General features: G+C 44.6%; 1 protein-coding gene and 1 long non-coding RNA gene across 4 annotated transcripts; one reads left to right on the top strand and one right to left on the bottom strand.

Annotated features, from left to right (window-relative positions):
• Nucleotides 1-23,858: 23,858 nt before the first annotated feature.
• On the bottom strand, nt 23,859-32,839 carry LOC110194530 (uncharacterized). Its single transcript, XR_013485280.1, has 4 exons — nt 32,672-32,839; nt 30,736-30,900; nt 29,753-29,986; nt 23,859-28,969 (listed from the first exon to the last, which is right to left on the bottom strand). It is a non-coding gene; the product is annotated as an uncharacterized LOC110194530 (long non-coding RNA).
• Nucleotides 32,840-40,092: 7,253 nt separating this feature from the next.
• Nucleotides 40,093-48,360, top strand: TLX1 (T cell leukemia homeobox 1). Of its 3 annotated transcripts, none has more exons than XM_020966930.2 (3): nt 40,093-40,661; nt 43,141-43,342; nt 46,853-48,360. In XM_020966930.2, the coding sequence occupies exons 1-3, from the start codon at nt 40,094-40,096 to the stop codon at nt 47,073-47,075; spliced, it is 993 nt and encodes a 330-aa protein (XP_020822589.1). In that variant the 5' UTR covers nt 40,093; the 3' UTR covers nt 47,076-48,360. The 3 variants fall into 3 exon arrangements, with proteins under 3 accessions (XP_020822589.1, XP_020822583.1, XP_020822596.1); XM_020966924.2 differs by having other exon boundaries at nt 43,105-43,342; XM_020966937.2 differs by lacking the exon at nt 46,853-48,360 and adding an exon at nt 44,942-46,842 and having other exon boundaries at nt 43,105-43,342.
• The last annotated feature ends 23,303 nt before the right edge of the window (nt 48,361-71,663 follow it).

Genomic DNA, 71,663 nt, shown 5'->3' with positions numbered 1-71,663 from the left:
TTAGTTTTCTGGACAACTAAGACCATAAATTGCAGAGAAGTTTGGTTAGAGGGAGTTTCCTCATCCTCCAGTTCTCTCTACCAATGAAATCATAGGTCTAGTCTCTGTCCCTATTCCTACAAGAGTTGGCTCAATGGGTAAGGAAAGAACATATTCATAAATGAATGGGGATGTAAAAAAAATAAGGTAGCAATAAAAATAAAATTATTTTAAAAAGAAAGAAAGATAAGTTCCACCTAGATCAGCCTAGATCATTTCTAGGTTGGATCAGCCTGGAAAGTTGAGGAAGCTGACTACTTGTCAGTGAGAACTAAATGCAAGGGCTGAATATTCCATGCAGGGCAGATGGTATGACCTAGGGCCAGGAGAAAAGGAGAGCCTCTTGAGGCAGTTCTCATTTTTCAAATCATTTATTTATTTATTTATTTTGAGTTTTCAACACTCACTTCCACAAGCTTTTGAGTTTTCAATTTTCTCCCCCTCTCTCTCCTCCCCCCTCCCCAAGATGGCATGCAATCTGATGTAGGCTCTACTTATACATTTATATTAAACATATTTTCACATTAGTTATGATGTAAAGAAGAATTAAAACTAATGGGAGGAACCACAAGACAAAAGAAACAAAACAAAACAAAACAAAACAACAAAAGAAAAGGAGAGCAAATAGTATGCTTCCATCTGCATTCAGACTCCAGAGTTCTTTCTCTGGATGTGGATAGTATTTTCCATTGTGAGTCTTTGGAGTTGGTTTGAGGCATTTCTTAAAGAGTTGAACACTGAGTACCTCAGAGATAATGCTCTGATTTCTCAAACAGTGTTACCACCACAAGAGACTTACTGTTACAGAATATAAAACTAGAAAGTTCTTTAGAGATTAATAATCTAACTCCATTTTATAGAGAAGGAAACTGAGGTTTGGGGAAGGCAAGAGCTTAAGATAAATCATTTGACATTTCTGTGCCTCATTTTTTTAATCTTTAAAATGATCAGATGATTTCTAAGGGCCTTTCCAGGTCTAACATCCCATTTGCTATAATTGTTTCATTTGTCTCCATCATCATTGCTTCATTGCCCTAGTACTTTACTTTGTACACAGTAAGTGCTTAATTAGTGTTGACTGGGATCTCTCTAGGTCCTGCTCCCACGGGGTTGTGAAGAAGTAGGAAACTTGGAGACTAGTGACAATCAACAAGCCTGGAAGGAGACAATATACCTGAAGTGAAGGTAGGGATGCTGGGGATCAAGATCTAATCAGGAAGCATTATGGTATAGTAAAAAAGAGAGCTAGTCTGGAGTCAGCAGATCTGGATTGGAGGCCCCATTATGCCCTTTGCTCTCTAGGTGATGCTGGACAGGTCACCTAACCTCCTTCGATCTATGAAATTAGGGAGGTGGACTTGACCTCAAAGATCCCTTCCAAGATCCAAGTCAGGAGTTGGTAAAGACAACAAGAGGAAAAAAAGACAAAGTTTGGGGTAGACCCCCATGAAGCAGGTCCAAGATAACACCAGCATTCCGAATGGGCGGGTTGAAGCAAAACATTTAATCATTATCATTATCATCATCATCATCATCATCATCATCATCATCATCATAGCTAGCATTTTATGATTTTGTTGAAAGCTAGCACTTTCAGGTTTACAAAGGACTCTATTAATACTATGTCATTTTGTCCTCACTTAAGAGATCCTAGTATTCCCAGTTTACAGATTGTGAATTTTAGGCAGACAGAGGTTGTGACTTGTCAAGGCTCACATAGCTAGTAAGTGCCTGTGGCAACATTTGAACTTAGGTCTTCCTGACTCCAGGTTCAGTGATCTCTTGTTCCATCTAGCCTCTTATAGCTTGTCTCTTTTCTTTATTTTTTATTTTTTATTTTTTGGAGTTAGCTAGAGCTGACCTGCGTCTATGAAGATGGAGACAAAGCTCAAATGGTTGGATGGTGGCCCTTGAGTGGTTAGGAATTTTATAAATTGAAGGTAGGATAAGCTTTACAAGCACAGTAGAAGCAGATCTCCTGGTGAAAAGCTTAAATGAAGAAAGCTCAAGCTGAGACCCTGGGCAAGTCACCTAAGCTCGATTGCCTCCAAATGTATAGAGAATTAAGACAAATTTATAAGAACACAAGCCATTCCCCAATTGACAAATGGTCAAAAGATATGAACAGACAGTTCTCAGATGAAGAAATTAAAGCCATCTATAGTCATATGAAAGAGTGCTCTAAATCGTTATTGATTAGAGAAATGCAAATCAAAACAGCTCTGAGGTACCACATCACACCTATCAGCTTGGCCAACATGACAAAACAGGAAAATGATAAATGTTGGAGAGGATGTGGGAAAATTGGAACACTAATACATTGTTGGTGGAGTTGTGAAATGATCCAACCATTTTGGAGAACAATTTGGAACTATGCCCAAAGGGCTACAAAAATGTGCATACCCTTTGATCCAGCAATAGCACTTCTATATCCCAAAGAGATCAAACAAATGGGGAAAGGACCCACATGTACAAAAATATTCATAGCAGCTCTTTTTGTGGTGGCAAAGAATTGGAAATTGAGAGGATGCCCATCAATTGGGGAATGGCTGAGCAAGTTGTGGTATATGAATGTAATGGAATACTACCGTGCTATAAGAAATGATGAAAGGCTGACTTCAGAAAAACCTGGAAAGACTTATATGATCTGATGCTGAGTGAAGTGAGCAGAACCAAGAGGACTTTGTACACAATAACAGCCACGTTATGCAATGACTAAGATTGTTAAACTGAACCCTTCTCAGCATTATGAGGATCTAAGACATCTCCAGAGGCCTCGGGATGGAAAATGCTGTCCACATCCAAAGAAAGAACTATGGAAGTCGAATTGCTATCACTTATTTTTACCTTCTGTTGAGTTTTGTTTCATCTTTCTGATGGTTCCTCCTATTGGTTTTAATTTTTACTTACAACTTCACTAATGTGAAAATATGTTTAATGGGTATGTAAGTGTAAAGCCTATATCAAATTGTGTGCCATCTTGGGGAGGGTGGGGGGGAAGGGGGAGAAAAATTTTCAACTCAAAAGCATATGGAAGTGATTGTTGATAAATCAAAATAAATTAATAAAATTTTAAAAATGATAATAAAAAATAAAATAAAATAAAGAAGGGCAACTGAGACAAGTGACTTGCCCTAGGTCATACATATCAGAGATGAAATTTGAACCCAAGTGCTCTGAAGAGGAACCATATGCTCTTTCTGCTGCCACTGTACTCTCACAGGGAAGAGCTTGAAATAATGTCCTTTCAATACGATAGGATTTTTAACAGAATCTGTCATCATCTTCATATGTATCTTCATAATATGATAAAATTTCTAACTTCATCAATTATCTTCTTCATTTCCACCTCACATATGGTAGGCACTAAAAAAGAGTTTGTTTAGATGAATGACTCAGGACTTTATCTTCATTCTCATCTGAATTAGCCTCACCTCCACCTCCATCATCATCTCTATCTCTATTACGAAATCTTTATTGATTTCTTGTCTAAGATGTGTGGCTAGGGTCTACCTAGAACAAGCAGCAAGTCACATCCTTGGGGAGCTTATGTTCATTCCTGTGTGACTCTTGGAGAAATAGTGGCAGGTGACAAGAGAACAACCAGCCCAGCATCACACAACTGGCACAGGCCTATGAGAACTTCCAAGGCCTACGACCCGCTACTTCCCAGAGGACGAGATGGATTCCAGATCCAACCCAAGTTAATGCTATCCTCAACATAGGTTTCTTTCTACATCTCTGAATGTTTGAAACTCTTTCCTCTGTCCAATGTCCTAGTGACCTTAATCATTGTCCCTGAACCTCTAAACTTTTGCCACTATTTGAGAGACTTATAGATTCAAGCCTCTCTTCCATTCATTTCATTATTTCTTCTTTCCATATGCTCTACAAGGTCTGTGTGACTCTCCACATTGCCAGATTCGTCTCTCTTTTTTTTTTACTCCCAACTCAAAAAGATTGGATCTATCATCATTTTCTTGGGGAAAGTGCTTCTCAGCTTGAGCTTTCTTCATTTAAGCTTTTCACCAGGAGATCCGCTTTTGCTGGGCTTGTAAAGCTTATCCTACCTTCAAGTTATAAAATTCCTAACCACTCAAGGGACACCATCCTACCATTTGAGCTTTGTCTCCATCTTCATAGACGCAGGTCAGCACTAGCTAACTTAAGTCATTGCTATATTTCCTCATTCAAATGAAGAAAGACAACCTTGTCTCCCACTTGCAGGAGACAATGCACCTGGGGCAGAGGTAGGGATGCTGCTGGGATTGTCCAAGATCTCAAAATAGAAGACCTTGTTTTGCCTGCTTGGCCTCCTGCTACCTATGTGACCTTGGACAAGTCACCTAACCACAAGCACCATAGCAAGGAATAACTATCACAAAAACAATAACTTGCATTTATGTATCAGTTTATGATTTTCAAGATACTTTATCACAGCAACCCTGTAAAGTGGGTGGTGTCTCCATTTTACAGATGAAAAACTGAGGCTTAAGAAGTTAAGTGACTTGCCCAAGGTTACAAAGTTAGTAAGTATAGACAAGTGATCTCATCACCTAAAACAGAATACTCGAACTCTCTCAAATTCACTCCCAATTCACAAAACACCCCCAAAAGTTTGCAACTCCCTTCAGAACCTTTAATTCATTATAGAAATCCAAGAGTGAATTGTCTCATAGAAACAAGAATTTGGTTTTGGCTATTTGAAAGAGCTAAGACATGGAACCAGAATCTACCTGAAAAAAATAATAAAGTCAGATTCCCATTATCTATAGTAGATTCATAAAAATGACTAAGATTTGTATAGCACTTATTTTATCCTAACAACTCTGGGAAATAAGTGATGTTATTGTCCTAAAGTTTTACAAATGAGGAAACTGAGGTAGGCAGAGGTTAAGGATCATGTACCACCAGTAATTATTTAAGGCAATTTTTGAATGAAGGTCTCTCTGACTCCAAGTCTAGCATTCTCTCCTCTACACCATCTAGCTGTCTCTAACCACCATGCGTGCGTGTGTGTGTGTGTGTGTGTGTGTGTGTGTTTTACAGCAAATATTTAATGCTAGGTAATCTGTCCCCTGTGCCCAGCATCCATAAAACAAAGAAACTAAACCTGATGACCTCTGGTTCCTTCCAGCTATGAGAATAACAGTATATGTCTCTGTGAAGGAAACCAACCAATGATGTTTATCAAAGCCAAATAACACATATTATGAATAATTGATATTGATAATAATAATTATTAATAATATTTAGGAAGGCAAACTTGAAGAAAAAAGATAAATTAAATCTACATGCAGATATTCCTCACTTCATCTAATAGTTATATTTCAGGGGGAAATAATTTGTGAAGCAAGTTTTTGTAAATTGAGAAAAAGCATCATGTTGTAATGGAACGAATAGGAGCTTTATGGCTGTAATGACCTGTGTTTGCAACTTGTGTTAACTTGGCCAAACCATGTAAGTCTTTCTGGTCTCAATTTTCTGACCATATAAAATGAGGAAGTTAATCTAAAAGATCTCTAAAGGTCCCTTCCACCTCTATTTTGAATTTTGAATTTCATTTTAGAAATGAAATCCCTCCCTCTTCCTGAGAACTGGATGAATATTTAAAGGAGTCTTAAAATAATAAGAGAAATGCAAATTAAAATAAATCTGAGGTTTGTCTCACACCCATCAAATTGGCAAAGACGGTAAAAGATTGAAATAATACAGGATGGCACACCAATACGTTGTTGATGGTGCTGTTAATCATTGCCAACTTTCTGGATAAGAATTTGGAATTATGCAAGAAAAGTTACTAAATTGTTCATGTCTTTTAGTCCATCAATCCCTCTATTGAGTACAGCCACAGGAATAAAATATCTGTATGTCCAAAAATATTCATAGAATTACTCTTTGTGTTAGCCAAAAAAAGTGGAGGAGGAATAAAAGTAGGTGCCTGTAAGCTGGGGAATGGGTGAATAAGTTGTAAAATATGCTTGTAATTGAATATTATTGCACTATAAGATATTTCTTATTAAGTTATAGGAGCATAGAAAGACCTATATGAACTGATGCAGAGTGAAGCAATGAGAACCTGGAGAATGACATATGCAATGATTGCAATTATGTCAAAGAAAGCAACACTTGAAAATCTGAATTCAGAAGAATTGTAATTGTAACCACAGAGAGCTAATAATGAAACATACTTCCCTGATCTTAGTAGAGAAGTGGGGAGTGGGGTGAGGGTGGGGACTACAGATATGGCATGTTTCATGAGCTGTCAGATGTCTTTGCTACGTAGGTTGATGTTGAACTGTTTTTTCTTCTACGTTACCGAAGAGAGTTCAATGTGAGGTTCCTGGGAGGGCACTAGGGTGTAAAAACAAACGACATCAATAGACCTTTAAAAAAAAATAACGGATCCTTGCCGGAAATTCTTTTATAAAACAAAGATCTCTCTCCCTAGACTCCTTATCTGTCTGCAAGTCTGGATTTTCACATACTGAGTTTACTTATAATAAGGTGCAGAGGTCGTGCATTCCAGAGCTAGAGAGAAATGACTTTTGGATTATCTGCTATTTTGAATTATGCATGTGTATATTGGTGTGTTCATCCCATCTTCCCCAACCAGTTTTTCCAGCCCTTGATTCTGCTCAGTGAGAAGCTCTCTTACCTCTCCTGGGAGGTGGGGAGATCATTAACAGTGACAAACTCAAGATCAAGAAAGATGACTTACACATTCTTTCAAGTGATGGCTTCACCCATGTCTGTCCTCTTTCTGTCCTCTCTCCTTCCTTCTTTTCCCTTTCTCCTGCCCTCCCCACCCCACCTTTTCCTCATCCTCCTTCTCCCTTTCCCCCTCCTACTTCACCAAGCTGCCTACTGTGCCCACAGGATGGCTATAACTTGAGTTCAGTTGATTGTTTGAAGCACTCCAATGAGTGACCAACATCTGGAGCCCCTCTCCCCTGGCCCCTCCTCTAGCTAGGAATAAGGATTCAACTAGATATGTTCACACACACACACACACACACACACACACACACACACACACACAAAGGGAAAAGGCTGTTTCACCAAGCAGGTGGGGCTCCCTTGTCCTCTCCCATGGGAACCCTAGCACCCAAGAATGGTGTCAGCACTCAGCCAGAAGGATATCCAGCCCCACAGTCCATTCATCTAATCAATCAGTTCAGTCTTTTTCTCTCTGACCTTCAGATCTCTGAATACCACCAAAACCCTTGGCTCCAGGTTCTATAACTGTCTCTAGAACACTAATCAAAATTTATTGAATTCTTCTGCGCCCAGCCCTGTGCTGGGCTCCTCTGTGGTAAACACCTTGAAGGAAAAGATATAGCATTACCACTCTCCCCCTTTCCCCTAGGGAGCTCACAGGGTTTTTACCATCCAGGTGAACAATCCAGATTTGAAACAGTAGATCAACACAAGTAGTAGAATATCCCTGAGGTGAACATCAGGAGAACCATTTGCATAATGACCACAATGATGTCAAATACAACAACTTTAAAAGACATCAAATCTCAGATTGATGCAATGACTAATCATGACTTAAATGAACTGCTGGTGAAGTATGCTTCCTTCCTTTCAGTAGAAAGGTGGTGGACTGTAAGTTTGGGATGTGGCATACATTGTCAGATGCAAATAATATGTTCATTTGTTTTGCTTTGTAGTACTTTGTTTCGAAGGAGGGTTCTTTGGAGGTAGGTCATTAGGAAATGACAGAGATGCTTTTTAAACGAACACCAATAAAAATTTTACTTAGTTTTTTTAAAGAAATAATTCAAACCACCAGGTAGCATGTGCTCAGAACTAAATATATGGCACAGATTCTAAATTCCCATAGGAGCAGAGAAGAGAGAAAGACTTCACAGAGGAAATGGGATTTCAATTGGGTCTTGGCGATCAATCTAGAAAGAATTTTGATAGCAGATTTTTGGAGTGAGAATAATGACATAAAAATACTGCATATGTTATCTAATTTTTTTAAAATTTTTTTGCTAGGCAATGGGATTAAGTGACTTGCCCAGAGTCACACAACCAGTAAATGTCAAGTGTCTGAGGCCAGACTTGAACTCAGGTCTTCCTGACTCCAAGGCTGGAGCTCTTTCCACTGCACCACCTAGCTGCCCTCTGTGTTATCTAATTTTGAGGCTCATAATGACCCTGTGGTGTAGGCAAGGCAAATACCATCACCCCATTTCAGAGATGAGGAAAATGAAGCAGCAAAGTGACTTACTGAAGGTCCTACAATTAGTAAGTGGTGAAATCTGAATTTGAATCCAGATCTTTGTACTCCAAATCTTCTCAGAAAGTAATGCTGATTTAGGGGCATATGCCAAAGATAGTGAAAAGACCAGCCTGGAGCACAAGATGGGAAGAGGAGAGCAGTGGGAGACATTACTGGAAAAGTAGGCTGGGGCCAGATTGTGGATTGATTTGAATCAGATTAGGTCAGACTGAGCATTTAAATCAGGTGCTTCTTACCCAAAGTCCATGACTGATGACTACATTTCAGAATAATTAGTTTTCTTCATCTTTATTTTGAAACATTGGAAACATTATCCTGAGAAGGGATTCATAGGCTTTGCCAGACTGCCAAAAGGGTCCATGATGGCATGAAGGTCAAAGTTCCCTGCTCTAATAGTGGGAGGTGCTCCCTTTGAGAAGAGGAGTGATCTGCTGAGAGCTCAGTGGAAACCCAGACTGAAAGAATCCAGATGTATATTTGGGGTGGGGGAGGAGAGGGAAGTGTAACCTTCAACCCTCCTGTTACCCTTCTAAGACATTTCTTGAATTTGATTCTCCACGGGGCATTGACTTTAAAGTGGCCAATGATACCCCCTCAATATTCTTATAAATGTTTAAAGGACGGAGTTCCCACAGGCTACCTATTTACCCTTCTGCTGTATGTGTGTATAGGATCAGGTGTGGGGAGGAGGAATCTGAAATCAACACCCACTTTTTCCTGATGGAATGCTCTGTTCCAGGAGGGCTATGACCCCACCCCTATCCTTGCTCCACCCTCATTTTCACATTGAGCACATAGGGCCAGGGAAGAAAGTATGATGAACCCAGAAGATATGCTTCCAGGTGCCAGAAATACTATTTTTTCCCATCCCTCTTTCCCTTGCCAGCCATTGCAGGCCGACTCAGGCAGAATGCCTCGTGGTACCACCTCACTGGCAGAATGTCTCACTGGAACCACCTGACCAGCTGGGGGTCTCCCCTCACATGACACTGAAGTCACTCTACCCAGGGAACCTGGAAGAGACTTAGCAAGCTCATGTCTTCCATGGCCCCTGCCACTGAGTTTTTACTAGTTAGAATAGAGCCCACCTCATCAGCTATTATTGGACTTGGCCTCCTGAGTGAGGCTGGAACAGCAATTGGGTTCCCTGAGGAGATCAGGGAATTGGACCCTGGGGTGGGAGGTGGGGTTGCTCCCTTAATTTAGTTGAGACCTGGATCCAGAGCATAGGGAGGCAAGAATCAGTGGACCTTGCCTCTCAGGAAGAAGTAAAATTGGTGGTCCAACCCTTTTCCTCTATATACCAGTACTTAGCACAGTGCCTGGCACATAGTGGTGCTTAGCAAATGTTTAACGATTGCTTGGTATACAGCTGCCTAGGGTTTCTAGGACCCAGAGCCTCCTGTATTCAGGGGCTGTGGCCCCTCTGACCCATCCTTCTCCTTCAACTCCCTAGTAAAATCTGATGTAATCCTGAGAAAAGTGTCATAGAAAGCCAAGTTTTGTGATTAACGGTGGCTCAGATGGGGTCCCAGTAAAACCACAGGGCCAGAGTCCTCTGTGCCCCACCCTTGTAAACCTGGGTAAAGATCAGATGCCAGCTCAAGTGACTTTTCCCCTGGAGTCTAATTTAAAAAGCAGAGGAGGAGGGGTGGAAAGAGCAAAATCTTCTCTCCCCTCCATTTTCCCTCTTGCCCCTCTTTCGCTCAGGGAGGTGTGGAAAAAAGAGGATGGAGCTTATCAAAGTCCCATTGTCTGAGGATGAGGACACTATAGTTCTTGCTCAAGGGATCACCAATCTTAGGGAACTTGAAACACTTGCCCCTAGCTTCCCTCGAGGTTGTCTGAATATAAGAATGTATATCTGTATGTTCAATGGGATAGATTTGTTGCAGTCTAGTCCTGACTAAGTCAGTCCCCTGGTAGTTTAGGTTCAATACCGAAATGGAATTAAACACTCTTAAAACATCTGACAGTTAAGGAAAGATATATACTTAGTCCTAGCAGGAGAAGGATATTCGACAAGGATACTCATCAAGGACATCAAACTGATTCAGCTAAGCATAGCTCCCCTGCCTTTGCATTACCCATGGCAGTTCAAAAATCAAGTCTCAAGGGCCAACTTGAATTCTTCAGGGCTTTAAAAACTTGTGTTTTTTAAAATCATTTTTCTTCTGAACTTAAATACCAAATACAATGAACATTTCCATATACAAAGTAAAGCAGAAAAAGAAAATTGTATATAAGGCTAGGAATCTCTATTATATACATCTTGCTTTTTCTTTTTAACTATATGATAAATTCAATATGTAACTTTCAAAGTTATATTGCCTATCTCTTTTACCTTCTGGCCTTCCTTCTGTTGTCTCCTATGCAAGAAATACTCTAATGACCCTCTTCTTTTTTTTTCTCTTTTGGTAACCGTATTGAACCCTCCTTCCTTCCACCTCCCCACATTGCAAAAAGGAAAGAGAAAAACAAAGTTCTTAAAACAAATATTCATAATGAAGCAAAACAAATTCCCACATAGGCCATGTTGGAAAAATGTCTCATTCTGCACTTTGAGTCCATAACCTGTCTGTCAGGAACATGGATAGAATATTCCATCATAGGTCCTCTGTAATTCTGGCAGGTTATTGCATTGATCAGAGTTCTTAAGTTTTTCAAAGCTTGTCTTTACAATGTTGTTTTTATTGTATCAATTGTACTCCTGATTCTGTTCACTTCACTCTGCATCAATTCATACAATTCTTCTCAGGCTTCTCTGAAATTGTCCCTTTCATCATTTCTTACAGTGTAATAGTATTCCATTATATTCATATATCATAACTTGTTCAGTCATTCCCCAATGTAAGAGTACTACCAGTTTCTAGTTTTTTTTCTGTAACAGAAAGAGCTATTATGAATATTTTGCACACATGGACCCTTTTCTTCTATCTTTGATATCTTTCTGATATAGACCTGGTGGTTGTATCACTGTGCAAAAGGTTATGACCAGTTTAATGACTTTGGGCACATAGTTCCAAACTAGTTTCCAGAATGGCTGGAACAATTAATAGCACCACTAACAATGCATTAGTGTGTCTGCTTTCCCTCAGACCCTCTATTCACTGTCATTTTTCTTTTTTATCATCATCAATAAACTGATGGGTATGAGGTGGAACGTCAGAATTGCTCTAATTCTAATTTCTTGAATTATTAGTAATTGGAGCATTTTTAAAATATGGTTGGTGTTAGGATGAATTTTTTTCTGTTGAAATCTGTCTTTATACTCTTTGACTATTTCTTGATTATGGCTGTTCTAGTATGTTTGAATCAGTTCCTGCCTTAAATATCTTGGATATGAGACATTCATCAGAGAAGCTTGATGCAAAGATTTTCCCCCAGTTAATTGTTTTCCTTCTAAATTCAAACACACTGGTTTTGTTTGTGCAAAAATCTTTTATGTTTTCTTTTTTTTTTTATAATCAAGACTGTTCATTTTCTCTTCTGTGATCTCCTCAATTCCTTGTTTGGTCATGAATTCTTCCCCTAGCTATAGTCACAAAAAGTATTTCTTTCCTTGTTCCTCTAATTTATTTATCTAAACCATGTGCCCATTTTAGATCCTGAGTTCCCTGGTGAATTAAATCTCAAGGACCGTTTCAATAATGTTCAAGGAAAAATTGACCGAACTTTCATAGGTGGGGGCCTTCAGATGATATTTCCACTATATTCCACCCTTTAGTAGTAAGGTCTTAAAGGTATTTTAGCAGATCTTCCACCACTTAAATGGCTTTAGGGTCATTACTGGACAGTCCAGACCTCAGAAGCCTGAACTAGGAGCACTGACATTTGAGGAGGAAAAACTAACCCAGGAAAATAGCCAGACCAAAAGGCAATGAAAACAACAATAACTCCCTGAAAGAGCGACTAACTCTAGGACAACAAAGACCAGAAACCCAAGGCTTTATCTCTCCTATCTGGAAGAAAATGCTGGATCTAAATGATGTGGTCCATGTCATAGGTGAGGGTGAATCACAGATGCCAAACCATAGTGGATCTCCTGATGTAAAGATGTGACCATGAGCAGGAGTAGCAGCAGGAATAATACAGATGGGCTGAGAAGTTCTAGATTACAGTAAGCAAAGGGCCCTCTCATGAAAGTGCCCACACTGCTCAGCCCACTGCTGCCCATTTCCACTGCCATTGGGGATATGCAGTTCTGCACTCTGACAACTGCTGCTGCTTTGGACTAGCACTCTTGGCCTCTGCTACCAGGACCAAGTATATATCCTTATGGCAGCACCTTGAAATGCTTTCTTGTTTAGGAGTAGGAACACTTCTCCAGGTACTGTCACCATCAGAGCCTGAATCTGCCCTCCATGCCATGTCTGTGGTGTACACTGCCAGTGCCACATGCCCTACTGAAACACGGAGGCCCATCAGGGATCATCTTCCTCTATCACCCAGACCTCCAATCAAGCAGGTCACTCCATCCCATAGCTAAATGACTATTGCCAAAGTTTCAGGCCCAGCCTTTACTAGGCCAATCCCATGGTACTTGAGGTTTGCTATTGGGGGTGGGGAATGAAACCCTTTTAGACAATCTGAGAGTTAACAGAAGGATGATTTACTTAGCCAGAGCTGAGAAGGACATTCAGCAAAGACACCACATTGATTCAGCTGAACATAGTTCCCTTGACTCTGTCTTGCCCATCGTAGTCCAGAATGTCAAGAATCAGGGGCCACTTAAGGTTCCTCATGGCTTTTTGTATTTACGTGCTCTGGAAACCATGTCAACAGTCTGACCCTTAGTCCTCTGAGTCAATTAAATCTTGAAGACAGTTTTAATATCTTTTAAGGTAAAAAACAAACAACAAAACAATAAAAACAACTTAGCTTAACCTACCTGGGGTCAAGCTTTGGGATGTTACTTCCACAGCCAGGTATGTGAGTGTGTGTAAATTACCTAGTTGTGGTAGGTGTGAGCACCTGTATCTGCATATGCCATCAGGTAGCTATGAAAGAGGAAGAGAGAAGGGCCAATTCTTAGTCTCCTCATCCCTCATGCCTAGGCTTGGGGTCACTCTGGGCTACAGAAAGTCCCAGCCTATTGCTGGACTATAATGGCAGCTCATGCAATCGAAGACCCCAGCCCAAACAGCTGGTGACAGAAATTCTGAAGCCCCTTAACAAGACAGCTTCTCGCAGATATGCTGCTACTCTACACAAGACCATAGATTCAGCAGAATCTTCAAGGCTGAGCTGACTTTTCTAAGACCTAGGTACTGGTGTCTGCTTTGCCCCCATCTAGCTCTGGGATCTTGGTCAAACTCATACCCCTCTTTGAATATGTTTTCCCTTCTGCTTGATGAGGCAATGTAGAGGAAAGAGTCTTAACCTGGAAGTCAAGGGGGGGAAGCAGAAGGGAATAAGCATTTATATAGCTTCTACCTTGTGCCAGGCATTGTGCTAAGAACCTGTGAGATAGGTGAAATTCTGTTATTTTCTCCATTTTACAAATGAAGAAACTGAGGCAAACAGAAGTTAAGTGACTTGCCCAGGGTCTCTCAGATAGTAAGTGTCTGAGGTCAGATTTGAACTCAGGTCTTCCTGACTCCAAATCTAGCACTCTATGTACTGCTTAAGCCAGCTACTTCATGAAGGGAATGGGGAGATGGAAGGGTTCTTGGTGAGGTGGAGGAAAGAGATGTCACCTGCAGCATCTGATGGGGTAACAACATAAAACTGAAAGCTACAAGTAGAGAGTAGTGATTGTTATAGGATTGTACTCCTCTCTCCCATCCACACAGGCCAGCATCGTGTGTGTGTATGTATCTGTGTTACTATCTGTCATACCTCTAAGTTTATATCTTCATATACTTAAGTAAGTATATGTAAGTAAGTCATAGTCTGTGACTATGTATGTGTGCCTAGATATGTGTATATCAAGCTGTTCTTCATGTCTGCTTATAGACACCTGCTTGTCCGCTCTCTGTATATTCTAAAGAAGAACTTGACTGCCTTTCTTAGGCAGGCACCTGGAATGGGAATGAGGACCATGCTCAATCCCCGGGGCCCAAGGCTCTACCCCTAGACAGTCATTGGTCACAGTTTCCAAAAGAAACTTGGAGAAGAGAGAATTGATTCACTGACAACCCCTCAGGGTTCCCTGCACTGCCCTTCAGTTGAGGATGGAGAGCATTGTCATGGCAGCTGCCTCAGATCATTCTCATTGTATGGATATTGGTTCAGGTGCAAGGTTCACACCCTCCAAATGAATCCCAGGTATCAAAGTTCAAGACTCCAATGTGGAATAGTGAATGGGATGGGGAAAACAGTTTGAAAGATAGATGTTTATTTTTCTGTGGGGTATGGCCCAGAACACAAGCTAGAGAGGAATGGGAACCCATTAGTCAAGGCAAGTCGGAGGTTCATAGCCCCATCTCTTTGTCCAGTGGGTTAGTTCCCCATTTTGGCTCTCACTTTTGGCCCTGGGAGGAGGCGAATACATAAAGAATCCACAATATTGGGAAGAAAATAAGTGAGGCACCACTGCTAAAGGAAAGAGTATCCTCTGGGAATCTCTTGGAGCCATTGAATGGATTGGATGATTTGGGAATAATGATGTTATGCCTTTAGTTCCTACCTGGCATTCTCTGATGCAGTCTGCAGAATGAATCAACAGGTCTGACACATGGGCTGAACCTAAAGGCACAGGATCATTAGTGACTATTCCTGAATGATGACTCCCATGAGTCTGAACAAGGCCCCATGACTATAGATAAGCTCTTTGACTCACTATACCTACTTTCCTGGCTGCCTTTCCATGAGGGTGAGCATCCCCAGTAGCATACAGAAAACAGAGCTTTTCAAACATCGCCATGATAAAGAGAGTATGCCAGGCTTTTCTTCCTCCCCCTCCTCCCTCACCTTGCTCATTCTGGAATATTCTGAGCCTGCACAATAGTGGGGCCTAATACAACCACAACAGCATTGCCACATTTACTTAAATACCCTGGATGAAAGCAGTCTCCATGCAGATAGATACGCTGATGCACTACTATGGGAAATGACCTTACCTGCTCCTATCTCACTGCTTCTGCTGTGTTGACTGCATCAGAGGTATCGAACTCAGGGCCTCAAAGGTGGCCCACAAAAACTCCCAAGTGCAGGCAGAATCAGATTCAAATCTAATTGGGAAATGTTTAACAAAATTAATAAAAAAGGCAATACAACATAGATAATATTCAGCGATGGTTTTTAAGTCAATATGCTGCCCCAGAGATCTGATTTTATTTAAATTTGACAACACTGATCTTCAACATCGATGAAAGAAATAGAAAGATAATAAGGCAAGGTATTGAGATGGCACAAATGGTTTCAAGAACTCAACTGAAAGGCCAGGTATCTTCATGCACTGCAGTCATTTCCCTCCTCGTCTCCATGGACAGAAAATTGAGTCCTGTAATCTTTAGATATCCAAGAAGAACACAGAGAAAGCTCTTCCAGACCTGTCTCCATTGATCTTTCTTTCTTATGGTTTACCACATGATGTTCTGGCATGGCTGTGTGGTCCAATCTGTTTTTTTTTTTAAGACCACCACTCAGCTCAAAAATATATGACATTTCTATCAATTTCAATTCTGGGTATTTTCTCTCAACCCTCTGTTTCTACTCTCTGGAGTTTGCAGGTCTGTTTGGTAAAAAGAAAAATGCAACAGAGAGCTTTGACCCCATAAACTGGGGCTAAAGATAGATCTGTTGTGTTTCCCCCCATGTTGAGATTGTATTTGTCTCTCAGTGACTTCCAAACATTGTGCCTGATTCTTTACTCTGGGGCCACATGGAATAAGTCTCATTCCTCTTTCACACCATATTCCTTAAGAATGTAATTATGTCTTTTAAAAGTTTTCTCTTTAAAAAACAACAACAACAACAACAACAAAGCTTTCTCTTCTCCAGCCCAAACATCTTTAGTTCCTTCATTTCCTACTCACACGACATATCAAGTCCCTTCAACCTCATGATAACCCTACTCTGAATGTTCTCCAATTTATCAATGCCCTTCCTAAAATGTGGTGATCAGCACTGAACACAGTACTCCAAATGTGACCTGACCAAGATAGAATACAATGGAACCACCACCCAGTTCAGGCAAGGTTACAAAATTGCATTCCCTTTCTTGATAACCATATCACACTGTTAACTAATATTAAACTTGTGGTAAGCCCTATCTTTTTCAGATATTGTGCTATACTTCCCTCATTATCTGTGAAGTTGATTTTTCCTCTCTTACATATAACTTATTATATTTATTTTAAACTAAATCTTATAAAATTATTCTAGACTTTTGATATCTTTTGGGATCCTGACTCTGTCATCCATTTTGTTAGTGATGAACCATCCGCAAAACTGATAAACAAGCCATTTGTGCTTTTACCCAAGTCATTGAGAAAAAAATTAAGCAGTGTAGGGTCAAGGATGAGTTGATCAAGCATTCTACTACAGACGTTCCAAATGGACATTGAACCTTTTATGACTACTCCCTTAATTTAAGTCATCCAACCTGTTTATGTTTGTATATCTGTTTGCATGTTGTTTTTTCCCATTAGACTGTAAGTTCCTTGAGGGCAGAGACAATCTTTTGCCTCTTTTTGTATCTTCAGTGTTCAACACAGTACCTGGCACATAGTGGATACTTCATAAATGTTTATTAATTGATTCAACCAGTTCTGAATCCACCTGATTGTATTGTCTATCCCATACAGCCCCATCTTATCTATAATAAGAATATAATCACCTTTTTCAAATGCTTTGCCTGAATCTAGGTAAATCATAACTAACTGTTCCCCTAGTCAGTCAGTGTAGTAACCATCTCAAAAAAGAAAATTAGGTTAGTGTGAATTGACCGACTCTTGATCAAACCATGTTGGCTCTTTATGATTACTATTTCTTTTTCTAGATATTCACTAACCATCCCTTTAATAATATGTCCTAGAAATTTTCTAGGAATCAAAGTAAAGTTCCCTAAAATACAGTTTGAAGATGTGATTCACTTCCCTTTTTGAAAAATCAGGACATTTGCCTTTCTTCACTCTTGTAGCCCCTCTTTTTTAGGTCTCCAAGATCTTTAAAAGATCACTAACCCCATTGCCTAGCAATAAAAAATAAATAAAAGATCACTGACAGTGACTGAGAAAATATGTCGGCAAGGTCTTCCATTACCCTGATACATAGCTTATTTGGGACTGGTGATTTGAACCTTTCAAGGGCAGCTAGATGCCCTCTTACTATCCTCCTATTTATCTTGGATTTAGACTCCTATCAACCATTTTTATTCTGTCCCTTCTGGTTGTTGGCTGAGTAGGCAGAAGAGAAATAAGAGTTCAGTAATTCTGTCTTCTCTTCGCAATCTATCATTATCCCATATACGCCATGGAGCAGTCTTATCCTATCTCTAATCCTTCTCTTTTCCCCAATATAGCTTTTAAAAAACCCCACACCCTTCTGTTTTCTCCTTAGCATTCCTTGCTAACCGTACCTCATTCTGAGCTTTAGTCCTCCTAAGGCTGTTTTCACAGGGACATGAAATGCTTCTGTTTTTCATCTTCCATTAACTGACTTTGCTGCCACCTTATTTATATGTCTCTTTAAAGTCTAAATTGAGTGATTAGTTCCCTGTGGGTTCACAATGATCTCTTTAGACAATTCTACCATTTTCTCTTCATCAGATTTTTTCCCCTTTGTGTCTTCTTCCATTATCATTTTTCTAATGCCTCCTGGGCTGACTTCTGTAGAACTGCAGAAAATAAAATCAAATCCTACCTATATTTCCTCTGAAAACTTCAAAATCTTCTCTCCCAGTATCTAAATCATAGGGGAGACTGTGCCTAAATTATTCCTTCTTCCCTACCACATATTCTAAGTAGTTGCTTAACCCTAAGGTTACCTTCATTTCCACTTCAGCAGCCAATTCCTCCTGATTGGTCAAAATCAGGTCTAGAAAAGGTTTTTCCCTTGTCACTTCCTTCACCTTTTGAGGCACAATAGTATAATTAAAGCAAGCCCAGAAATTGTTGGCTACTCTATTTTTGGTAAGGAGAGCTTCAGTAGACATATGGATAATTGAAGTCCTTCATCACTAGTTTTGCATAGAGTACTGTATGGATTGTAAGTCCATGCCAGACTTTTAATATGTTCTCCATCCTCTCCTCTATTTCTGTCTTCTGTCCAGGAGATCAGTATGTAGCATTCAGACTTATACGTACTCAGTAACATTCATTCATCCACACTAGCATACTCATACTTCAGGAAATAGTAAAAGAGATGGAGTGATTTTCTTCATTTTATATGTGAAGAGGTTGAAGATCCCAGAACTTAAATGAATTTCCCAGGGTTACAAAGCAAATCTATAATCCAACTGAAAGAACATTTCTGAAGATTGCTATCCTTCAGGAAGGCCTCCTTGGACAATGCCTTTCATCTGTCCACAGGTAGATTTAGTTCATCTCCTGTTCAACTCTAACATAGCTTCTCATATCTGTGTGCCTATTCGTGTATTTTGTAGTTTCATGCCTGGTGTCACCATGGTATCTTCCCAGGGACACTAGGAGACCTCCAGCATATTTCCCCTCCTCAGATGAGGAGCTATGTCTCCTCAGTCAAGGCTCTGCACAAGGCTGCCTGTTCTAATTGGGACCTGTGACACATGTGATCTACTCTATCATGATGGAGAAAAACAGGCATGATCACATATATACATTTTCTGATAGGCACAGATACGTGCCACATTTGATACATAGTAGTTCTGTGACCTTGAACAAGTCTTTTCAAATGCTCTGGGACTCAATTTCTTCTTCTGTAAAATGTCAGAGTTGTTTTAATCATCTATAAAGTCCCTTCTGGTGCTACTATTCTATGATCCTACTTACCTATGCACATATATACACTCAAATTCATATACATACACATATGGGACATGCACACACTAACACACTTAGACATATATACACACACATACTGAAAAGTGTATACACACACACACACACACACACACACACACACACACACACACACACCCCAAGAACTTCTTAGGCTATAAGCAGACAGAGGAATGTAATAAATTGACAGGTGAAAGCTGTCCCAAGTATATAACATTACTTTGGTAAGAAACCTGAGCTCCATGTTGGAGGGAGTATGGGGAGTTTGATGGGGGAGAGGTCTTGTCTCTTTGGACTCTGTATAGCCACTGGGAAGGGGAGATATTTCCATTATAAAAAATGATGAAAGGGCTGGGACACTGGAAACAGCCGGAGGTGAGTAAATAAAGCCATGATCTCTGACCCCATGGGGTCAGGGCTCAACCCTAAACTAATGCTAATTAGGGAGAGTGTGGCTGGGCCCCAGTCCCAAGTCTTTCAATAAGTGAGGGCCATACAGAATTTCTAGGCCCTGGAAGTAAGAGAGAGAGAGTGCGTCTATGTGTGTGTGTGTGTGTGTGTGTGTGTGTGTGGGGTTATGTATGAGAAGATTGCAAAGTGATTGGGTGGGGGCAACATAGATGACAGTAGGTATATGCCTAGAATCCTTCCCTCCCCTCATTTATCTTTGAATTTTTCAGGTGAACAGAAAAAAAAAATTCAAGGTAAAAAGGAGTCCTGAAGCTTCCCTGTCTTGCTGTGCCTTGGTTGGCAAAGAACTTTGGCAGGCAAGCCCTTCTCTTAGACTTGGTCTTTAATTGGAGGAGAAGACATTTCAGGCAGGTGATGTAGGTGACCAGTGATACTCCCAATATAACAATGCCAAGTAAAGAAAACCCAAGATTGGGCAACCAGCAGGGAGCAATGGGTTAGAGGAGGGGGGAATCTAGTGAGCAGTGACATTTAGCAAGGATCATCTGACCAAAAGGTGGATTCGTTTGCCTTGGCCGTGATTATTTGTCCTAAGGGAGTTTTGTTTATTTGTTTGTTTTAACTTGGAAGGGGGGTGAAGGGGGAAAAGGGAGTGAATGATAGTGATGACAAAAAAAGAAGAAAAAAGTGTCATTGAATTACTTTTTTTTTAATTCATAGAAGAGAACAGAAGGAAATTCAAAAGATAACAGACAAGAAGGAAAACTTTGAAACTAACATTTTGAATTTACATGTTTTTTAAAAAAGAAAGCAATAATAATAGATTCATGGTTTCATATGCAATTCTCCTTTTCTGTTCTCTGTGTGTGAAAACGTTCATGTGAATTTGTATTTGCTAAGTCCCAAATCACACAAAAAAAAATTAAATCCATTAAAAAGTAAGTCCCAGCTGGGCCAGGCCACAAGGCTACAAGTGTCCAGAGACTCAAACCCCTGCTGCTTCCTACTTTTTTTTGGGGAAAGAGAATATTAGTCAGTCATAACTTCTCAGTTACCTTAAGGAGAGGACTCTTTTCTCCCTGATAGTAAAAGATATAGGGCTGTGGAGGAGAAAGTAGCTGGAAGACCATTTAGGAAAAGCTATTATCAAAAGCGGATTCTGTTTGGTGACACAAGATGTGAGCCCCTCTCTAGCTTCAACTACAAAACCAGTCAGAGGCTCAAGCACCATAAAAATCAAATGCACTGTCCTGTCTTCCCCAGGGAGTTTCCTCATCCCCTCATAGACCCCCTACCCTCCATTCCATTCTTTTTCTGTGGCAAGGGGCAGTGCCTGAATTCACTTTGCAGGTTGGAAACCTGGGGCCTAAGATATTGTGAGCAAAGTTGGATTCGAATTTTGAAATGTGTTTTCTAGAAAAAATTCATTTAAAAAAATCTCTGAGGACACAACACCCAAGCCAGCTATCTATTCCTCTCACTCTCAGCTCCACCAACTCTCTCTAGGTTCCAGGCACTGTTACATTTGACCTCTAGGGGCACCCTAATCTCCTCTCTGTACTGACCAAGCCATAGGCAGGCAGCCTTTTAAGGGAGAGGAGCCATGATAAATTATATATTTTTAGATTAACCTTTTGAAAAGCCACATTATAAGTCACTTACATTGGTTCAAAAAAGAGTCTGAGTCAAGGACATCTGTATGGATTAGGGTCTAAAAAATTTAATTTGTCAATATAATGCAATGGTTTCATTTGAGTCCTCCTATAATGGCTCCTTGTGCTATGGAGATGACCCTGATCTTTCAAAAGGTAACCTTCAGGGCATGAACTTTGTCAGGTCTCATACAGATGGAAAGGTTTCAAATGTGGGCATGTGTCTATCTGTCAACCAATGATCAGCTCAACTAAATTCAAAGAAGCTTGTCACCAGGTTGGCCACAAAGTGCTGGTGTTTTGTTTTTTTAATTTTTGGTTTTGTCATTGCAATTTGCAGCAATCTGCATTTGCAACAGTGAAATTCTAGCCCCTTCAAGAGGCTAGTCAAAAAAGTTTCATTATCAGTAGAGACCCGGATTCAAATCCAACCTCTATACTGGTTTCATGATGTGATCGTGGCAATTACCATTAACTTTAATGACCATCAACCTCTCTAAGACTTAGTTGCTTCATCTACAAAATGGAAACATTAATATTTGTAGTACTTGTCTCAGAGAGTTGTAAGAACCAAATGAGAAAATATATGTAAAGTGGTTTGCAAACATTAAGGCACATATTAACATAAATGCCAGCTAATAGAATAACAACAAAAAACCAAATAATTGTCTCCAGGAGGAGCCTGTTACAATGCACATGTGTGTCCTAGAAACTGGAGAGAAGACCCTAAGGAATTCCTCAAGCTTTCTCTCATTAGCACATTAGCACATTGAGTCTATCAGATTAGTTAATTGTTGCCTTGGAAAGCAGAGAGAGCCTCACCCTGAGGGGATGAAGCATATAGACAGAATTTGAAGGAAAAAGGGTGGCCTCAAGCCTTCCTCTCCCCCAGTCAGAGCTCTGTGCTTCGAGGCTGGGGGTGGAGAAGTAGGAGAGGTTGTGTTTAAACTCTAATCACCTCCAAGGTTGTGGATTCATTGTTGCTAGTTTTAAGACCTTCCTGACTAAATAAGATTAGTCAACACAGATATAGACTCATTCCTTTATTTTGGTTAAAAGAGCAGTAGGTATGTATGTACTTAGAGGGATGCCAGAGGCTCAGGAGTAGTTGGTTGCTTGACCCCAAGGCCTTGGGTAAGAAAACACTGACTTTCCCTTTTACAAGCCCACAGGCCCTTGAAGGTGTGAAAGGGAAATTTACTTAGATACTAAAGTAAAGAAATCGTGTACCAGAGGAGTGAGAGCTGGTGAGGCTAAATTGCAGAAGGAAACAGCAACTAACCCAGAATAGCCTCAGACTATCCCTGCAGCAAGATGTGGTGGAATCCTTAAGCCAATCCAAACTTCTGCTTCCCAGGCAAATTGTTCAACTATCATCCTTGACATAGTGGGTCTTGCCCCTCTCTACTTTGAGACAAAGGCACTTTTCTACCCAATCTTCAGTATTCTAGCCCAGGAAACAAGTGGGTGTTTAGGGATTGGGGAATGGCTAATCAAAATGAGGCATCTAAATATGAAGGAATACCATTATGCTCTAAGAAATTATTAACATGAAGCATGCAAAGTAGCATGGAATAAATTGATTCAAAGTGAAGCAAGCAGAATAAGGAAGACAATATGTAAAATTGCTACAACTACGAAAGTGAAGGAACAATAAAATAAAAACTGAATATTGTATCTTTGACCCAGCGATATACCCCTACTAGGTCTGTATCCTAAAGAGATCCAAGAAAGAGGAAAAGGATCTATATGCACAAAAATATTTACAACAGCTTTTTATGGTAGCAAAAAATTGGAAACTGAGGAGGTACCCATCACCTTGAGGAATGACTGAAAATTTATGATATATGAATGTGATACGTTATTCTGTAAAAAAACAAAAGTGAAGAGAATAGTTTCAGAGAAACCTGGGAAGACTTGGATGAACTGATGCAGAGTAAACTGAACAGAATTAGAAGAACAATTTATGCAAAATGGCAATATTGTAAAAATAAATAACTTTGAAAGACTTAGGGACAATGACCAACCACAATTCCAGAGGACTTAAGACGAACCATGCTATCCACCACTATAGAAAGGTCACACACATGCACACACACACACACACACACATACATATATACACACAGAGTTAATGTGAGAATTCGTTTTGCCTGAATACACACACACACACACACACACACACACACACACACATATTTGTAACTGTTTTTGTTTTTCTTGATTTCTCAGTGAGTAAGGAAAGGAAGGTGAAAGGGAAATGGAAAATAAAATAAAATTGAATTTAAAAACAAACAGATGAGAAAGCACCTCACTCTGCTTCTTTGTAGAGGTGTGGGGTGAGAGAGGAGGAGGGTGAATATTGAATGCAATGTCATAATGTTTTTATATCTTGGTTAGTTTTGCTAAATTGTTCTCCCCTCCTCCACATACACACACCTCATTTTTATTCTTTGTTAAAAGGGATGGTACTCTGTGAGGGAAAAGTGGGAGGAACACCTTAGGAAATATGGATGATCTAAAGAACAAAAGGTATCAATAAAATTTTATTTAAAAAAAAAACCTGAATGCTGTGAATTTACAATGACCAAGCTTGTATCTAAAGAACAGGCATGATACCTCCCCTCCTCTCTTTGCAGGTCTATATATTGACAAATGAAAGTGATGTAAAAACAAAAAGATTACAAAATTTCAAATGTAAGAAATGAAGAATATGACAAGATTTGTGGGATCTGATGCAGAATGAAGTAAGCAGACTCAAGAGGAAAAGATATATATTGGCTACAATAAGTGAAAATATTACCAGAAGGCATTTGAACTCCATTTAATTCTAATGTACAATCTTCAACCCAGAGAAAAGATAAAGAAACTTATTTCCCTCCTGCAGATAGACAGTGGTGCAGAATGTGGCATGTGCTATGAACTTTCCATTACTGTTTCCATTTGTTCCATTACTGTTTCATTTGATTTTGCTTAACTGCTTTTCTGTTTTGAAAATGGGGCTAGGAGGTGGAGAGTAATCTCAGGAAATGATTGCCATCTTAAAAAAATCAATAAATTTGTTTATATCTATCTATCCATATCTATCTATTCAGGTTTCAAGCTGTTCTATATAAAACTGGCAGTTACTACCTTTGCCCTCCTTTAGGAGACCTTTAGGTCTCAGTGGCTGCAAAGTAATCCCACCCACTTTCCTGGTCCATTTCCCTGTAACCAGGACAGTTTGCCAAAGTACATAAACTATTCTGGGCAATTCTATTCTTCACAGCACTTCCGTTTTTTCATCCACAATTCCATGCTCACACTTGGGCCTTCTCTAGAAGCCTTATGCCCTTGCTGGCAGTCTCAACTGTCTTGAGCATTTTGGATGGTCAAAAGCCAATTTCATGTCGTCCTGTTTCAAAATCCAAGGCCTTTGCTAGCTCTCTTTGAAGAGTTTGGGGGGTATTATGTGGATGTAGGTACCATACAGTGCAATATGAATATAATCTTGTGCCTTTACCTGTTAAGTGCTAGTACTAATAGAGGTGAATGAACTAAGTTAATAGAGAGGAATTATTGCCTCAGTTTCTCTTTCAGAAAAAGAAGAGCTGAGGGCTTGCCAAGGAATGCCGGAAAGGAATAGATAGTTTAAAAAAGAAAAAAACCTCTCAAAGATAGCTTGGAGTAGTGGATAGAGAACCTTCCTACTGTAAGGAAGGCTTAAGTTCAAGTCTCCCCTCTGCCACATACTGGTTGTGTGTTGCTGAGCAAATCGTTTACTTTCCCAGTGTCCCAGGAAATTATCTTGGTCTAGAAGTTGCAGAATAACAATGGATTTGCACTGGTAGAGGGGTCTTCTCACTGGAGGTTCCCTACATCACAGGGGTGGACTGAAAACCAACCCAAACCCAAATTAAAACTCAGCCTCTATAAAAGCCCTTAATTTATGGCTGAAACAGCTTGAGTGGTCTGAGGAAAATGGGGGAACTGACTACATCATAGGAGGAAAACTGATGGCAGCCATGTTGGTATGCCATAGAGTCCATTATGGGGTGTTATGGAATTCTTCCTGTCGTCAAGTTCAGAGCATAACTAAAGGAGTGTTTGAGCTGTTGAGAAGTATTCAAAGAGGAGTTGAGATCAATTCTCCTTTGTAAAATAAATATTGAGATATCTGAGTATAAAGGAATACCCTTTTGCTCTAAAATTATTAATATGAAAAATACAAAGAAGCAAGAAATAAACATTGATGCAAAGTGAAATAAGAAGAACCAGGAAAGCAATATGTATAATTACCATAACTACGTAAGTGGAAACAGCAAAAACAACAAAACTAAGTGCTGTACTTTTTGTGGTCACAAAGAGATGAAAACAAAGTTCATGTTCATTCATTGGGGAATGGATAAACAAGTTGTGGAATGTGAAGGAATATTACCATCAAGTCAACAAGCATCTATTAAATACCTATTACGTGCTAGGCACTGTGCTAATTTCTGGGGATACAAAGAAAAGGAAAAACCAGTGTTTATAAGAAATGAAAACTACAATGAACATTTACTTAGTATCTACAGGATTCCAGAGGACATACAAAGTTGAGCTAAGACAGGGTAGTAGTCCCTCCCCTTCCAGAGTTTACTGTCTAGTAAGGAGCTAAGATACCAGCACAAATAACTAGAATATGTAACAACATCATTATCAACAACAGCATAAATCTCTAACGGAAATTAGCCCAGTTCCCCCTCCCCCATTATCCCATTAAGTTACTATTTCTTCAATTTACAATACAACACAATAACAATATAATAACAACAATATTGTAAAGACAAACAACTTTGAAATATTTAGGAACCATGATCTATGCAAGTACCAACTGCAACTCCAGAGGAGTCATGATGAAATATACTGCCAATTTCCAGAAAGAGAGGTGATGGACTCAAAGTACATTGAGACCACTGGTGGGGGAGGGGTGTAGCACATCACTACTGGAATTTTTTACTCTACATGTTTGAAGCACAGCTTTTGCTTTTCTTACTTTCTCAGTGGGGGTGGGGGGTGGAAGGTAGGAGGGAGAAAAGATAGACATGAAAATAAAATGAAATTTAATTTAAAATTTTTTTATTTATAAAGTTACTAATTGTTGTGGTTGTGGTTGTGGTTGTCCTAGGAGTACTTCCGGCTCTCAGTTCCTTTTCTGAGCAGAGATGGCTGACAATTCCTACATCAAATCTGGCCCCTCTCAGATCAGTGTACCAGCTCCAACCTGTTTCTCATTTATTCTCTCAGATCAATCATTATTAAGGTGCATACAAGGGAATGACTTTTAGAATCCCGTAACTTTAGATTTACACATATCAAAACACACTCTAAATATATGTTAAATTTGATACACATAATTCCCACAAAGGGGAATAGGACTTCCCCCAGAGACCAGGACTGCTCAATTCTCAGCCAGAGCTGGAAAGTCTTGGCTTGGCCTCAATAGCTGTTTCAAGAAGAGGCTTTGCTAGTGCTCATATTTGCCTGTGCTCCTGTGTTCACGAGTGTGTGTGTGTATTTGTGTCTGGGTGTACTTGTGTGCATATTGTTGTATAACCACAAAATTTAAAGCTAGAGGAGACTTAGATATGCCTGTGCTTTTTTCTGTTTCTATGTGTATGCAGGTGCTTGTGTACACACACCTTTGTATATTTGTGTGGACAGATGTGTATAGGGGTGGGGACCTGTGGGTTGGAGGAGGTGCCATCCTGTAAGATAGAACCAGGAGAAAAGGCAGGATGGAAGAGAGATGAGAGAGATGGAAAAAAATAGAAAACCAAGAAACATAGGAAAGGAAGACATGATGCATCTTAAAGGAGAGCCTTGTTGGAAGTCTCCGTGCATCTGAAGAGAACAGACTAGTTCATAATTCATATGGATCTGTTTCCCCACGGCGATCTAAGACACTTGGGGAAGAGGGTAGGCTGAGTGTGCAGAATGAGGGTGGAGGGGAGGGGTAGAAGCTCAGAAAGACATCCAGACTAAAGGGCACCTGGTGAACAAGGGCACGAAGATTGGCAGAGTTTGGGGTGTTCCTTGCTCCCCGCCTCTTCTTCCTTCTCTCCACACTGACCCATACACATTGGCTAATCTTCTTCCCTCACCCCCGTGTGTGAGGGGCAGGTGGAGAGACGGTAGAAATCGTGAAGTATCCCCTCCCCTCAAAGGCCCGAGGATGGTGGAAGCCTCTTCCTTCCTTAAGGCGGCTGAGAGGCTGAGAGGTTTCTCTGCCCAAGGTTTGCTGACATCGGAGGAAGGGGATAGGAGAGGCCTCAGAGTCAGTGCAGGATTTGCTGAGCCTGCAGGCTCTCCCACCCCTCCCTGGTCCCTCATTACTTAGATCCGTGTGCATGGAGCATCTTTTTATTTGAAGGCAGGAAAAGACCCCTCAGTCTATAATATTTCACCTTTGGCCAGGGGGCTGGCACAGTAGACCTTGAACCCTAGCTATCAGTTCTTTTTTGGTGATTTGTGGCCCTGTCCTCCTTCGGCTTCCCACACCCTACTCCCAAATGGAAGAGAAATCGGCCTTCGGCTAAAAGAAATCAGGCTACAGACAAGTAACAGTGGCGAAAACCTGGGCCTGGATCCTATGTGGGAGGGGGATAGGAGTGGGCATATCTCAGTCCAAATAATGTGCCGAGTGACCCCAGGGATGGATGGATGAGACCCTTGATCTTCAGCCGCAGGACTGGCGAGGGGGTAATTTGCTCTAGCTTCTGGTAAGGGCATTCCAGGAGCTCACAGGACCAGGCTGAAGGCTGCTCCGGGCCCCTCCAGCTCCGCTATAGTGCATAGCCAAGAAGTGGCCACTTCCCACGCAGAAAGCCGGAGGTCCCCTGCAGCGGCCCCCGGTGAGAGCCTGCGCGCCTCATTGAGTGGTTATTAATAGGGAGTTTGTCTGGTGTCAGACACCGACATGAAATACATTAGCATTATTCCATAATCTTATTTAGTAAACACTCCGCTGCTCCGTTTCCTGTAATTGCATTGGGAAGATGTAATATTTATGAAAGGGGAGACAGGAATGTCACTGCTCATCTCCGCTGAGCAGTAAAAGTCCTGGAAAAAAAATGTGTTAGAGATTTTATGAGCTGGAGAAAACACACCGGCCGCGCTGCCCTTGCTGGAACCACTGCGGGTGCAACTAAGAAAGGAGGAGCAGAGACGAAGAGTGGAAAGGGGCGGAGGCCGAACCACAGTTTCACTAGCCCTTGGGTGGCCCCTACTTGAGCCTAGCTGCTGACCAGTAGAGGAGAGTAGGGAGCTGTCTCGCCCCGGGTCTCTTGGATCTCTCTTGTTGGTGCTTTCCTGGATCTCAATGCGCTCTATGTGAGTCGAACCCATAGAGGAGATATCTGGCTGCCTGCCTGCTTCCTAGACATCCTCCCTCCCCCATCACCAGCCCATGCCAACCGCCTCCATTTACCCTCCTTTTAGACCTCGACCCTGATCCCCGGGTGTGTAAGTAGGTGCTCGGCTGTCCAGGATCACTGGTCTTAGCTAATGTGTTTAGCAAGCCCAGTTATTTAAGCCCCTTTGAGAGAAAGTGATCAGAACGGTTAAATGCTGTGATAGACTCGTCTTCAAAGCCAGCGAAGTCCCACGCTTAAACATCTCTTGCACTTCCAGGTATGGTCATCCCTCTACTCAGATCCTCTTTCCATTTTCTGGGAAGCAAGAGCACAATAGGAGAAGGACCAAGGATAAGGGACCGAAGACCGGCCTTCCCTGGCCAGCAGCCTAATTTCTTTTGGTGTTCTGTTAATCTGCCCTTGGACTAATTAACCAGGCAGATCTCATTTTCTCTAAATGTACCAAAGGAAGGATATTCATCTGTTCCAAATTTTTCGCCAACAGATCTGCGTGGGATGGTATAGGGAGTGTCGGCCCCTCCAGGCTTTGGTGAATGTCTGCCCCTTCCCTCCCCTTCCGCATGTAGATAGGAATTGTAGGAAGCCAGTGCCTCCTCGCCTCTGTTCATCTATTCTACAAGCAAAAATCAGTGCCCAAAGTCCATAGTGCTTAATTTGCACTGGATATTTCAAAGGCTTGGGACTTTGTCGTTCACCTCTCTATCTCTGATTCCTGCCTCCCCCACCCCCCCAAGTTGATTCTGAAACCTCAGCAAATTTGCTGCAGATTTTCCTGCTCCTCTGACTGAGTCGTGGGTTTGGGGCGTGGACAAGAATGCAAAGTGTACCGTGGGAGTGGGAAGGGAAGGAGGAGAGAGAGAGAGAGAGAGAGAGAGAGAGAGAGGGAGAGAGAGAGAGAGAGAGAAGAGAGAAGAGAAGAAGAGAAGAAGAAGAAGAAGAAAAGAAGAAGAAGAAGAAGAAGAAGAAGAAGAAGAAGAAGAAGAAGAAGAAGAAGAAGAAGAAGGAGAGAAAAGAACGTATGCAGTAGCAAATCAATTTGGACACAAATCTTTGAGTCGGAAGAGTTCTTGTTCTGACCTCTTTCAGTTGGGCTGGTATTACCCCTCCAGGAATGTGGGATTCAGCGTCATTCTTGGAGTTGAGACAGAAATCTCTTCTTAGAGATTCCCACAGGACCCTTGCTGAATCTCTGAGGCTCCAGCTGCCCAACTCTTCCGGCTGATGGGTACCCTGTTTGTGCGGTTGGGGAGCTGTCCATACCTCAAACCTTGGGCTTCTAGAATGCCCTCCGACACAGATGGGTCCCCAGGTCTGCATAAGAAGTGCAAAGTTAAACATTTTCTGAGGTTCACTGGTCCGTGCAGTCGAGACACAGTATTCAAACAGCCAAGCACACACCTTGCCCAACAGACCTACAATCACACATATATATACACAGGTACATAAATATATACACAAATCCCGATAGACACACACTTGAGCACAGTACCCCAAAACATAGTACTTTAAGCCACAACTCGATAACAGGCTGCTTAGTCTTTTCAGGTCCAGTATTGGGCGGAGGAGGGTCCAGGGCCCTTGACAGCTCGAGCAGCTGAGGGCGGAGGAGGGAGGAGGGGGGTTGCACAGGCCCCTCCTTGTGCCAACTTCTTGGCTGACCCATTAATCATGGCGTCGCTGTCCAGTTGGGGATAGCTGGGCTCCTAACTCGGCCAGCAGCCAGCGGGACAAAGGGCCCACTCCGGAGGGAGCGCTGGGAGGGGGAGGGCGCCCCGCAGGGCTCCGGGCGCTGCCGCGGGCGTGGGACGCAGGCGGCTGCTGCCTTCTTCATTCAGCTTCTGGACTCTGGAGGGAAGGGAAACCGGGAGGGAGGGCGGGGAGCTGGTGGCGCGCAGGGTGGGAGCCTGCTCTGCTTGCCCTAATTCAATTAGCCCGGAGCCCGCACACCAGGAGCTAGCAGGCAGCTGCTCTTTGTATCCCGGGAGCCCATCCATATGGATTCCCTCTCGGAACCGCCCTCTCTCACCCCCCACCCCCAACCCTGAGCCCCTAAGCGCTACCCGCACTTCTCTCTACGCTGCTCCAGGGAGGCTGGCACCGGCACTCCTAGGTCAGGGTCTCTACTCCAAGCAGCACCTGAGGTTCCACTCTGCAACTCCTTCTGGGACCCCAGGATCTTTGACGTAGAATCTGGAGCCAGTCCGGAAAACCTGGGGGATGGGGGACTGGGAACAGAGAAGAGAGACATTTATAGAGAGAGAGAGAAAAAGGCAGGAAGATTATTAGGAGAGAAACGTGCATGTGTGTGCCTACATGAATGATAACGTATTGTACACAAGTGTATATTGTGTGTCTGTGTGTGTATAAACAAGCAGGAATGGGCACGAGCGACAGAAATGCTACGTGGATAGCCACCTTTACAAAAGACCCCAGACACTTGCTCAAGGCACAACATAAACGGGGCCTCAACTCCACACCTACAAACAGGGTACAGAGAATGAATCTCCTCTATCGGAGAGAAAGGGGTAACTGTTAAACTCAGCCAAAATAAACTAAACAATTTCCAGCTTCCTCTCAACAGTTCAGCGAACTGCCTCACGCTGTTGCTGTGCTGTGGCTAAGGAGACTAGGTCGCCTCCTGACCACCTCACTCTCCATCCCACCATTCCACCATCCAGTGTTTTCCGAAATCCCAAAGATTTTTGTTTCATTCAAGTCATTGACAGGTCGGGTGTCTATTCCACCTCTGATCTTCCGACCCAAGCAAAAGGCACAGAGTCGCAAAATTATAAGTCTAAGTGGCTCAGCTGCTGCTGGCCTGCTGGCCCTCAGTTCTAGCAGAAGAGAAAAAGAAAAAAGGAAAAAAAAGAAATTGAAGACTCAGCAAATAACCAACGTTTGATTAAGGTTGGGCCAGAAGTAGGAAAGTGGAACTGGACCCAAATCTCATTCCCCTTCTAGCTTTCGTTCCCAGCCCCAGGGATGACAGCGCAGACCCAGAGATTTGGGTCCGGTGGAACGGGTCTGAGCCAAAAGTTCTTCACAACCTGCGACCTCAGTTTCCATGGGATTGTATGGGATCTACGAAGCTTGTTTCCTGGGGTCCTGGTCTAAGACTCTTCAGGGAAACAAAAAGCAACAAAGACCCGGATTGTTTTGGCTTCAGAAAGCTCAAAGTCTTCATCCTAATAATCATTTAATTTCTCTGCTTCCCTCAGCCCGCGGATGCTGTGTGCTGGGAAGCTGTTAAGGACTTCGAACCAGGGAGGGCCCTAAAGCCGTAAGTGGGAGGGAGGGGGAAGGGTCTTTCCCCGAGCCAGGGCGTGATGGAGGAGAAGGCAAAGTGCACTCCCCAGAGGACCATAGAATAGTTTGTTATTTTATCAGTGTGTATGTATCAAAGCGTGAGTGCCCGAGTGTTATACTGGCATTCACGAAGTATGAAAAACAACAAAAGCTGTCCCCCAGTATCTTGGATAGATACCCCGGAGAGGATTTACAAGAGCGCAGAATTACACGGGATGAGAAATCGTAGATTGGTTTCGATCTGCACTGATGACGGGAGCGAACACGTCTACGAGCTCACGAACCGTGGGAGAATATTTTAGACCCCATTGGTGAAGTCCGTCGGTCAGGCACCAGCGCTTGTGTCCTGGCCTACACCTGGGCCTCTTCTCTCATAACTCCCGGCTACCCTCAGGCCCGCCCCGGGACAGAGAAAGGGGGAGGTGAAGTACTGGTGCGGTATTTCCCTCTACTTCCTCTCCTTCCTCCTGCTCCCCCCCCATCCCTCCTCTGCTTCCTCTTAACTCTCTCTCCCCCACCCCCTCCTCCCTTTCCACCTCACCCGGGTGAGCGAGGCTCATTAAGAGCACCCGCGCGCTCCGTAATTACTCTAATAAGGCGCAAGGAGGAAAATAAAGGCAAGCGAGGAGAGCGACTGGACGCTCATCAATTGCAGCTGTCTGTGCTTGGTAGGGCCGACTCATTACTTACCCGACTTTGCGGGCAGTCAAACGAGCCCAGAGCGGCTGCTGCGGAGTGGGGGGGTGGAGGCGGAGGCTGCCGCTGCGGTTCCGGCCTTAACCCAAATGCGGCACCTTAAAGGAAGCTGTCTTAGGAGCTGGCCAAGAACTCGCTTCCTCACTCCTCCCTCTCCTTTCTCTTTTCCCTCTTTCCTCTTTCTTTCCCTCTCCTCCTCTCCCCACTTCCCCTTCTACCTCTCTTCCCCTTTTTCCCTACTGTCCCCTCATTGCAAGTTTCTCCTTTCCCCCCTTCTTCCTCCTCTCTTTTCCCCCTCCTCGATCTCTCTCTAGCTTTCCTCCCTCTCTTTTCTTTTCTCTCCCTTTCACTCTCGTTCTTTTTTCCTGGCTTTCCCCCGGGAGAAGCCGAAGAATGTTGGAGACGACTATATTTTGTGCTTTGGGTCTATTAGACTTGGGTGTTCCTCAACTTTGGACCTCACTAGCTTTGGCCCCAGTGTCACACTGGGCCAAGATAGTCATAGGAAGGCGTTGGACTAGATTTTCTAGTCTATAAAGTTCCTTCCAACTCTGTTGTTGCATGGGCTCTGCATCCCCATTATGTGCAGTCCCGGGAGTATAGCTTGGCGGACCCAGGTGTACGTTTGGCGAAGGGAGCCTGAGGGGAGAAGGCAGAGAGGGAAAAGGAAAAAAGAAATGTTAGGGAGAAAAGGGGGAGGTAAAAGAGATAAGAAAGAGGGAAGTGGAGGGAGAATGAGGAGAGCAGGGGGAAATGGAAAGCAGAGTGAGCAATAAACACTTTTTTTTTTGAGAGGGTTTTTTTTGTAACTCTGCAAAATGACTTCCTCCGCAAGTCCCCGAAGACCCAGGAGCTGTAGAACCCTCCTCCCGGAGCTTCCAACACATAGTCTTCACCACTACTTCCAGCTGCCCCATAATCCTACACTGCCTCTTGTCTCAGCTCGGTCCTCAGTCCAGGTCCTTGGGTCCCAGGCCCGGCTGATCACGTTACACCACTATTCCGAGCAGGCACGAAGCGACTTGGCCTTCGCAGGCGGCTGGATATGTGCTCTTTGCTTGGCCTGGTTGTCTGGGCTTCTTTCCTCCCAACCCCCGAAACCTGTCTTCCGGTGGCACAAGATAAGGGAGAAGGGCAGGACAACTCTAGTCCTCCGTACCCTGGGCCAACTCCTTTAACAACTTTGGGAAACGAACTTGGGCTTACAAAGCTTCCTCCGTAACGGCGACAACAGTTAGGGGCCCTTCAGGAGAGTCTCCATCTTGCTGACAGGTTTCCCTTTTGCAACAATATTAATCTAGCCTGAGTTAGCGCCACTAAGTGCGGCTTTGGAAACTGGTACTGGAATAAAGAGAAGAGGAAAGCAGCTCTTAGCAGCCCCCAGCAAGGTTCCTGGACTAGCCTTCTTGCCCCACAATCAGAAGTCTCCGCTGCCGAGTGGAGGGGAGAGGTGCAAGGGGGCAGAGAATCCATAGTCCCTGGGTAGTTCTCTGCCCAAGCCTGACCAGCGCAGACAGGTCCCTGTTTCATTCACCCTCTCAAAACGCCACCAGGTCAAAGTCCCTTAAACTGTTTTCAGAGAATCCTCCCCTTCTCTCACTTTTCACCCCAATGATTCCCGGAGGCGAGTGAAGAACGTCAGAGCTCTTGGCTTCTTGTTTCTAAACACTGAATACTATGGAGCTGTAAATTATGTTCTCTTGCTCCCTCAGGACTCCTTCTAAGTTCACTGATGTCTTCTGCCTTCGCTTGGCTGGGGTCTCTGCCGATGATAGGGTTGGAAGCAACTGCTCTCCAAGGTTTTGGCGGGATAGGGTGAGGACTGACGGGGGAGGGGCACTTCAGGGACCTTTGGGTGTCCCAGGCAGGCTCACCCTGAACAGTTGTGAGGGAATTTGGTTCTTGTCCCACCTCTTGCCAGGGCCGGGGCCTCACCTCCTGGTTCTTCTGGGGTCTCTCTCTGGGTTGGCCCTGCCTGACTGGTGCTGAGTATTTTCCTGAGTTCAGAAGTCAGAAAGTGGAGTTAGCTAAAGACAGCCTCCCACTTGGATTGAGCCCATTACACCCCTTTATTTCAATCCTCTTGTCTTCTCCTTGGTGTCTTCCCTTGCTGAAATGTCACCAAGGGAAAGGGGAGGTGGGAAAACAAAACAAGTCCCAGGAGCTAGGGGTGGTGAGAGGAAGAAGGCTAAGCTAGGTCACAGCTGAGGCTCCAGTGACTACAAGGAAATCTGTCCACTGATCAATCTGACCCCTTTGAGACTATTTCCCTAGCACCACCTGGGGGTAAGAGTTAAGATGCCTGTGAATATGTGTGTGTGTTATATTTGGGTCACCAGGGTCTGAGGATGGTGTTGGTTAGACTCCTGCAACCCCAAGAGAAGAAGCCATTCTGATCTTGCCCAGTCTAAGACCCTGGGAGTCAACTGCCTGGTTGACCTCATCAGACTTAGGGGACTGGTTAATAGGCCATCTTGAGTCACAAGTGGCCAGTCTCAGCTCAGTGTTCTTCTGTGCTCCCTTTGGGGGTCAGAGGAGGTGGTCTGGGTCAGAATGGGGCAATGTGCCAAATTACTCACCTGTGCATGGTCCACCTCAGTGAAGTTGTTCTGCTCACTCACATTATAATGCTGAGTAACCAGCAGCAGAGCCTGAGGGGCTTTCAGACTTCATGTACTAATGCCCCCAAAGAGTCAGCCCAACAGCCTGGTGTCTAATTGGAAGTGGTGGCAATGGGGCTTCTATACGCAAAAGGGAACACAAAAAGTCAGGCTCTACTAACTCCCTCACACAAACACCACCACATACTCACATAGAAACACATTGTCAAGTACAACCCACTATAATACACTCCTCCCCTACACAAGATCAGATCATGTAGCATAGTCTTTTACACAGATGTCCTTATAGATACATTTCTCCCTTTATTCACACAGGTTCCACATATACTTGTCACATGAGTCCATTACACACAACTTCACCCTGTTACACACACACACACACACACACACACACACACACTCATTATACCCTCAAACATACACACCATTATAAACACTTTATAAAGCTGCAGGCACACCCCAAACTTCCATGCCAATGATCAAACTCAACTAGTCCAATGTCTCTAGAAGTGAGGAGGTTAGGAAGGGGGTGCCTATCTTTGCTACTGAGACCTTCCTCCCCCTTCCTCCCCTTTCCCTCTGGTCCCAGCTGCTCTTCTTTTATTAGAGACTTCTTTATTTGGTGTCCGAAGAGAACAGTGGGGGTGGAGTGTGTTTATATGTGTGTTTATGTACATAGCTGATGAGGTGGATGGGGGCAGCTTGGGATGGAGCGCAGATGGGGCAAGAAGGACCCGCCTTAGGGTGAAAGAACAAGGACTTTCTGCTTTATGTCTGGAGACAAGGGCAGTTGTACTATACAGTACTGGGAGAGGAAAAGACTGGGATGGGAAGGGGCACCATGAGAACTGAACTGCAGCCTGTGCCTTTCAGAAATCCTTTTTAAGATAACCAGATTTAGAATAGACCTTGGAAGTTATCTAGCCCAACTCTTTCATCATTACCCATGAGAAAAACTGAGCCCCAGAGAGGCTAAATAATTCCCCTAAGGTACTACTCAGTAAGTAGCTGTGCCAGAATTTGAACCTAGGTTTGCTGAGTGGAAATCCTCTGAGTTTTTTCACTGCTTCATGCTAAGAATCCACCAGCACTTGCTTTAATAATGGTTCCTGAGAAGCAACAGGACTCTAGAGATCAGGTCTCACCAGATTAGTCTAAGCCTTCTTCACTCCAAGGGAGTTCATCTAAAGCACTCAGGGTGGAGAGGAGGGAGAAGGAAAAGAGTCTACTGAAGACATTCTCTGTCAGGGACTATTTCCCAGTCTGAAAGCTTAAGAGAGAGCAGGCCTTGTGTCAAACTAAGGCACCTAGCTGAAAGAGAGAAATCTCTATTGGACAGCTATCCTCCAAAAGGCAATTTTTATATAACTGATTATTCTTTCTAATACACTTGATGACCAAATACATTAAGTGACTCAGTTTACTTTCTTGGACAGAATTAGAATTGGCTTCACCAAGTTGGAGAGATTGTCAAGGAGGTTTTCTAAACTGTGTTGAATGCTATATCTTCAAGTAAGAATTAAACATGGACTAAGAATAAGTTTGATAAAGAGATCTCAAGGTCCTGGTATACCACAAGCTGAATGACTACAGTTTGTGTTTACAAAGGAAACAGGCCCACAGGATAATAAGTACACAAACATATTTGCAGGCTTGCTAGAGTAGGAAAGGTGTGAACCTCTGTTCCCAGGCATCCCCATTTTCTCAGGCTTTGACAACTCTTGTAAGCTTATCTTTGGATGTGCTGAACCTTTCAACTGGCAAAAGAGTTAGGGACTGATCATACATCTTGCCTATGTAAACAATGGGGAGGGGAAATTATATTTACGAGGTTGGAGGTATCCAATAGTCTAATAAGCATTTATTAAGTGCCTATTATGTGCCAGGTAGTATACTAAGTGCTCAAGATTCAATTAATAAAAAGACAGTCCCTGACCTCAAGGAGCTTATAATCTAATGGGAGGAGGGAGAGACAACACAAAATAGTATGAGGTTTTTCCAGAGAGAAGATGATTGGGAAGTGAAGTGTGGACAAAGGAGTGGTGTGAAGAGTTAAAAGGATGAAATGATATGAAATAGTCTTCATCTCCAGGAAAGACAGAAGGTGTGTATAAGTCCTGTGGTTAGATATTCAGAGTCACTTCCTTATTACATGGCATCAGAAGGCATGAGATATTTGAGGGTGAGGATTCCACTACTCTATAGTTCTGGAGTTGGGGAAACTCCAAAGGAATGACTAATGGTTCCTATGCTCAGAATAGGGAAGCTTATCTATAGAAAGGGGAATTACATGGTCAACACAATGATGAAGGATTATGTATGGTTCGGATCTCTCTGACCCCTCCCCAAGCAGCACTCAAAGACACAAAGTGACCAGGTATCAGCAGAAACATAAGTAGGTTGGAAAAGGACAGAAAGAGGATCAAAGTGGGTCAAATCCATGTTAGAAAAAGATTCCTACAACCCCCAAAAGAGGCAGGAATAGGTGAATTGTGGGGCAAGGAAGACCTCAGACCATTTTCCCATTAACATCCATGACATAAATTTTCATCTTTACTGTCATAGGCAGCCTCTGAACTATAATAATTTTTAGTATATACCTTATTTTGTCTGGAAATCAGGAAAGCATTTACTCATTAAAAAGTTTTCTGTAGAGATAAAGTACTCAGGCTAGCCCACAAAGTAGTTGTCAGTGAATAGTACTGGCCAGAAACTTGTCTGAAGAGTGGTGGGCCAATGAAGTGTAAGAGGGAGGACGGAGATGGGAGGAAGGAGAAGAAAGAAATAAATAGAAGAGGAGGAGAGAGGCTACTCCCTCTTCCTTGGTTTTGGGCAGCTAGAGGCAAAATTCCTGAATATGAAAATATTGTCTTTGGCCTCTTCCCATCTCTCTCTTCACTCTCCTTTCCTATCCCCAGGTGACCTCTCCCACGACCTCTTGCACTTGAGGACCTAGAGGGTCATACTTGGCCTTGAGGCCACAGGTTCCTCACCCCTACCCTAGACCTTCCCTTCACCCCATCAAAGATCTATAGACACAAAAAAAATTGACAAATAGTCAACCAATCCTCCAGTCCCACTCTCTTAGGGAAGTTGATCTTAGTTACTGCTAGAAAAAAAAGGCTCTGACAATATGGGATAGTGGAAAGCACCCTATACTCAGAGGGTCAGGAGACCTGGGTCTGAGTTCTGGCTCTGCAGATAACTGTGTACTCTTGGGCAAATCAATTGATCTCTATGAAATTTATCTGTAAAATGAGGGCGTTAATAGGACATTTATTACATTTTCAGATATGGTTAATACATACATATATGTATATGTGTGTGTGTGTGTATGCTTAATTGTTTTTGTCACAAGGGATGGTTAAAGCTGAAGGAAGATGAGAAATGACTGTCATAAAGATGAGACATCAATAAAATTTATTTTAAAATCAAATTAAATAAAAAAGAGTTGAACTAGATGATCTCTAAGGCCAGCTCTAGCAATATATGAAATCTGTAATTAAACTAATCCACACTAAGGTGTGGGTGACTGTTATTATTACCCAAAGGCATCTGCATTTTGAGAGAAGCTTGTAAACTCAAAGGAAGCGATGATTGGTGGGACTTTAGCAAGGTTATACAATGAAGGAAAAACATTTGAGGTGGGGTTGTCTCGATATTTTGGGCAGAGGCTATCACATCCAGCTTGAGAGTCGGTGGTTCATCTCTCATTAATTGTCCTTCCTTTCCTAACTTCTTCCCAATCTCACTTCTGAATCCAGAGATTCTATCAAAACTCTAAATATTATTGTCAAGGGAAGGCATTAAAATAATAATAAATTTTGAAGTGGACGTTGCCTGTATTTTCCCGGAATTACCCAGAACAGCCAGATCTCCATACACTAGAAACCTAAAAACCAAAGATTCCTTTTTAATCATCAACAATTGAAGCTTGGAAGCAAATCTCCAGGTTCATTGACAGGTGTTGTCGTCAGCCCTGGATGGAAATAGCTTCCGTCTTTCCCTGAGACTCCTGACATCTGGGGGAACCTGCGGGTCCAGAGCCCAAGGAACTCAGGGTTTCTGACTTGGGAGCTGGAAGAGGTGAAGGAGAGGCCCTGTTTGCCAGGGTGAGGCTGGGGCTGGCTATTCTCTTTACCACCTCTTCCTCCTCTGTGTCTATGTCCCATTAGTTTCTCTTTCTAGATCGTTTCCTACTACTTTCCTCTTTCTCTTTCTACTGCCCTATCTCTTTTTGGTTTGTCTACCCCCCCCCATTTTCTCCATTTTTCTCGCTCTCTGAATCTCTCCCTCCTCCCTCCCCTAGTCCCTCTCTTTCTCTCTCCCTCCCTCTCCCTCCCTCTCGCTCATTCTCTCCCCCTCTCCTCCTCGCTGTCATTCATCCCGCTCCTCTCTGTTCTCAGCCAATGGAGAGACAGGGCCTAAAACTGCGAAGCTACATCTCACCCAGGCCTTTTCGCCTAGTGATTGATGTCCCAGAGTCAACAGTGAGCGAGAATCCGGAGGAGGAGAGGAACAGGCGGCGTCCCCCCTCCCTCCGGCTACTTCAACGAACCCTTCCACACTTCTCCAAGTCTCCCAGAGCGCAGGGAGAGAACCCGAAGCTGGTGCCGGCTGCTCCCGCCTCCGCAGCCACGCTGCGCCCCGCGCCCCACTACGCCGCTCCTGCCCCCGGGCCCGCCCAGCCCAGCCCTGCGCCGCCAACCCAGAGGAGCTCAGCACCTCCGGCGGCTCTTCGGTGCCTGTGTCGCCGGGCCCCTAGCGGGGCCGGGGCCCCGGCGCGCCGGGGGACATGGAACACCTGGCCCCGCACCACCTCCACCCAGGCCACGCCGAGCCCATCAGTTTCGGCATTGATCAGATCCTCAACAGCCCGGACCAGGGCAGCTGCATGGTGTCCGCCTCGCGCCTGCAGGACGCAGACTATGGGCTCGGTTGCATAGTTAGCAGCGCCTACAACACCATGACCGGGAGTTATGGGGGAGCCGGCGGAGGCAGTGGTGGCGGCGGGGCTGGCCCGGGCCCCGGGCCTGGGGCGGGAGCCGGAGCAGGCGGTGGTGGCGGCGCGGGGGGCTATGGAGGCGGCGGCGGCAGTGCCTGCAGTATGGCCTCGCTGGCCGGCTCCTACAATATGAACATGGCCATGGGCACCGGGAGCGGCGGGAGCGGTAGCGCTCTCAGCTCCGCCGGGGTGATTCGGGTGCCTGCCCACAGGCCTCTGGCCGGAGCCGTTCCTCACCACCAGCCCCTCGCCACCGGCATGCCCACCGTACCCGCCGTACCCAGTGTCAACAACCTCACAGGACTCACTTTCCCCTGGATGGAGAGTAACCGGCGATACACAAAGGACAGGTTCACAGGTGAGCCCAGACTCGTGTCCGCCTCCGCCTCTGCCCCCACCCTCTGTTCGGGTTCCTGCTCCTCTGCGCCTCCTGATTTATCCCTGGTCAACTTCTCTCCCCCACCCCGGCCCGTGATTCCCTTTCCGCTTTCTTTTCTCCCAGCCTCGACCCAGCCCAGCCGGCCCCTTCCCCAGGAGATATCCCACTTCCTCTCTTCGACCTCTGCACCCCCTAGCCCTGGTCCTGCTTTGCTTCTTCTCCTCTGGTTTCTGGCTTGCTCGGCCCCAGCCGGGGAATCGAGAAGAGGGGAGCATGAAGGTCTAGATCTGCGGGATCATTTTCCCTGGGCAGAGAAGGAGAAAGTAGAACCTAGGTGCTCGGGTAGGGGACGAGGCGGGGAGAGGGGACGCTGGAAAGGGGGCACTTTGTACTCAGTGGGTTTGTTCTCCCACCCGCTCCTGCTCTCTCAGGGCAGAAGGTGGGCAAATGTAGACCTTTGTATTAACCTTAGAACAAAATAATGAATTGAAACGAACCCCAGGTGAGCGGAGCTCGGAGCTTACTCTCACGCTGCCTCAGAGCAGAGCCCACCCGAGCTGGAGGACTTGAGGCGTGTGGGGTGGGGGCAACCACCTCTGGGAAGTCCCCTGGCCGAAAACCTGGGGGAGGGGCAGACAAGGCTTGGATTCCGTCTGCTTGGGTATAAGCCACCCCCACCCCCACCCCTCGGCCTTGTTTTATTTTTGGTCTCAGCCCGGGCTTGCCTCCACTCCTCCCCGACCCCCTGCTCTATGAATAATGCACCGACCCTGACCGGGCCATCGATCCAGCAGCCCTGAGTGCGACTCCGGGGACGATTACACAGACTCATTTCTTTCTCCTCCTTTCCTCTCTTCTCTCCTCTTACATCTTCCCCCGCCCCCATTTTCCGGGGCTGCTCCCCTCCCCAGGGCCCCTGGCCTAACCTTCCCCCAACACACACACTCTTGAGCCTGCACATACACACACAGCCCACGGTTCATTTTCCAACCTGAATTCAGAGCCAGAGCCCGAATTCTGAGGGGCCCTGGAGGAGGAGGAAACCAGTCCCCGCTTGCAATGAAGGTTCCAAAACAGGGTTAGGGCCAGGAGGGAGCAAGAGCTGCGGATCCAAGTCTCTCAGGCAGAAGTGCCCCCCCGGGTAATTTTGGAAATGAAGGACTCTGATCCCCAAATAACATAGGGGAAGGGGAAGTGGCTGTTCCTCAATTCCAAAGAGAGATTGCCCCTCACCCCTAGAAGCAGGAGCTCCAACAGGTAGACTCAGTTTCTTTCTCTTCTTAGAGAGCTGGAGGTTCATCTTGGGGCTCTGAGTTCCCGGTTTGCTCCTCCTGCAGATCCACTAAAAGTTTCAAGGAGATCTCTGGAAATTCTCAGAGTTCTGAGAAGTCGTAGTGACACAATGCCCCTGACTCTGGAGAGGGCATGGAGGCTAGGACAGAGCCCAGCTAACCTGGAATTTACATGAGCAAGGCCTTCAGGGAGAGGCTCTAGATCTCCAAGAAAAGGGCCCAGGTGGGTTGAGGACTCCCAGGATCAGAGCTGTGCTTCCTCCTTTCCCTTCTCCAGAACCTTGTGAGGTTGATCCCTACTACACCAGACTTCCCTCTCCAGTAGGGCCCTAAGGCCTAAGCATACCCAGCTAGGCCCAGGTAGGCATTACTCATTACCTACCAACCTCCCTAGGAACACCCCTTTAAAGGATTTTGTTCTCAGAGAATTATGAGTGTCTAAATGAATGAGTATATGGAGTAAGAGTGTGCATGTGAGCATGTGTTTAAGTATGTTGTGAGAATTAATTGTGTACTTGTGTAAGAATTATGTGTGGCTTGCAGGTTTGTGTGTAGTGTATATTTGAATTGACACACATATTTGTATCTGTGTGTGATGATGTGATTATATGTGTATGTTGTGTGAGAATATGCTTATGCATGCCAACTGTATCTGAACCTTTAGAATCTTTGCCCTGTTTGTCTGACCACAGGCCCCCCTCAGCACCAAATATTGGCATTTGCTAGGGAGACTTATCCTACTCGAATGTTCAGCTCAGAAGGATACCGGAGTGGTGGGACTCCTTCAGCTCCCTCACCCCCATTTCACACACACCCCCCACTCTCCCACTGAGAGAGAAAACTGACACAGACCAGGGGCTTAGATATCTGTAGAAAGGGATGGGAGGCGAGGGCTAAAGTCAATGGTGGCAAGGGGGATTGAGGAAGGGTTTCCAGGCAGATCTGAAAGAATTCCAGACAGGAAGCTTTGTTGCCAGGCCTGAGCTTAGCTTCCCACTGCTCCCGTTCTCCGGGCCTGCTCGCTCCTCAGCTCCGGGTCACTACGGCTCGGCTGCGGTGTGTGCCTTTGCCGTGGACGCCTCCTGACGCTGTGCCGCTTGCTTCTGCCGTCTGTCTGTCTCCCGCTCCAGTGGCCCTCTCACCCTTCACTGTAACACGCCGTATAGGTCACCCCTACCAGAACCGGACGCCCCCGAAGAAGAAGAAACCGCGCACATCCTTCACACGTCTTCAGATCTGCGAGCTGGAGAAGCGCTTTCATCGCCAAAAGTACTTGGCGTCAGCCGAGCGCGCGGCCCTCGCCAAGGCGCTCAAAATGACCGACGCGCAGGTCAAAACTTGGTTCCAGAATCGAAGAACGAAATGGAGGTGAGTCTGCAGGAAACCGGGAACTCCACAAGGGCGGGTGAACGGCCTGGTTGGCTAGAGCTGGTTCTCTTAAGCTGTCTGTTTCAGTCCACCCTTTCTCCCTTCAACTCCCAACCCCGAGATGCGAAGGTCCGTATGTGCGCCGTGGTGAGACTCAGGGAAGTCATTTCGGATCAAACTGAGGGCTCAAGGCCTGGCTATCCTGACTCACCTCCGGCAGCCAGGAATGACCCGCTTTGTGTTGACAAATGATTGGTCTCTTCCCTGTCACCGCTCTCCCCACCCCAAATCTCTGTATCCCTGAATTCGGCAAACCGTGTTAGGTCATTTGGGTGACGTATACGTCCACTATAATGTCCACTTTTGAACCAAACATGACCATGTATGGGTCTATTCAGTATACCGAAGAGTGTGTGTGTGTGTGTGTGTGTGTGTGTGTGTGTGTGTGTCTTTCGGGAGGGTAGTGACTCGGAGTTTGAATGTCTCTGAGGAAGCTTCTTTGGGAAGTGCAATCTGGCGGTGGATAGCAAATGTCTCAGAATCAATCCACCTAACACGTGGCAATCTGACTCCGCCATAGCCTTCTTTCCCCACGGCTCGGGGCTGGGCGGAAGTGTGAGTGAAATAGATGGCCTGGGGATTCCGGCATTGGGATGGGAAAGTAAGCCTCTGCGACTTTCTTCTATTGCCTCTGCAGCCAGGTCCCTCAGATGGGAGCCTAGGCAACCTCGGGTCACCCTGGAGTCTTTCAGGAGCTGCAAAGAGTAGCCAAGCTTCGGTGGAGGTTCTGGGTACTACCGAGAGACTGAGCAGATAGCCTAAGTGGGATATTAATTTGACAAGGGAATGAAGGTCAGAAAGAAGAAAACAGTAAGGTTTCCCTTGGGGCTCTGTACCCATGGCTCCACAGTGGAGTTGGGCTCTGGTGAAAGTGTTTCAGACACTCTCGGGTAGCGGCTAAAAGAATTCTCTTCTCCTGAGCTACCTGACCCAACCAAGACCCATCATCTAAAACTCCCGCCTAACAACCCAATCTCAGTAACAATCTCTGCCTGTGGTGGGGAGCAGGTTAGAAAGAGAGAGCTTCATTCGATGGCTTGGTTACCAGAGACCATTTTCCTCTGTAAGTCCTAACCCGCCTGAGGCAGTGACCGACTCTGCTGCCCTACCCTAGAGATGGAAAATCAATCCGTCAGAATCGGGGTTGAGAATGATCAATTAAGAACAGATGGATGTGTCTAAGAGAGAACGGGAGACAGCTATCGAGGGAGCTGGGGAGACATTTGCTCCTTCTGTCACACACGCACTTTCAACTCTGGAGGACTCACAAAGTCTGTCCATCCACAAACCCTGGCACACTTCCTCACACACAGGTACAGACTTGCTCAGTTTCTCTCACAAACTGGACCCCTCACAGAATGACAAAATCTGTCCTCTTGTCTCTGTCTGTCTTTGTCTCTCTTCTGTCTCACTGTCTGTCTGGCCTCTCCATGCCCAACCTCCACTTCTACTCACACAAATCTGAAGTCACTGAACTATACACTACATTACACCACACTACACTCACTAACACACACATTCTCACGCCCGTTCTTTCAGAGCCCCTGGGGAGCGGCAGCTAATGTGAATGGAGTCAGAGGGAGGCGCCGAGCCCGGTCGGGCCGGCTGGGCAGAGGAAGGAATTGCAGTTTCCTCTTTTTCTGAATGAAGAAGCTGAATCTGCCTGGGATTCTGCTGTCGTGTCCACAAAGAAGACACGCAGCCCCCGTGGGGTCGACTTTTCCGCAGTCGTGCATTCCAGGCAGTCGGAGATGGGGGAGGAGGCTTCCAGGAGTCATTAAGGAGCGAACAAGGAAGGCATTTTCTGGGAAGGAGTGGGGGGTGGGAATGACAAACCAGCCGGAATGCTGGGCTCACAAAAGCCCAACTGAGGATTTGGAGAAAAGGGGTAAGGAAAGAGACAGAGCGAAGAGAGACAGAGACAGGGAAAGATGTGAATATTTAGACAGGGAGAGACGAGAGACAAGGGAGAAAGAAACAGATCCCCAGGAAGGAAAAAAAAAACAGAGAATTAAGCTGATCTTATTTCTAATGAAGAAAAACAAAGATACCAAACTTTTTTTTTTTCCGTTTGGAACGAAAACACTTAATTCTTGGGAAGAAAAAAAAATCCCAGAGACACAGGAAATGAGGGAAAGAAGAAAAATCAAGAAAAAAAAGAAATCTAGACACATTGAAATACAAAGCAGGGGAAAAAAGGAAGGAAGAGAAAGGAAGAGAGGAGAGAAAGAAATTACAAAAAGATAGGAAGAAGAAAGCAGACCAAGAGGGATCCTCGTTTGCTTTCTGCTTTTTAAATCGATCTGCTACAAATTGCTCCTGGAGGCTCCGGGGACTCACATTAGATCCTTTCACCTTAGAGACAGACGTTTGATCTCAGTTTACAGGAGGGGTGAGGGGTGGAGGGAGGTTGCATTAGATGGAATATGTGACTCATCGCCTCCTCTTACTAGCTTCATGGAAACCGGACGGGCCTTACTGGGAGCTCGGCACAGGGCTAATGAGAGGGAGGAACCGTCTCAGCTCAAGGAGTTAGGGAGCTCTGGGACTCAGGGTTGAGAGCTCAAGCGATTGGGATCCAATCCCTTTTCTCCAGCGCGAGACTTGCTCTGGAAGCGGGAAGCTGGGGGATGGGGGTAAAAGGAAGAAAGCTAGTTTGCAACTCCAGGCTACTCATTGGAAGTTTGTTGTTTCTGAGTCTCTGCCTCTCTGAGACACTCACTTCCCTTCGCTCCCAATCGAGCTAAATTCGTTTATGTCTCTAAGGCTTTGTTGGGCCACCTGTCCGCTCTGTCCTTGTCCCCAGAAGCTTCCAAGCAATGCGGGAAAGGACTTAGAGGATATTTGCTAGGTGAGTTTTCGAGAAAGCCCCGTCTCGGCTAATAAGAGGACCAGGGTCTCTCCAGATCTTCTTCTATGTAGCCAGGGCAGCCAGAGAATTAGAGTGCAGGGGCCCTTAAGGTGATTGCTAGTTTCATTCCTAGACTGCGTAGTCTGAGAGGAAGGCGGTTAAAGGCCACTTACTGAGGGGCCAAACTTCTTTTTTGCGCGTCAACTCTCCGCATCCTTCAACACAAATATACACGCACACAATTTCAGAGCAGTTTTCCAGAAATAGCCCGAGACCCCGCACTTAAGCTGGTGTTTGGTCTGGCGCTGGGGCTAGAAAGGAGCTAGGAATATAACAAAGAGGTTATTTTTCCTCCACCGCCAAGTTCCCCAGCCTTCCTTCTTAGTACTTCAGTGGCGGGGTGGGACGGGGGGTCTGAGATACCCTTGGGACTGTGGCGAGGGTTCCCCTGGTATCCCTTTTCTAGAGCTAGGAAACTGGTGTTCTTGGAAGCAGCAGTTTCTCTGCCTCAAGGTACTGGGGATCCCAGGGCTAAGGGGGAAGAGGCCACCCTGGGTTGCGAACAGTGGCTTGCTCTGAGGCGGCTTGTCCCCGTACAGGCGGCAGACCGCGGAGGAGCGGGAGGCGGAGAGGCAGCAGGCTAACCGCATCCTTATGCAGCTGCAGCAGGAGGCCTTCCAGAAGAGCTTGGCTCAGCCGCTACAGGCTGATCCTCTCTGCGTGCACAATTCATCACTCTTCGCCCTGCAGAACCTGCAGCCCTGGTCCGACGACACGGCTAAGATCACCAGCGTCACGTCAGTGGCCTCAGCCTGCGAGTGACCCCCCCTTCCTACCGGGGCCCACCCCGCTCGGTTTCTCTGTCCCCTCCCCAGCCTCTCAGATCCTTAGCCCCTCCAGGACCCCCGCCAGAGAAGTGGGAGCCCAGACTTTGGGGTTGCGAGAGAGAGGAGCGACCTCCCCACCCTGAGTCCTCGCATTGCACCCCGCACTCAGCCTCGGGAGAAGGCCCGAAGTCGGGGGCTCTGCCTGGAAAGGAGTAGGGGAGGTTCCCGAGGGCTTTGCACAGAGGAAAGAGTGAGGACCCTTCCCCCTGCCCCAGCCCCTTTCACGGATCACGAGCCAGTTCTCCCTGCCCCTCCCTCTCCCCCTCAGTAACCGGACACAAAGTGAAACTCGTAGAAAGCCAGCCAGCCAGCTACCTGCCTCTGCTCTCCGAGGTCCGGTACCAGTGCAGTCCGGGTGAGAAACCCCACCCCTATCCCCGGCTTTATTTTCAGTGGAAAAGAAGAAATTGGAAATAGAATAGGAACTTCGATAAGAAGGGGCCTGGGGACCTAACTGGAGCCTCTAGTCCCGGGCAGCTTACCCCTCCCTGACCCTCGGTTCAGCTGGTACTTTTCAGATTCTGCTCAATTTCCGTTTATTTTATTTTATTTTATTTTAAAATTTGGGAATCTAGAGGGAGGCCGAGGAAGTGGAGGAGGAGAGAGGAAAATTGGAGCTTCTAGGATCGAGAGCGTTCTGAAGGGGTCCCCCAAGGAGCGGGTCGATCCCCTGTAGATTCAGCCCTACTGAAACCCAGAAACACTGTCACAGTCACTCGTGGACAACCACGCCACACACAGCAGCTGCATAGTCACCCACAGTCACGAAGTTTCATAATGCACTTGGGTGCCCACAGTATCACTGGCAGGAGCACACAACAATCGAAGTGCCAGCGTTCACACAGCTTTATACAGATCCCAGTGACACTCAGTAATGCCCACAATTCCTGTTTGCTCCCATCATTCACAGTCACTCATACAATTCCGAACACTCAGTAGCAGGCAAGCACAATTCTACACCCCCCCCCCAAACACACACAAATACAGTCCCACACAGTGTCCCTCGAACACAGTGTCCGCGCAATCTCGAACAACCAACAGTCTTGTATACAGATTGTAAAGGACAGTCATACATGGAGCCTGTTTGGGGAGGTTAGCTTTGCATCCGTCTTTGGGGGGTTTTAAGTTATGCACTTATAAGGTGTTTTCCCTGTAACCATTTTATAAAGTGCTTGTGTAATTTATGTGGAAAATATGAATAAAATCGTCCGGATCCGGAACCTTGCGGTAGGTGGCCCAATTCCTTTTCCTTACGCTGCCTTTCCAGGGGTGACCCGGCCTGAAAGACTAGCCTCCAGAGAGCTAAATGAGAATTTCCCCCATCCAGAAGGGATGGGACAGCCGAAGACTCCGGTTGAAAGGGTCAAGAGAGCCTTTTCAGCGTCTCTCCTGTGCAAAGTGTTTACTTGTAATTGTGTAAGCAGACCCGAAATATCGTTCTGTTGAAGCATTCATGTTTGCACACAAATTAATCGGGGAATTTGGCTACTTACCACTTGGTCCTTTATCTCTCCAGCATTTTTCGTGGGTCCATCATGTTTGCCACTCCTGGTGCCGAGCCTAAGCTCAGAAAGAGGTTCAAAATGAAAGGGAATTCCCCTCAATTTAGGTTTAATTTATTTTTAAGTGTGAGAATCTACAGAGAGGTCGATGAAGTGGGGGGAGGATGTGGGGGAAAGAGAATTTGATCTTCTAGGATAGGGAAATAAGGGAAAATGTGGAGAAGGAATTAGAGAGACTCAAGCAGGAACCCAGCACCAGCAAACTCATGCACCCTTGGGAGAACTCGAACATTTGCCCTCTCACTCACACAAACACAACATCCACATATACTTCCACTCTCTCATACTCACACTTTCACACACGTTCATACTGAAACTCCTCAAACACCCGACACTTATAAACACATTTATTCACACGTTAACTTCCATGGCTGTGCACAAACCTCACCCTCAACCAGTCAAGTCAATGATCATTCATTAAATGCTTATTGTGTGCTGTGCTCATTCACTCACCCACATACACCACTTGGTACTTTGGCTAGTTGATAACTAGGGAAACCAAGGAGACATTGAAAGACAAAAAAAAATTGTTTTGCTTATTTGTATAAAGTCCTCAGCCATGGTTGAAAAGCAGGAGTTAAAAGGTGCACCTGAAAGACCTGAATTTGGATTCAGAGGACCTGGGTTTGAATTGTTCTTCTGTTACTTACTACCCATGTGATCTTACGCAAGCCACCTTCTCTCTATGGGCCTCAGTCCAGAGGGCTGGACAGGTGGACTGTAAGGTCTCTTTTATCTCTAAATCTTTAACCCTAATAACTGAGTGAAAATGTAGAGAAAGTGAGGGAGGAGCAAGAGGCAGAAAGCTCAAATGGAAGTGAGAAAAGAGGCCTGTACCTTATTGAGTCCCTATTCTCTGTCTGCGACTGAGTTTCCATTTTCTAGTGGGCAAAATGTGTGTGTGTGTGTGTGTGTGTGTGTGTGTGTGTGTACATGTGTCTGTACTGGTAGTTTAGGCCTGAGACTGAAGGCAGGCCTATCCTTCCCCCGTTGGGACAATCTAGGCCAAAGTGAGGGAGAGAGGTCTCTGCCTGACCACAGTTTTGTTATGGGCATGTCCAATACGACCCTGGACCATCTCCAGTTCCCACTGGAGCTGCTTGGGGGAGTATAGAGAGCAGAAAATGAAGTCCATGAACACTACCCACTTTTGGTGAAATCCAACCAGGCTCCTGCTATACTTTGTTTTTCACTGCTCCGGCCAAAGCTTTTGATGGGATGTTAGCAGTTATTACAGACAATCCTCTGTAGCCTGCCCTTCCCACCCCCCCCCACAAATTTAGGAACTGGGCAAGCTTAATCCACCTGAATCTAATTGCCCTTCCCTCATCCAAGACCAGGATTGGGGATCCCCCGGGCTATGGTTGGTCAGGGAACAGACTGAGCAGTAATTTTGACTCCCAGGAATATGCTTGGGGCCGGGGATCTTGGGGTAGCTGAATCAAACTTTGGTACCTGACCTATCTGAAAGACACCGTTTCGTCACCTCGAAAAGAGTCCTCCCTTATTCAATCGCGCCCAGACGTTTCTCTGTCCTCCTAGTGCTGTTTTCACACCCTCCCCCGCCCCACACTACTCTTCTAATTAGGAGGTTCTCTAGGAGATAGGAAATGGGAAAGGGATTGGTCTCTGCGCTATTTTCTACCTCTTTGGTGTTGGATTTTTTAGACCTCTTTTTGGGGGTTCTCGGGTGCAATCCTGTGCTTCCACCTATTGTCCCCGAGGTGGGAGTGTAGACTGATTCCAGGTTGACACACTGCGGAGTAACAAGCACGCTCTGATGCTAGACAGTCCACTCTTTGAAGGCCTATATCCCCTGGGGCTTCTTTCTGCTCTTTCCCTAGGGCTCGTTGGGGCAGCTATGTGCTCTTCTTCTAGTCTTCTCTGTGGTTCGCCGTAGGCGTTTTCTGTCTCACAGCAAAAAAAAAAAAAGCAGTCCTTTCCTTCCTCCCCCTGTACCGAAGTTACCCCTCCCTAGCTACCCAGCTTCACTCTCCCAGATTCTGGCGCCTCCTTTGTCAACTCTCAAACTTGTCCTCCATTAACCCAGAGGTAGGAGATTAATGCGTTTCTTTGCCCAACCCCCAAGAGTGTATACTCCAGAGTAAGTGCACCCACATTGTCCTAGCAGAGGGCTTTAGGGTCGGAGAGGCTAGAGGACCCCGAAGTCCAGGTCTTTTTCTAGACTGAATTTTATCCCGTCTGGACAAGCCTCAAGAAGTCGAGACCAGTTTCTATTCTCCTCTCATCACCATACACTAGTCATGCACAAAAACTCGTAACCGTCCCCCAAACACAGGCATCTATAGAACCCTCACTCAGATCTACATACATAATGCTCTTCGAATACAAACTTATACTTATGAACACGCACACAACTGTTAATACACGAAACCTTCCTTTAAAAAATGTTATTTCCAAATCACTCTTAACACAGCCAATGCTCACCAAGAAACAGCTCTCCCCTCCGCCCCACCCCCCACAGGCATAAAACCACATGCACAAAACACACACACACACACACAGATCCATATAGATACATACCTAGATCTACACAACCTCCCTTCTCTTTCCCCCTCCATATACACACTAACTTAGCCGAATTCAGACCTGGACGTAAATCACCGTGCACAATTCCTCACACCTGGGAGGGTGGTATCCCCAGGCTGCAGTAATGGGCACATTAGAGCTGTTACAAGAAGTTTACATCCTTTGGGCCAGTGAGCTGGCAAGGCACATTCTCCGGGTCAGAGAAAGTGTAAAAAATTACACTTAGGGTAATCTTCCCAGCGTTTCTCCTGAGGCAGGACACACTATACTTGACTGAGTGAGAATTTCCCGTTTTCCCTTCCCTAATAGGAATCAGTTCCTCAGTTTTGATCTCTCTGAAATCACGGGTTTGGCCCCGGGTGTCTCTGCGAAACCTCTCCCAAGCTCTTTGGCCTGGTCCCATCAGCCATCTTTCACGGTCCAAGGTGTCTAGAGTACGGAGGCTGGGGCGAACTTATTTCGATTAGTGCATATCCAAGTGAACGCTCCGCACCCAGGGACTAGGGAACCGACCAGCATTTCCACGCCCCCTCCAGGATTTCGTTACTGATTCAATATCCGAAACCTGAGATGATCAAATCCCGGATAGAGAGAGTTCGGTCGCAGCATCCGGGAGTATGGGGAGGCCTTGGTTACAAAGTGGGTGGGAAAATGCAATAGTTGGGAATGGAGGTCAGGAACGTGGACGAGTCCAGGGATTGGTAAAGGAAAGGGAAAGACAGAGACAGAAAGAGAGACAAAAGAGAAAAGAGTGAAAGTCAAGAACAGAAACTGGGATGAGGATGGAGAGAAATATAGAGAGATCGAGAGCAAGCAAATGAGGGGGAGAGAGAAAGAGAAACAGCTGTGGCAGAGGACAAGGACAGGGTCATTGTCAGGATCAGGAACAGGAACAGGCAGGCCCTTAGTTATCTCATCCCAGACATCCAGATCCCAAGCTGCGGCTCAAGTTCTAAGTCTCCAACAGTCTGGGTTATCGGCGGTCTAAACAGACAAAATGAAATCTTTAATTATTGGGATAATCGAAGTGATTGTGGAAACAAACGCTGAGCTAAAGGAATGGAAGTCCCGGCTGGGCTTTCCCCTTTGCTCTAAATGAGCTTTTCTATGCAGATCAAATTCATCGAATATTGATGAATTGCTCGTCAGCTCTGGCTGAAGTTCACTGGGGTTTTTTTTTTGTTTCTTTGGGGGGGTTGTTTGTTTTGGGGGGTTGTTTGTTTTGTTTTTAATCTCTCTGACAAAACCTGGACAAAAATCCACAGTGCAACCCTGGGGGTTTTGACCCGGGCATTTGCGGATCAATGAGAGCATCAATCTCTGTGTTTTTTGAGGATTGTAGATTCTTCCTGGGGCTCAGGTGAGATTCAGAGCCGGAACAGAGCAGAGGAGGAGAGAAAAAGAGAGAAGTCTTTTCAGAAAGAACTGTCTTTCTTTTTTTCTTTTCCTTTCCTTTCCTTCCTTCGGCTTACGTCAGGCCTTACCATGGTTTATGCTGCCCTTGGCACAGCGGGGAATCCGGCTCAACCTGCTAAATATAATGTCAGCATTGTATAGTGCGATAAATGTGTCTGAGTGTGAATGTATGTGATATGTGTCTGATACACACGTGAGTGTGTTTCTCTCTAAGCCTGTTTGATGCTTCAGTCCCTGGTTGTGCTGTGTGTATATTGACTAAGTCTGAGTCTGCGTTATTTACGTTCGAGTGTGACCAGGCTGTCACATCTGAATGCCCCTGTGAGCGTGAACATAACAATGCCACAATAGGGGGCATTTATACGGTGGTATATTTATTAGGTTCATGTCTAGTGCCTGTACCGAATGTGTCCATGCTCAGTCTTACACACTTACACGCACTCTTTACTTACACCATCCAGGTCGCCAATTTTTCCTGAGCTTCCTTATTCTCTAGGTTCTGCTTGTGTAGGGGTCCGAGGTGTAACTATCAAGTTAAAAGATAAATTTGGAGGGCACTGGTAAACCCGCTTGGGAGCGGCTTCCTGAGAGGAGTCTGAACACGTCGGGAGCCAAGAGAAGATCAGTGCAGCCCTCCAAGAAGAGTCCTTTGAAGGGGACAGCACTCATGAGGGTGTGTCCGGTGCTGTCGTTCCTCAAACAACTGGTCTCGTTGTTTTATGATTTATTGTTCAAGTGCATTATTACTCTTACAAAACTCTTGTATCTAGGAAGGCATCTCTCTACACAGCCTCGTCTACACTTCCTGCACCCACCGTTCCAGCACCTACACACCCCATCCACACTTTTTACATCTAAATCTCTCCACCTACAACACCCACGTCTACACTGCTCACATCTATATCACCTACCTATGCCTCCCACATCCATGTACCCAACCGCTAAGCCTAATGAGTCTATTATCTCCCCTCCCACGCACATATCTGCGCCTCCTTCAATTACATTCTGTAATTTACACTGTCCACAGCTACGCTTTCCGTCCACACACTCGAATCAGGAGCGCTCCGGAGTCTACATATCTAGGCTTTGAAGCAAATCGAATCAGAAAGTGAAAACATTTTTTTCCCCTAAGAGAGAAGGCACAGCTTCCTGGCTGATTCATGTCTATAAACAGTACACTGGCACCCAGGTACTGATGGGATACTACATCCCTGGAGTCCTACAGGAACACGTGGAATTACTCTAGTTCTTGGAAATAGGTCACTTCAGCTGTGACAATGTCCAGATTCCCGCCAACCAATCTAATAATTTCTTCAATACCCAAATCTTTCTTGGTGTGTGTGTGGAGGAAATAGACTACTTCTTTCCCCCTTAGAGATACAAATATGGAGTCCGTGGGTCCTTGTTGAAGAGCACAATGAATTCCACTCATTCTCGGAGCAACGCTAGATTTAGCTTCCCATCCAAAGCCTCTTGGTCAGGTCTGGAGAACAAGAGTCTGGGTTGGGGGAAGAGATTGGAGGAATGAGGTGGGGAGCAGAGAGAGAAAGTAGGTGGGGGGTCTCGGAGCGGGGTGCATTAAAAAAGAACTGACAATGAATTCAAACTCTGCCCACGGATCTGCTCTCCTGGACAGGCTGACAGAGACTCAGGGTCGGGGACTTTGGTGGCTGGGTAAGTTCAGCCAAGACTTTCCTTCCCTTCTTTCACCCTAGCCCATCTCCGACTTGCTATACGCTGCTCACTCTTCCTTTAGGTGGGCATTCAAAGTCACACACACAGAGGCATACAGAGTCAGAGACAGACAAAGAGAAACACAGAGATCCAAAGGGAAGGCAGAAGTGCAGGAGAGAGGAAGAAGTTGCAGCACCCGCCGCCCTGGACCCTTTCCCTTGTACCCGGTGCCTCTTCCCCCGCTTTCAGGCCTGGCCTAAGCTGAGAGCAGGGAGCCTGAGCCAGAATAGAGTGGAAACCAGGAAGGCGAACGCTGAACCTCAATCAGAGCCAAAGCGGAGGAACCTGACCCCAAACCTCAGCCGCAATCCAACAGTCCTCGACTTCATTGTCCAAGCGGCGAGAAGAAAGTAAGTCTCGGGCGCCCTCTAGGGGCCACTACGGGAGTGGCCTCTCCGGCAGGCTCGGGACAGGGAATGAGGCTGGAACGAGCCCAAACAGCAAAGAAGGGACTGGGCGGTGCTGGGCTGGTGTGATGGGACCCGGTTAGGGCAGCCCAGTGAGAGGCGGGGGGCTGGGAACCTGGGCCTCTCGGAGTGGAGGCAAAACTGGGCGTTGAGCCAGCTCTGGGCCAAGGCAGACTGGGGACTAGGTTGGGCGAAAAGAGTCTAGGAGCAGAAGATAATGTTGGGAGGATTGAGGCTATTCTTCACCTAACTCATTCCCCGCTAGTTTCAGAAATCAACCGTAAAGTGTAGAAAGGGGTTGGATAGCCTCACAGACCCTGGAGATTCCGGATAATAATAATAATAATAATAATAATAATAATAATAATAATAATAATTCACATTTCCATAATGCCTTTAGCCTTACGAATTGCTTTGCCCTACGACAACCAGGTGAGGCAAGTATTATCCTTACTTCACAGAAGACATTGAGGCTCTGGAAGATTAAATAATTTGCATAGAGTCACACAGGTGGTAAATATAAGAGCTGAGATTTAAACCCGAGCCTCCTGACTCTAAATCTAGCTCTCTTCCCCTTATATTGCAGCAAAGATCTCCCCACACAACTCTGATTCTGACAGGGGAGTTCTCGAGTTCCCAAGTTTCTCTCCCCTAGCTGTATAAAAGCTCCAAAAAGAGGAGTATGGGCCAAAAAATGACAAACAAATCTACCTCTCAGTAGATGTTAACAGTTTCTTTTTCGGGCAGAAGAGAGATTTCTTCTAAAGGAAGGGAGAAAGGAAACAAGCATTTATTAAGTACCTACTATGTGCCAGGCACTCTGCTAAGTGCTTTGCAAATATTATGTCATTTGATTCTCACAACAGTCCTGGGAGGTAAGTATTATCATTATTCCCTATTTACAATTGAGGAAACTCAGGCAGACAGAGGTTAAGTGACTTGTCTAGAGCTACACAGTCTAATTTAGGTTATCCTGTCTCCAGGCCCAGCTTCTACCCACTGTCACCTAACTGCCTCTAAAAAAGCAGTTTGTGTGTCACAAGCCCCTTTGGCAGCCTGGTGAAGTCTGTGGGCCCCTTCTCAGAATAATGTTTTTAAATGCATAAAATAAAATATATGGGATTACAAAGGAAACAAATCATATTGAAATACATTTATCAGTTTTTTAAAAAATCCACAGATCCCAGGTTAAAAACCCTTTGTTCTAGGATATTTTGTCCTACAGCTAAGACGGAGCCTGCTTTTGCCCCAGCTGACTTTCCCCTCCAGCTTTGGAAGAGGAAAGGGAGGTCAGGGAGAAGGTTTTAAAAAAATTTTTTTAAGTTCAGGATTAAGCAGCACTTTAAGATTCACAAAATGTGTGTGAGTCGTGAGAAATCACGACAATCTTGTGGGAAAAGCATATCATTATTGCCCCCATTTTGCAGATGAAGAAACTGAAATTCAGAAAGATTCAGTGTCTTGTCCAGGATCACATAGCTAGTGAACTCCTAATTTAGTTGTTCTTATTCAGTCGCGTCCAGCTCTTTGTGACTCCGTTTGCGGTTTTCTTGGCAAAGATATATTTCCTTCTCCAGCTCATTTTATGGATGAGGAAACCCAGGCAAACAGGGTTAAGTGACTTACTCAGGGTCACACAGCTAAGTAAGTGTCTGAGGAAAGATTTGAACTCAGGAGGATGAGTTTTCCTGACTCCAGGCGCAGCACTCTAACCACTAAGCCACCTACCTGCCCGTAAACTCCTAAACTGGGACTTTAATCCGGATATTTTGGCTCCAAGTGCAGCATTTTTTCCCCACTCCACCACTAGGCCAAACTACTGAAGTGGAAATTATCCGGGAGAGATCTCCGAGTCTTTGTAACTAACGACCTCACAGTTTCCAAGTGCCTCTAAGACCATGTAGTTCAAATGTTCCAGAGCAGAAATTGTGCTTGTGCTGGGGGAAGTGGGGGGGAAGGAAGGGGAGGGGGGGAGGGAGAGAGAGAGAGAGAGAGAGAGAGGAGAGAGAGAGAGAGAAGAGAGAGAGAGAGAGAGAGAGAGAGAGTTGGGGAAGTGATCAAGAGAGACGGAGACAGAAAGAGACAGAGGAAGGGAAGGAATGACAGATACAGAGACCGAGAATTACAATAGAGTGACTGCCTTCTTCAGCGAAGTTCTCCCCTTCTTATCTCTACGCTCACTTTCCCCTCAGTTTCCAAGAAAAAAGGCTTTAGCCTCGCCCTGCTCAGGTCTAGTTGAAAGCCAGAGAGGCCAAACCCTCACCTTCAGCCAGGGGAGTCTGTAAGTCTACCACATTTCTCTGGGATGAGGGTGGGGAGGGGGAGAAGATTAGAGTCAACAATCGGCAACCAGGGAAAAAACCTGGAGACAGACAGCGGCTTGGGGTCCAGCAGGGAAGGCTCTTTCCGACCTCCACCTGTCCCCCAGACTGCTCTTCACACCTATCAGCTGCAGCCCAGGGGGAATTGAGCTCCCTGGGTTTGTTACCAAAGGGAAAGGAGTCCACGACCTGATCTTGATTCCCTAGAAATGGCAACAGCCCCAGGAAAGATGGCTCTGGATCCTGCAGAACTGGGGGGGGGGGAGAGAAAAAGAGTTCAAGAATAGCTGAGAGCAGGGAGCAGTTAGCTCCTGTAGGTGTATCGTTTTAAGGTTTACAACGGTTTGAACCTCTAATGTCATTTGATCGTCACACAAAACCCTATGAGGTACAATCATGACAATCCCGAATTAACATAGAAGTAGGTTCAGTTGTCACTAAGTGGTATTGTCTAACGCCAGTTCCCACCTTTCCACTATCCCACAATGTTTTCCAGTGAGTGAGAACCCTGAGTTTCAGGCCGAAGCTAAGAAAGCCATCTCTTTCAGGGCTGTAGGGCGAGGGCAGCTAGCAGACAGTTTACCGCCCGCGATAGTTCAGCAAACCTAGCAACAATTGATAGAAAGCAGCGAGTCCTCATCTGTCATGACAGATTGCAGTCCAATCGCGGAAAACCGGGAGATAGACTTTCAGTACCACGGAGCACCAGGGTTCAGGCAGACTAATTCGAAGAACCTCGCGCTCTAATGTTGACTGGTAACATCAATTAGAATTGGCGAGAGGTCTGGAGGGAAAGGTCTTCCCCCCAGATTAGTAGCGAGGTGCCCTGTGGCTTCGAGGGGAAATGGTCTAGGTAGGGAACTGAGAAGGCCTGGAATAAAAGTCAACATGTTCTTTCTGGAATAACTAATGCCGAAAGCAAAAGTAGAGGACCTTGATCCCCTCATCCACATGAAGGGGCATCCTCGACTTTCGGTTGACATGGGAAGTTACAAGAACTCAATGGGGACAGACAAGCCAAATGAAGCTGTATATAGCCGGCTGTTTGGGGGAAGTTACTCTGAATTCTCCTCCTTGCTCCTATTCCCAACTAGCCCACAGGGTAGAGTCCCGTATAAATCTGGAGTCAGAAATCCAGGGTTAATCTAGATTCTACTACTTAGTAGCTGTGTGACCTGGAAAAAGTCACTTATCCTCTCTGGGCCTTAATCTTCTCATCTGTAAAATGTGAAAGTTGAATTAGATGACTTCTAAGAGCTCTCTTAGTTCCAAATCCTTTACCAGAACCTTCTCTGAGAGTCTTGGGGAGTTTGCTTGCTGCTGGGCTCCAGAACGCAGAACTTTGGGAGAAAGCCTGGCCTGCAGGAGAAGTTGTGCAAAGAGTTTGGCTCTCAGGAGACTGAGGTGGTGCAAGACTGGTCATCAGAGGTGAGAGAGTAACTAAGCAGGATATAGTGGAGTTCACCCAGCTTGAACCGATCATCTCCTAGCTCCCAAGACCTCCCTGGGCTACAGTCCTCGCATACTGTAAATCTCATGAAGCATCAGAATTTTCCTGCTTCAAAGGAATCTAACCCCCTTTGGGAAAGAAGCTCAGGACATGGGGAGATAGGAGACCAGTCTCTCAAAAGAAGTCAATACAAGCTTATTTTTTCCGTTCAATTTTATTTTCAGTTCCAGATTCCTTTCCTTCCCCAGCCACTGTGAAGGCAAGAAATACAGAACCCATTACAAATATGAAGTCATGTAAAACAAATTCCTGCATTAGCCATGTTGGGGGTGGGGGACAAGAAAAAGAAAGAAAGAGGAAAAATCTGCTTCATTCTGCACTTTGAGTCCATTAGTTCTCTATCTGGAGGTGGACAGCATTTTTTATCGTGTCCTTTGAAATTCTGGTGGGTTATGATGTTGATCAGGCTTACTAAGGCTTTCACAGTTGATAATCTTTACAATATTTTTGTTACGTTGTAAATTTTCTCCTAGTTCTGCTCACTTCATTTTGCACCAGTTCGTCTGTCTTCTTAAACTTTTCTGAAACCATCCCCTTCATCATTTCTTACAGCACAATAGTATTCCATTGCATTCATGTACCATGACTAGCTCAGCCATTCCCCAGTTGATGGGCATCCCTTCAGTTTCCATTTCTTCTTGGCGAAGAAATGGAGATCCGTACACGCTTAATAGGTCTCCAGAAAGAAAGCTTCATTCCCAGAATAGGGATGGGGATCTCTCGGAGCATTGGAATAGCTCAGAAAAGCAGAGGGGCTTGGGGAGGAGGGGGGTGTAGGTGTAGAGCTGTCCAGCAATAATGGCTGGATGGCTTTTCTCGGGGTTAATGCCTCAACTTTGTTAATAGGAACAAGCATGTGGAGAGAGGGTGGGGACAGGCGTGGGAGTTAGGGAGGCGAAAGAAAAAGTAACTTGGAAAAAAGGTTCCGTCTCCCAGATGGGTGATCAGAAAACTCGGATGGTAGCAGATACACAATCTGTTGCGATGGAACTTATTAATAGAAATAACCTACATTTAGGAAGCACTTGCAATTTTACAAAGCACTGTCCTCACCCAAATCCTGAGGCAGATGGTGCAAACATTCCTATTTAGACGGGATAGAAGTGGCCAGAGAAAAGTGGAAATGACTTCCGAATAGCGATATAGAAGTTGGCGTCCGGACTCAAATCTCGGACTTCTGATTCAAGTCATGCAAAGGAATCTGGCAATTTACAAGGCTTAGATTCTCCCTTGGAAGGAAGATGGGTAAAAAATTATAGGAAATGCTGCTGATTGTCAGCTATAAGACAATTTCCCCCCGAGTCCAGGAAACTTAGAGTAGAGGAGGAACCCAAACACTTCGGGCTCGAGCATAGGGAGGGGTAAATTTCTCTCTCCTAGTTAGGTACAATTAGAAAGATTGCTCCTGCAGGGTTGCAGGGGTTCTGACCCTTCTAAGCCAGCCAAACTTGTTTACCAGTTCTCTTGTAGAGTTCAGGTAGAAGTTTGATCCTCTGGGCTGCTCAACTCAGGGTTCCAAGCTAAGAAGTTCGTTCAGATGACGCTGGAAATGGACAGAAATTGGATGAAGAGAAGCTGAAGGGTTTGGAAACCAAAGACTGATCAGAAAAGAAAACTACGAGGATTTTATCTGGAGCGTGGGGACACCACTTTTTAATTGTATGGGGAGGAAGTGTATGCAGCAGCACCTCTGAACTTCAGCAAGAGCAGGCTGTGTGTGTGTGTGTGTGTGTGTGTGTGTGTGTGTGTGTGAGAGAGAGAGAGAGAGAGAGAGAGAGAGAGAGAGACAGAGAGACATAGAGAGAGACAGAGAGAGAGAGAGAGAGAGAGAGAGAGAGATGGACAGACAGGCAGGCACACACACACATACACACACACATACAGAGATTTATTGGATGTGCTATCAGGAGCATGCTGCATGAGGTACCTGATTCCTTCCTCCTCCAATTGAGAACAGCTTATGGAAGTGTACCTTATACTATGGGTTGGAACAAGGGAAATTATTTTTTCTTTTAAAAAATTTTATTGTTACATTTTGTTTTTCACAACATTGTTATTTCCCTTTAACTGTCCTCCATCTCAATCTGAGTCTTCATTCAAATTTCGATACCTGTATTGTAACAAAGGAAATCATTTATGCAAAGCCAATCTAAACAGAACTGAAGCTGACACTGTATGCTGCACTCCAGAGCTATAGTTTTAGGGCTGGGCCCTTAACCCCTTTTTTTTCTGCAGCAGACCCCTTTGGCAGTCCAGTGAAGCCTATGGAAATATTCTTAGAATATTGTTTTTAATTACAAAAATAAAATACACAGATTTGCAAAATAATCTGATTATACTAAAGTATAGTTAGTGTGTGTGTGTTTTAAAGTTAACAGACCCGGGGTTAAGAACCTCAGTTCCAGGGGAAACTTCCAGCCACCCCATCAACTCAGGACCTCACTGATGATTTCAGATTTTGATGTGTTAGGGTGAAAAAGAAGGCTCAGAAAGACAAAGCTTCCTCTAACCTCTTGTAAATGAAGCCCAACATAAGTAGGGGTAGAAACTGCAGTGTGCTAGAGTTTGCACTGGGCAAGCCAATTGTTAAATTTTCAGTAGGTGCATTTACACCTGAGAAATCTGCAAATGCTACAAATTAGGGCTTGATTTATTATTTTGTTGATTATTTAGACTTAAGAAAGTGATGGAGAAAATATTAATAATGTTCATAATGCATATTAAACTTAAAAGTGTGTTGTGTGCACATTTCCCCTCCAGAGAACATGTTGTTAAATATTTGCCAAAAGTCACTAGCTCTACATAAAGTCTGAGGTAGAAGTTCTTTTCCAGGAAATTGGGGTTAAGTGACTTGCCCAGGGTCACACAGTTAGCGTCAAGTGTCTGGTCGGAGACCAGATTTGAACTCAGGTTCTCCTGACTCCAGGGCTGGTGTTCTATCCACTGCACCATGTAGCTGCCCCTAGAAGTTCTCTTTAGAGGTTAACCATGTGTTTTTTTGCCACAAGATATCCTGAAGTTAACCACCCACCCAGTTTATCCTCAGGGAGGGAAGGTTCATTGCCCAAGGGACATTCCAGTTGCGGAATCCTTAGATAAATAGATGATAGACAGAGCATTAAGGTGCTTACTACATGCCAGGCAGGGCAGCTAGGTGGCGCAGTGCATAGAGTGCTGAGCCTGGAATCTTTCTGAGTTCAAATCTGGCCTCAGACACTTACTAGCTGTGTGACCCTGAGTAAGCCACTTCATCCTGTTTGCTTCAGTTTCCTCATCTGTAAAATTAGCTGCAGAATGGCAAACCATGTCAGTATCTTTGCCAAGAAAACCTCAAATGGGGTCTGAAGAGTCAGACACAACAACAACAACAGAAAACAAAACAGTCAAACAACAACACTCCCAACTGTACCCCCAGGCTTTCTTCCAAACACCCCTGAAAGCCTGGCCTTCTTAGGGAAGACTTCCCTTTTAGGTGATGGTGTCATCCCTTCACAGTGACACACATCACTTACCCACACACACACACACACACACACACACACACACACACACACACACACGTGCACGCACTTAGCAAAATATTTCAAAAAAAGCAAAGGCAAACAAAGAAATTAAACATATATTTATTTTTTTGTTGTTGTTTTATGTTTTAAGCAATTGGGGTTAAGTGACTTGCCCAGGGTCACACAGCTAGTAAGTGTCAAGTGTTTGATCTGAGGCCGGATTTGAACTCAGGTCCTCCTGACTTCAGGGCCAGTGCTCTATCCACTGTGCCACCTAGCTGCCCCTTGAACATATATTTAACAAAAAGATCAAAGATATGGGCATAGACACAGAATCAAAGGAGAGGGAGTGACATTTCTATGGTAAGAAAACCTCTTTTCCCATCTGCCTGCACCAAGGATGCCAGTGGTAGTAAGAAGAAATGGGAGAGTGGGGCTGTGAAAGGGGACAGAGTCCCCAAGGGCACATATTTACAGTGATCAGCCAGTGGTTGCTTTCCTTCCCACTGGACTCCACCATAGCTCTGAAAGTCACCTCCACCATCCTTGAGAAGTGAGAAGTCCTATATACTTCTCACAGTCTCCTAACTCCCCAGTTTGGCCCAGCTGGTCCCTGGGTCCAAAGGATGAGGGCCATGGCTGCAAAGCACTACTGACCCTTTCTTCTGGTGGAAGATCAGGGAATCATCGTTGTTGTTCTTTGTCCTTTGTTCTCGAAAGGACCAATGACATCAGGAGGCTAAGTCTTGACTTGCAAGTGAATTGGATTTAAGGGAGGCAGAGCTGTGCCAAGTTATCAGCCTCACTCTCCCTTTCAAAGTTATCAGAGTCCAATGGCAAGACATAGGTCAAGACAACTGGTGATGGCCCCCAGTCAGGGAATCAGGAAGGCAGCTGCAGGAGACTATAGCTAGTTGAGACTAATAAAAGGTTGCTGTTGTTCAATAATTTTGGTCATGTCTGACTCTTCCTGACCCCACTTGGGTTTACTTGGCAAAGATACTGGAGTGCTTTACCATTTCCTTCTCAAACAAACAAAAAAGGTTAGATGGTCTCTAAAGGTTCTTTCCTAATCTAACAATATGTGAATCTATAAACCATTGTCTTATACATACAATTATGAATACATAATAATCAACTCTGTCACCAAGGCAAAATCCTTGCCTTCTCTTTCCTATGGATTTTGCTGAATCCTGCCTGACTGAATCTAGGCTTCTGGGAGCGTTCACTAAATGTGAGACAAAATGTTAGGGAAATGAGATCATGGTGTTACTAGCCCTAGTTCTACCCTTCAAGGGCTATTAGCCCTAACTGATCATTAATAGTCATTCTTACCTCTGGCCATAGACTCTTCTGCATCAGGATGGGATTAGGAAATTGGGATGTTAGAATAAGGAGATCCAGAAATTAGACTGGGTTCTGTTGGCTTCCCCCTCTGATCAACTTCTTCCCAAAATTGAAAGTCTCCCAGACTCATTTCTTCTTGGGAGGTTGGCAGACCTGGAGCTTCAAAGACAGTAACAATCATTGTATAATTAGGCCTTTTGCTCTTAGCACCCCTCTCCCTACTCCACCCTATCCTATTCTACCCCACCCCACCCTACTTCATCCCTGTCCCTGAGAATAGATTAGCCCAATCCCTAGCCTAGGGCAAAGTACTGACCTGCCCAAAGCTGAGTGGGGAACAGGTGTATATAGTTGGAAGTGTGTGTAAAGGAGCACAATCAGGTATAGACATGAGAGAGGAATCCATGGTAAAGACCTAGTCAGAGAGACTGACTGGTCAGCCCTACTGGCCTAGTAAAGTCCTTGCAGACAGCAAAAAGCTGCCCATGCACTAAATCATGGCTTCACTTGACATGTCTTCCAAGTTTTCTTCCCACTCCTTATTCTTTCACACGCATTTCCTCATTCTCCCTATTACATCCACACTCACACATGTGGTCATGGATATTCTAATACAAAGATTTTCACTCTGGGGTGCCGTATTCTCTCTCTCTTTTTTTAAATTTGATTTCTAAAATTCTATTTAATGAACACCAAAATATAGCATTTCCACATAGAGAGGCAAACAGCTGAAATACTGTTGCTTATGGAGACATCAATCTCTACCATATCCAACTTTTCTCTCCAAGTATAACTGTTATTTTTAAAGCTCTCTTGTTTGTATGTGTGACACAGTCATGCTCTCTTTTCTGAAAAATTTAATCTTTTAAAAAATTATTTTTTCAATGAACAGATATTTGTTTTCTCTTTCTTCCATCTCCCTGCCCCCATTGAAAAGAAAAAAGAAAACCCTCATAACAAATATACATCATTATGCTAAGCCAATTCATACATTGGCTATGACTGAAAAATATGTCTTCCTGGATTTCAAGTCCATCACTTTTCTATCAAGAGATTGGCAGCACACTTCATCTTCAGTCCTCTAGACCAGGCATGTTAAACTCAAATAGAAGCAGGATTCAGTAATCCATATAGAAAGATCTCTGAGGGCCATATATATTGATTTAGTTTTAATATGGGACATTATCTATGTTTTCTTGTATTTTTACTTGTTTTATTAAAATATTTCCCAGTTCCACTTTAATCTAGTTCCCACTGCACTTGAGTGGGCCACCTGTTTGGCACTTCTGATCTAGAATTATGGTTTGTCAATTCACTGGTCAGAGTTCTAGTCTTTCAAAGCTGGTTTTCTTTATAATGCTACTATTATATAAACTGTTCCCCTGGTTCTTGCACAGGCACTTTCACACACATTTTCATGGTCACACATTTACTCTCATTTTATCACAAACGATGCTAAAGGGAGGTGGGTCCTTTTATCACCTCATCATATTCTCAGAAAGGACAGGCTCAGTGGCAGTGGGGCCCATGGAACAGAGCAATTATTAGGGGAGAAAAATATGTTCATGGATTGTGTCTTTGACCCAGGGCTAGGTCTGTCCCCCACAGCACAGAGGCCACTGCATGGAAAATGGAGGTCTCTTTAACCCAGACTCAGTAAAGATTTCCTTCCCTTTGCTTTGTAAAGGTGCTCTTCTTTTACAGAGGAGGATGAAAATAGAGGATAGTGAACCTCTATTATATATACTTTTAAGTATTTGTTAAGTTTAATAAGTTAGCAACAAAATTGCCCTGTTTGTGTCCTCTTTTGAACTTCATTTTGTTTTCTATTGTGTATTTTTAAATGTTTTGTTGATGTCCTTCTCTTTCTTTTTATTTTTGGTATCTCTGTTACTAGACACTAATTCCCTCCCTTCACTTCACCACCACCACCAACACCACCACCACCACCACCACCACCACCACCACCAAGAAAGCAAAATGAGTTAACACTTTTGGCTTGTGTCTGAAAATGAATATCTCATTCTTCAACTCTAGTCCGTCACCTTTCTGCCTCCAAAAAATGGCATGTTTTGTCATCATGTGGCACGTTTATCATCAAAATGGTATAGTTTTTTAAACCACCTTCTGAAGTTATGCACAGTCATATGTATGGTCACTGCATTTTTCTGAGGTCTGAAGCTTTTAAAGTTATTTCTATTATTGTGATTATGATGCAAGGTGTAGCCTGCTTCTGTTTACTTCACTCTGCAACAGTTTATACAAGTCTCCAAGGTAATAAAGCTCTGTGTTCTTAGACAGACCTATCCATCCCTGGTACTCCCAGAAACCTCCTTAAGGAAATACTCTAATTAGGTCTTAGCTGGGTGGAAAAAGCTCCATTCCAATGAATCGCTATGGTAGAAATCTGTGCTTACTGTGTATGTCCCTACTCCTTCTGTGCTCCTCTTCACCCCAATCTGACCCCCTTGGGGCACAAGAGGTCACATGTGCGTGTCAAGAAATATATCTACAAATAGGTGTCTTTGTGTAAGAGGAAGTCCAATCTCCATTTCTTTACAACAACCTTAGAGCACAAGTATTATTTTGCCAGGATTTGAATCCAGGTTTCCTGGCTCCAGGTTCAATGGTGGGTGTATTAGAAAGAAGGAATTTCTTAAACCGGTTCACTCACATACAAATATCCCAGTCGTAGCTTGTACTCAGTGAGAACTCAAATCTTGTGCATAAGTAGAACTGGGGGAGGAGGTGCACTGGGGCCTAGTGGAGAATTGATTACTTGTAGCCATTATTTCTTAGCTATGTGAGCCTCTGGGACTCAGTGTTTTAGTAAGTAAAAGGAAAGTGTTGGACTACATGATCTTTAAGTCTTTTTTAAAATCAATTCAGCCAGCATTTATTAAGCGCTCACGAGGTGCCAGACATTGTGCTTGGCAGTGAGGGTACAAAGACAAACACAAGAATCTCTGCCTTCAAAGAGCTTACATTTTGGGATGGGGGGGGTGAGGAAATTTTAAAAAGAAATTTTAAAAAATATTCAAAGTACTATTTGGGTGGAGGTCAGTTTAATAATAGAAATGGTGAAGGTCAGTTTAATAATAGAAAAAGACTTTCAAAAGATATAATATGACAGCAGGGAAGAACACAGTAAGGATGATAGAGGGCTAGGAGGGAATGACGGTTTCCTACCCTTCATTATAGCAAATACAATATTGGTATTGATCATCTCTGAAAAAGGGGTAGGAATAGAGGTTAGGGGAATAATACGGCAGATGTTCAGTCCTTGGGCCTGCCTGAGGGTCAAGGCTCCCAACATTCCTCCCGGTTGGACTATATGTACAAAAGGTACAGGGATAGGTATTAATTAGCATGATTTTTTTTTACAAGCAAGATGATGAGGGGCTATGATGAAAAAGTGGAGGTGAGGAAGAATTTCTTTCATTTAGGGATAACACATAGTTTGTCTCAGTAATGTATCATAAGTTATACAATGCTTCCCCCACACCAAGTGGGACCAAGATCTGACTAATTAAGTAATAGAAGCACTGAGCGCTTAAATAGAGGTTGGAACACAGAAAGATTACAATTAACTTTGAGGTTTCTTGATTGATTGGGAATAAACCTGGGATTGTGAGCCAGACAAATGATTTTTGTTCAGGGCACTAAGATTATCCAATCTGAGATTAGCAGGGCTTGTTCTGGGGAAAATAAAGTCAAAGGGAATTTGAATTCTCTCATTTGACTCAAGGCCAATTGATTTAAAGAAATTTTAGCCAATTAGGAATAGATAAATAAGCCAGAGGGCGCTCTAGTCTCTGCTGGGCAGAATTCTTTATAAGGGCTTTCCAGGCAGAGGGAACAATGTGAGGCCAGAGAGAACCCAAAGAGTATCCAAACAATGGCAACTCATTCAATTTGATTCAATTGTAGGGTAAGTGTGGGAGAGTAATATGGCATGAAGCTGGAAAAGTGGGGAGGTACAAGGTTGTGGAGAGCCTTGAATACAGGGCAAAGGAGTGTGAACTGTGTTTGGTAGGCAATGATTTTGGAGCCAAGGGGAGTACATTATCAAAGCCGTGTATAAAGAATAACCCTTGGTCAGCATGCATGAGATAAATTGGAGGTGGGGAGAATTAGAAAGCAGAGGGATAAGTTAGGAGGCTGCTGTGATAGTTGGCACAGATGACAGTGAGGATCCATACTAGGGTGACAGTAGTGTGGATAGGGAGCCAATTTCATAACCATGGTAGAGCAACTGTGCCTCAGATTACCAATTTAAAGGGTGCTGACAGTACTTAGAGTCCTTTAGCAGAGGAGAAAGAACAGATTGGAGCAGCTAGTTAACAGAAATAACTAGTTGGAATAGAAAGCTCCCAGATGGGGAGCTGGGCAGGGCCATCTCCTCTGCCCTTCTCTATCCTTTCTTGACCTTAACATGGTGACTACTCTAGACTTCCAGGTGCTACTTGTGATACTTGCCTGGGTCTAAATGGTCCTAGTTACAGCTCCATAGAGAGCCTCTCTTCTCCCCCACCCCCACCCTTAGTGCTGCTGGTCACTAGGCAACCCAACCACTCTCCACCCACAGTTTTACAGTTGCTAAATAGCAACAGATTATCCAAGTATGGAGAGGCTGTATCACCCACATCTCCTCTGATACCCTTTTCTTCCTCTACCTTCCACTCTCTTTATTGCCACTTTTCTGTTGTCCAATCCAACATTTATACTTCCTAGTGGCTCCACATGCTTCTACCAGCACCCCCATCCACTTGGAGATCCATGATCTACTACCTCTCCTAATGAGGGGTAATGATACTATCAACTCCCATGTCTACTCCTTTCCCCCTCCCACAAGACTGGCGCTCCTCTAATGGAATGCGGTGTGCCTCTGTGACATTGGCGGTGAATCATTCTTTCAGGGGAGGGGAACACTTGTTTGTGTTAATCCTTGGTATTATGTGCTCCTGGGTGGCGATGTTCCCCTTGTCCTCAGGGCTGAGGGAAGGGCAGGTAGCTAGCTAGGGCTCATGTGGGATGATGGCAGGAGGGCACCAAGACTCTTGACTGGCTGAGGCCTTGACTCTGTTTGTAAAATGTGCCAATAGGCTCTAACTAGCCAAAAGTGGGGTAGAATTCTGGGAACAAATTCTGGGTGGGAGGCTAGATGGTGCTTCTCCCTGAGAAAATGGCCTCCAGCCTTGGGTCCAGACTAGCCTGAACTGGTTCTTCCTCTCAAGAAATTCAACCTAGATTAGTAAACTTTAGATACAAACTGGAGAACAGATGGAAACCTGCTTTGGTCAGAGCCTTTATTGGGACCCTTGATTACCTGTGATGCCACAGTAATAATTTTGTAAACTGCTAATTTTCACATCAATTATTTCCCCAAAAGATCCTACAAACTTTCATGTTTGTGGCAGACGGGAGAAAAACAGGAGAGCAGCGTCTTGAAACTGTAGCTTTGGAGAAGATTCCAGGAGCCAGGAAGTGCTACACAGTATCACTTGAGAATAGCCCCAGATCTGCCAGTATCCACACAACACTCCTCTTATTTTCCTCTCCAGTGGAATCTGGCATCATGCCAGGGTGGGAGGGAAGTTTGAATTTTCCTTTGGGACTTGATCCATGTTTCTCTTCAGGGAGGTGGAAGGGTCTTAAGAATGGAAGGAAGAAGTGGCAATGGCAGCTGAAATACACATTTCCCTAACTCGTCTCAGATTGAGAGACAGCAAACCATAGTGGACAAAGAGCTGGCCTTGGAATCAGGAAGACCTGGATTCAAATCCTATCTATCACACTTACTAGCTGTGTGACCCCAGGCAAATACTTTGAGCTCTCACTGTCCTCAAGTAGCTTTCTAAGATTATAAATGGCAAGATCTACATTAGTGGAAGGAGTTTTTATATGGAGTTCCACCTTTGGCCTAGGAGAATTTGCCTTGAATTTCAAATCTTGTGAATCTTTTTGAATTATTGCCCCTCCCCATCTCAACTCAGCTCAGAGAGATGATTCACAGATAATGAGAGAGACTGTCAGACATATCTGATGATCATGGCATGAGATGACCTCTTATTCTCTCCTCCCCATCTGGGGTCATAGTGAGCACTCCTTAGCAATAGGGCAGAAGTTGAGTAATAGCATAAAGGGACATTATCTGTAGGTTAAGGAATCATGATGCTTCCTTTCTTCTTACGACTAGGACTTACTAGAGAGAGATGAGAGTGGGAGTATTTGGACAGGTAGAGATATCATGGCCAAAACTTCTCAGTATGCAAGACAGTTGTTTCTTTTCTTTCAGAGGCAATGGGGTTATGTGACTTACTCAAGGTTACACAGATATGAGGTGTCTGAGGCTGGATTTGACCTCAGGTCCTCCTGACTCCAGAGCCAGTGCTCCATCCATTGCATCACCTAGGTGCTCTTTGGTGACCGAGACATTTGGAAGAGAGCTTCCAAACATGGAGCAAAGAAGGCAAGCCAGCACAGCCACAAGTAGAGAAGAGTGATCCAGGTTTTCTGAGATTGTCACCTATCATGAATCCTGCTAGGCTGATGAGCTGAGGAAGCCAATTTCCCTTCAAGTCCATGTGCGTGCCCTTTACCATTTTCCCCGCTTTCCCTCTTGTAAGCTCATGAGACATCAAGTGAATGCTCCCCCAATTCCTTTTCTTTTGCTTTTTTTTTTGGGGGGGTGAGGCAATCAAGGTTAGATGACTTGCCCAGGGTCACACAGCTAGTAAATGTCAGCTGTCTGAGGCCATATTTGAACTCAGGTCCTCTTGACTCCTAGGCCAGAGCTCTATCCACTGCATCGCCTAGCTGCCCCCTTCCCTGATTCCTTTTCTATGAGCCAAAGCTCAGCTTTACATAAAAACTTGGGAGGTCAACAGGAGGAGAATTAGGAGGTAGTTGGAAGTGAATGTCTCCACAAAGGAATGTTCAAACTTGTGTCTTTTTTTCACTCTATTATTATGTGCAATAAAACTATTTGATCATGGCTATAGCTCTGAAACTATGAAATCAATGGGAAATAAATTGAGAGAGGAATCTGCAGATGAGATGGAAGTTCTATTCTGGGTAGACAGCAGATTTTTTTTTTATTTTTTAAAATTTATTTTATTAATTTATTTTGATTTATGAACAATCACTTCCATATGCTTTTGAGTTTAAAATTTTTCTCCCACTTCCTCCCCACCACCCTCCCCAAGACGGCGCACAATCTGATATACGCTATACATTTACATTCCTATTAAACATATTTTCACATTAGTGAAGTTGTAAGTACAAATTCTCACTAGTGCTTTGCTTTTGACCACCACCTCCCTCAGTCCCTCCCTCCCTTTCCCTTTTCCTCCCCTTTAGCCTTACTGCTTCTTCCCTCCCTTCTATTCCCCCCTCCCTTTTCTTTCCCCTTTTCCTTCCTACTGCCTATAGGGCAAGTTAGATTTCTATACCTAACTGATTATGTTATTTCCTTCTTGAGCCAAATATGATGAGATTAAAGTTCAAACAATGCTCATCCCCCTCCCTTCTTTTCCTCTGCTGTAATAGGATTTTCTGTCTTTTCCTGTAATTTAATTTACTCTTGTTTGCCTCCTCCTTTCTTTTTCTTCTTTTTTTTATATATAAATTTATTTATTTTCAGTTTTCAATATTTACTTCCACAAGATTTTGAGTTCCAAATTTTCACCCCATCTCACCCCTCCCCCCACCCAAGATGGCATGCATTCTGAATATCCCTTCCCCTAGTGACAGCAGATTTCTTATTTTAATATGGTGAACAATAGTCCATTTCATCTCCTAGATTAAATCAGGACCCTTCCATTGAGAAGGTAAACAAAACAGCTGTAGCTCTATCAGCCTTGTGGACTTGGCATTATTAGAACAGCCTAGACGTTTGCAGGCTGAGCTCCCTGTGGTGGCCAGCAAGGTTACTGCAGCCTCTTTGGAAAAGAACTATCTCTTGATGCACCAGAGAAAGTAACTGGTAGCGCTGACTGGTGGCTTAAGTAAACCCTATCTGGTAGACAATTCTGATTTTGTATTTTCTTACTGGAAAAGTAATATAGTGGCATATCGCCTTTCTGCATGCTTAAGGAAGGCAGCACTGAAGTCACATGACCAAAGAGCATCATGTGCATTATTTTACACTGTTGAAGTCATTGGTCCATAT

Source organism: Phascolarctos cinereus, unplaced genomic scaffold, assembly GCF_003287225.1.
Source record: "Phascolarctos cinereus isolate Bilbo 61053 unplaced genomic scaffold, phaCin_HiC Scaffold_3;HRSCAF=262, whole genome shotgun sequence".
Classification (NCBI taxonomy): Eukaryota; Metazoa; Chordata; class Mammalia; order Diprotodontia; family Phascolarctidae; genus Phascolarctos; species Phascolarctos cinereus.
The sequence above is the reverse complement of the archived record's forward strand: the minus strand, read 5'-3'. Positions and strand labels throughout refer to the sequence as shown.

What these genes read in the sequence shown, in the direction of transcription:
- TLX1 (XM_020966924.2), top strand. Translation starts at nt 40,094, where the DNA reads ATGGAACACCTGGCCCCGCACCACCTCCACCCAGGCCACGCCGAGCCC. An exon ending in CACAAAGGACAGGTTCACAG is followed by an intron (nt 40,662 to 43,104) that starts GTGAGCCCAGAC and finishes CTCCCGCTCCAG; the next exon opens with TGGCCCTCTCACCCTTCACT. An exon ending in AATCGAAGAACGAAATGGAG is followed by an intron (nt 43,343 to 46,852) that starts GTGAGTCTGCAG and finishes GTCCCCGTACAG; the next exon opens with GCGGCAGACCGCGGAGGAGC.